Here is a 54566-nt window from a genome sequence, read left to right as displayed (position 1 = left end):
CTGGCCCAGCAGACGTGGCTGTCCCAGCCATTCTCCAAGCCCTGTCCTCTGGTCCTTGGAGACCTCATCTCTAAATCAGCCCATTATTGCTACCTCATGGTGTAGGTAAAGTACCAGGGAAGTGATTGATAAATGGTGTTTTCTCTGATTCCAGGTCAGTTTCCAGTGCCCAGTGCTGGCCTTTGAGTGCCAGTAGGGCCAGGAGGAGCTGGCAGCTCAGCAGGCAGCCCTGGGGAAAGGGGGGCAGGGACTTGAGGGTTAATGAGTAACGGGCTGGAGGCCAGCCCAGGAGAGGGTGGGGTTCTGTGGACAGAACCCTCCCTAGCGCAGCACTCCAGGCCTCCCGTGGGCCCACGCAGCCCTGGCATCCGCCCATTTTGCAGAGGAAGAGAGGAGGGCCCAAAGGGTGGTGGGTGTGAACCCAGGGAGTCAATGAGGCTGGGGACCCTGCAGGGTAGCCTCTCTCCCACCTCCCTCCCAGTGGAGACGGAAGGGGACATCCGAGGGTCTGGGAGGCAGAGCGCTGCTCCAGCCCTTCCTGGAATTGCTCCTCACGAGGGGCCCTTCCCATTCCTCGCTCTGGCTGTGTGACCTTAGGCAAGTCACAGAACCTCTCTGGTCCTCAGCTTCTTCTGCTCCACTAATTAGATAGGATGATATGCACACCAAATGAGACTACAGGGTGTGAAGAACCTCTGAAAACCATGAGGCGAGGGTGGAGGCCGGAGTCCTGGCCTGGAGGCCTGGATTCTGGTCCTAGATCTGTCCCCAGGCTTGAGTGACCTTGAGCAAGTTTCCACCCTTATGTAGCCTCCGTTTCTTCCATTCAAAGAGGCCTAGGTGAAGACAGAACTGTTCTATCATCCCCTCCAACTCCCCACTCTGGACTCAGGGCTGGGAGGGTGGGCAGTGTGGGGAGGGGAAGGTCAAGGTCCGGTCACAACTTGGCTGGGTCAGTGCCTGGGCTGCACGCTGCAGGTCCCGTTGGGACTGGCTAGAGGAACAGCGCCATCTGCTGCGAGGAGGGGGCAGGCCTGGGCATGGGGCTGGCTGGAGGCCCAGCTGCCTGCCCACCGTGGCCTTGCAGCCACTCCCCAGGCCTCCCTGTCCCGGGGCCAGGCTGGGAGGGTGTCCCTGGGGTGCCCTGGGCCTGGCCAGGTCTTTCGCATCCTCCTAGAGAAGCCCTCAGCAAAGACTTCCAGTGGGCTCTGCATTCCACTGCGACCCAGCCAGGGAGTTTTAGTGCCCTCACCCCACCCTGGCTCTCAGCACTGGGGGGAAGGGGTGGGCACTGTCAGACCTGCCTGGTACCCCATCACTACCTCTGTGGTCTTGGGCAGCTTACTAACCCTCTCGGAGCCCCAGACCCCTCAGGGAGAAGGGGCTAAGAAGCCCCGCCTTTCAAGGCCCTAATGAGGCCAGACGGAGCCCCTGGCACATACCTCATGCAGGTAGGGCTCAACAAGGAGCTGCCCCCCATTCAAATGGGGCTCTGAGGGTCTTCTGGTCTCTCACTGCGACTCAGAGTGTGGTCCTGGACCAGGGCATCGACAGCGGTGACAGCCAACCTCAGAGGTCCCCTCCCGCCACTCTGCCACTCAGACCCAGCCTCCACCCCACCTGCGGGGAAGAGAGGTCACTCAAGGCGGCCAGTGTGCTTCTCCATCCAGTTTATACACAGCTCTATACAATATACAGAAAACTTTTATATACAGATATATTTATAGAATAAGCTATATTAATTTGTCTCTCCTTTTTACAGCAATATTAGTTTGCATCTTTCATACATTAAGTACAAAAAAAGTCACGGGAGAATGGCACGTACAGTGCATGAGTGTCTGCGGGGCCCAGGGGCTCACTACCGATTGCATATGGAGGTCGCCCGGGCCCCTGGGAGGACAGGCCAGCGTACGGCCGGGAAACCTTGTGCTGCAGGTCTGGGGGACAGAGTGGGGGTCGGTCTGAGCCGAGCTGGGCTGAGGGGGGTGGCTCAGACCCCCCCAAGTGTGGTGTGCAGAGGAAGGGAGAGACACGCAGCAGGCCCATCCTGCAGGGGAGAGGCGGGGAGGGGGCGGGTGAGATGTGGGCCGACCCTGGAGCATCCAGGGCCGAGTCCGAGCCTGCCCCAGCCCCAAGCCTGTAACCCTGTGCGGCTGCAGCCCTGGGGGTGGGGGGTCTGTCCCTGATGGCTCAGCCCTGGGCATGGGTGGGCACCACGCCCCCTCAGAGATCCCAGGCCCACCCTGGTGGAGGAGGAGTTAAAAGGCCAGACCCCTGGGCTTCTCTGGTGGCGCAGTGGTTGAGAGTCCGCCTGCCGATGCAGGGGACACGGGTTCGTGCCCCGGTCCGGGAAGATCCCACGTGCCACGGAGCGGCTGGGCCCGTGAGCCATGGCCGCTGAGCCTGGGCGTCTGGAGCCTGTGCTCCGCAACGGGAGAGGCCACAGCAGTGAGAGGCCCGCGTACCGCCAAAAAAAAAAAAAAAAAAAAAAAAAAAAAGGCCAGACCCCAAGTCTCCCTGCTACGGGCTGGGGTGCTTGTTGGAACTTTACTCTGATTTATGATTTGTCTTTTTTTTTTAAACTTTAAGAGACACTGATTCCGTCTTGATTCTGCGGGAAAAGTGGGTGGGCCCAGCAGGGGCAGAAGCCTGATGGGGCTGATGAAGTTTGGGAGTCGCAGAGGGTGAGGGAGGCCCAGCTCCCAGGTCTCTGTCCCCATGTGTCAGGGTGGGCAGGGGTCCCAGGTACCAGTGATCACGAGACGGGGGTCTTGGTCAGGGGAGCCTAGCCAACCCAGGGAGGCCATGGGCGGGCCCAGAGTCGTGGGACCTTGCCTCCAAGGAAATGAAGGCACAAGCGGGCGGTCAACGCCTCGGCACACACCAGGTTTCCAAACCAGGGGTCAGAGCAGCCGGCGAGACGAGGGGGACGGGCCGTGTCCGAAGCCGAGCTCGTCCCGCGGCCCCCGCCGCGCGGTGCCCGTCATGTTTGCTGCCTGTTTTCTTGGCAGGCTGGGAGGGGCAGCAGGCAGGCAGAGCGGGCGGGGCGGGGAGGGAGCCCCAGCAGCCCCTTCCTCGGCACACACTCATGCACATGCACACACACGCCCCGCGCTGGCATGCGCCCCCTCCCCGCTCTGCCTCTGCGGACAGGCAGGGGCTCCACTTCCCCGCTGCTTCTCCAAGCCAGCAGGGAAGGAACCCTCCCAAGTGTGGGCTGTGGAGGCCTCAGGCTAAACTGGGATGGCCCCAGGGCCCCTGGCCCTCCTGGGTCTCTAGCCGGCTCCCACAATACCCCACGCCAGGCTCTACTTAGTGCCAACAGGACATTGTGGGTGGGAGGGAAGAGAGGCCCGCTCCCAGCAGAGAGCCCAGGCCAGCGGGGAGGGGCAGCTGTGCAGAGTGGAGGCGTGTTTGGCTGCAGAGCCCAGGGCCTGGCGTGCCTAGGCCTGGGGGGAGGTGATTAAAAGGGGGTTTGGTGGGGCCCTCCTTCCCTCCAGGGCACTGACTCTGCAGGCAGGGGTGGTCACACCTGTGCCCTCCACCCTTTGAGTGGCCAGGATCCCCGGGGGTAGAAGGCAGGCCAGGAAGTAACGGGGCGCGCCTGGGCACCCAGGACCCATCGACAGAGGGATCAGCATGAGGGATATCAGGCAGAGAAGGGACGGCCCTGACCACACCCTCCTGGAGGCCCCTCCAGGCCCCATGGCTGCCTTGGGCCCTGTGGAGGCTGGTGCCTGCCTGCCCAGAAGAGGGCTACTAAACACGTGATTGCAGCGGGGGTCGGGGGCCTGCAAGCCCAGGACACATCCTGAGCCCAGCCCAGCAGCTTCTGTAAACATACACAGCACTGTGGGCCACCTTGGTGGGGGGGTCACCCCAGGGGGCTGGCCAGCAGGCACCAGATCTGGGGGTGGCCAGGGCAGATGCCAGCCTGGACCACAGATGAGAATACGTGGGGAGGGGGCCGCTCTCCATTTCCATCCTGGGAGAGCAGCCAGAGGGCAGTGACGGGGAGTCAGCGTACTCATGGCCTGTCCCGGAATGGGAGGTACCAGGATGGCCCTGTGGGGGGCACTCAGGCTGAGAGGGCGGAGTGTTGCCCTGTCCACCTGGCAGGCTGCCCCAGGCTTCTCCCTGCTCCACGCCCCTCCCCGTCATTCCCTATCTGGAGGGCCCAGATCCCAGCTGCCTTGGCTCTGGGGGTTCCAAAGCTGAGGTAGGGATGCGGACCCCCAGCTCAGCAGCAATGCCCAATGCCTGAGGCTACACTGGCCCCGTGGGGGCCTCTCCTCAAAGCTGCCCGGCCTGGGGGGCAGCCACCAGAAGCCTGAGGAGCCGCCTGCTCTGGCCCGGGCCTCAGCGGGCAGCAACTCCTGGGGTGCTAGCGTGCCGAGATGACCAGGTCATCCTGCTTGGCGGGGCTGGCCCCGTGGCCGGTGGGGGTGGAAGTCCGGATCTTGTCCACTGCCAGACACTCCTGGCTGCTGAGGCCCGTGGGCGTCAGGTCCATGAGCTCGCCCGAGGAGCTGAGTGGGAAGGAGGGCGACAACGAGATGCCCGAGGAAGGGTCGGCCGAGCCAGCGAAGAGCCTTGGGGGCTTGGGCACCAGGTTGGGCTCGAACTGGGCGCGGAGCAGGATCTCTTGCTGGCTGGGGGACTTTGGGCCCTCGGCGTAGTCGCTGGTGGGGCTCTCGGGCACCACCATGCAGTAGAGGTCCTGGAAAGAGCTGCTCTTGCTGTCCAGGTTGAAGAGGCTGTCGATGAACTCGGCGAACTCCAGCACCTGAGGGCTGGGCGAGTCCCCCAGGCGCCCGTCGTGCAGCGCCAGCTCCCCGCTGCGGGGGGCTGCCCCGCCGCCACCCCCTTCTTCCAGCTCGTCGTGGGCGGCTGCGCTGGGGGGCCGCTCGGGGGTGATGCCCCCGCTGCCCAGGGTGGCCTCCAGGGGCTGCGTGTCCTGCGAGTGCTTGGACAGGCTGTCGGCCGCCAGCAGCTCGGTGCGCGAGCTCAGGGATGGGTTCTCCTCGGGGATGGCGGGGTCGATGTAGAAGAGGTGGCCCTCGTCGCGCTCCAGCACGGCGTGGAGGCTGGGCGAGCCGCGGATGCTGCGGAAGCCGGAGGAGCGGCGCGAGTCGAAGCTGTACAGCGACTCCGTGTCCGAGAGGCTCTCCATGGTGGCCAGCGGCGCCCGCCGCGCCTGCAGCTCGGCCGCCAGCCGCTCCTGGGTGGACAGCAGCAGCAGCTCCACTGGGTCCTGGCGGGCTGCCGCGGCCACAGGGGACAGCAGCTGCCCCTCCGAGAAGCCCTCCAGGCTCATCTCAGACTGGGACTTGCTCCTGAGGGGGTAGGGAGGGGTGAGACTCAGCAGGGTGGGGGCCCACCCCTAGTTCCCCAGTGGGAGGGAGCTTGGGGAGGGGGAGGAGGGGAAAGTGGTTGAACAGTCTGGGGACAGGGAGCCCTCCTTTTTAAAAACCAGACCCCAAGATAGAAGACAAGAGAGTCGATGCAGAGCTGAGCTGGGGAGAGGGGGCCGGGGGCCTGCACTGGTGCCCATCACTGCACCAACGTCGCTGTACCCACCTGGAGACTGAGGCCCAGAGAGATTGGCTGCCCCAGGTCACTGGAGGCAGAGGTGGAAGGGTAGAGAGGGAAGGAGGGAAGGTAGGGAGGGAGAGAGCATGGCCCAGAGCCGCCCCCGCTGGGTTCAACCCCACTCCCGGGCCAGCACCCCCCTGGGCCCCTTCCTGAGCTCCTATCACTTCCTCACCCGGGGGTTCCTCCCACCTCTCCCATGGGGTGTAGCCCTCTGCTGATGGGGCCCTGGAGCCCCTTGTCTCCGCACACCGGCCTGCAGGGAGTGAGTGAAGGGCCAGGGTGGGGGACGCAGCAGTCACTGCAGCTGCGAACGGACACTGGCTCCCCCATCTGGTCATGCAGCCGCTATGGGAAATGCTTGTGAGATAGGGAGAGAAGTCCAGGTGTCCCCACCAAGGGCCAAGAAGCAGCCACCGCCTTCTTTAGCGGCCTCTAGGCCAGATCTGTAACCTGGACCCAGGACCTGGGCGGGAAGGGTCCCAGAGAGGCAGGAGGATCCCCACCCACCCCAGGAGCCACGGCCTCAGAGCCCAACCCCCAAAGGAGTGCGTGTGAATGTGGGGTGTGTTTGCGTCTGGAAGCGTGTACACGCCTGTGTTTCTGCGTGCAGCCTGCATGTTAGGCATCTGTACATCAGTCGGCCCATGTATTTGAGAGCCTGGGTCTGGGTACAGGTGCATCCACCATTTACACACATGGCTGCCCACACAAGCGTGTCCTTGTGTCCAAGCGTCTTGGCCTCTGTCTTGGCGTGTGTTCTATACGTGAGTCTGTCTGTATGGGGCTCTGTGCACTTAGAGCTACTATTTGTGAACACATGTATATACACGTGTCAGCTTTAATACGTGCGTGCGTGTAAGTGCCTGGATGTCCATCTGTTTGGGTCTAAACACCTAGGAGTGAATCTGTGTGTTTGTGGTCCCTAGATGGCTACTAGCCCACATGGGCTTCAGTGGTGGCGGGCTGGGGGACAGTGGGGGCAGAGCAGGAGAGACCCCGAGCAGCGGAGGCAAGTTCAATCCCTCCCGTGCACGTGTGCAGAGTGGCGTGAACATACGAGGGCCCGGCGCGTACACAGAATGCACACGTGCACAGGCATTCGCGCGCTGAAAGCACGCGCGTGGCCACTGCACACACCCTCTGGGGCGGGGCTGCGGGGCGACGGCGCTCACCTGACACTGCTGTTTCGGTGGTCTGCGGCGGGCAGCTCCAGGGCCAGCCCGGCGGGCACAGGTGGTCCCGTGGGCAGCGGCTGCTGCTGGAAGATGAGCTCCGGAGTCAGGTCCACCTCCGTGGGGCTCACCATGACCTTCGCAGCAGAGAGCAGGGCCGTCTTCCCCTTGTTGTAGTTCTCCAGCACCTGGGAACGGGACGGGGAAGCTGGTGGCAGTGGAGGGGTGACAATCACGTGTGGAGGCAGGGCAGCAGGCCAGGCCTCTCAGGCCCAGCAGAGCTTCATGGGGTCAGCCGGGCCTGCTCTCCTCCCCACACGGGGCCCGGCTCCTCCGGGAAGGTCGAGGCCAGGCCCTGTGATCGTGCCTCACCCACCGCACAGATGGGACAGGTTGGACTTTTCCTACCCTGTGGTCGGCCCTTCCATGGCCGGGCAATGGCCAAGGCTGCCCCTGCTTGGCCATGCGTCCGCCAAGTGCCAGGTGGCCTTCAGGGTTTGAGCTCAGCCTGCCTCAGGGACAGGTTCCTGGGTGTCTCCTAGCCCCTACCCACCGTGGGACCACACGGTGGTGTGGACAGAGGCGGGTGTGGAGCCCAGGAAACGAGTGGGCTCCCTGGCCCACTGAGTGTCCAGGGAGCGTCGCACCCTTGTGAGTAACATGGGGACGGAGACCCAGCCAGCCAGGCGCCGTGGGGCTCACCTTGTTGAGCCCCTCCATGACCACGTAGGGGAGGTGCTCATGCAGCATGGCCGGCGAGATGATCACCTCGTTGAAGGCCTTGTTGTCGCCCCAGATGGCAAAGTACGTGGGCTCCTCTTGCTCGCAGCAGCTGAGGGGCACAGGGGCCAGAGGGAAGCTGGCGGGTGGGGGGCAGCCTGGCCTTGGCCCGCAGGCCCCTGGCCCTGCTCTCTGCCCTGGCTTGGTGGGGGTGGGGGGGCCTTGGAGACGCCCTGCCCGGCTGGACCAGCAGGGCTGTGTCCCCGGGCTCCTTGCTTCTGCCTCACCTCAGCCCTCGCCACCAGCCCTCCGCAGCCAGGAACGTTTATGCCACGTGGAGCTGGAAAGCCTGACCTTGAGCTGTCACCTGCCTGTGGCCTGGGCCATACCTGCTCCACCCTAGGGAGGGTGCCGGCGCAAGCCGTTTGTTTGTCGAGGAGGCAGCCCAACCCTCTGAGAGTGTGGGAAGGGGTGGGGGGGGGTGAGGTGGGAGAGGTCGCTGTACCCGCCCTCTCCTGGTCTCTCTCCTGCCCCCGCCAGCTGTCTACCAGCTCATCCCAGCCGCGATGCCAAGTGACAACTGAGGCGTGAGCTTGGCCAGGGCTTTAGGGTGACCCTCCAGGGCGTCCGCTTTTAAACGGATGCGAGTGGGGACAGCTGTCCTGGGGGACACTAGGGAAGGGTGACACTGGGGACGAAGACCGGGACCGTCAAGAGAGCAGCCTGGAGTCCTGCTCTGGACTGGCCTGTCGTTGCACTTCCAGGGCCCGAGGCTGGGGCAACCCTGCTGTGGGCGCCCTGGGCCACCGTCACCAGCCTCTGCACCTACGCCCCAAGGGTGACAGAATGAAGGCTGGCCCCACCCTCCACTCCCCTGCCCTGGCTGCCGCCACGTCCCAGCTGACCAGGGCGCGGGCAGCACCTACCAGCACTGTTCCGCTGGGTGGTTGTGGACCACGTGGATGATACGGCCGGGGGGGTAGAGAGGGGTGCTGGCGGACAGGGCGATGGTCAGGTCACTGGGGTGGGTCCAGAGCCGCGTGCTGGCCAGGGTGGTCACCTCCAGCTCCTCGGGCAGCTCCGACTTGGGGATGCATTTTGTGGCCCCTACAATGATTCGCCACTGTGGGGACAGGGAGAAGAGGGGGATGGAGCTGAGTGGCGCTGCCCGGGTGGGCAGGGGGTGCTCAGGAGAGCTCACAGGTGACGGTGGGGATCTGGGATGGCCGCGGGGCAGAGGGAAGGGCAGCGCCCAGTGGAGAGGCGGGGGCTGAGGTGTCCAGCGGCCACGATGGCCAAAAAGGTGCCGAGGACAGATGACGTGGAAGGGCTGAACTTCAGGGCTGCAACACCAGTCAGCCGCTCATCTAGCAGAGGGGAAACAGGCCCCTTGCTCTAGGTCGTCTCATAAGTCAGAGGCAGAACAGACCCCGAAGCTCAGTCCAGCTGCACTCACCAGGCCCGGCCACATGGGGGCGGCTCCCCGCCACTTGCCTCCTGGGCCTGACAAGCACCCAGGACTGGGTCTGAGTGGAGCAGTTCCATGTCCTTAGGCTCCTCCTGTGCCTTCGTTGCCCGCTCACCCCGGCACCTGGTGCCCTGCCTGCCAGACGGTCACGGGCACGAAGGCTGGGAACAGTCCCAACTGGGCTGAGAGGGTGAATGGGGTGAGGGCGGGCCTGGGGGCACAGAGGCCCTGCTGGGCCTGGCCGGCCACCCCCTGCCCGCCTCGGGGCGCCTGGCTGCAGCGTGCCCACCCCCAGCCTGGAACGCTGAAGGCCACGTTACAGGAAGAGCCCCCAGTGTCCTCTGCAGGCCTGAGGAGGGGTTAGGGAGGGCTGGTCCTCTCCTCTCAGCCGCAGGGAAAACCGGAACCAACTGCGCCCAGAGCCCCTCCCCCGGTGACCTCCAGCCTCCCCGAGCCTGGGGATCGCGGTGGGCTTTGGAGGAGGCCTTCCCGTCACACTCGGAGCACTGACCTCGGGACTGCTCTGTCCCGACTGCAGGCAGCTCTGTGCCGCAGGAGTCAGGACTCAGGAGCCCCCGGTTCCAGTCCTGACTGCGTTACGACTTGCTGTGTGAGCAAAAGCAAGTCCCTTGCCCACCCCGAGGCCTCCATTCCCCCGTCTGCACAAGGACAGGTAGGGGGCGGATGGCGTGAGCTCGGAGATGCTGAGGGCCTGATGGCTTGAGGTCCCCAAGACATCAACCGTACTCCAGCCTGGCCTCACGTGGCGAGGGGGCCGAGGGACAGGTGGGGCAGAAGACCAACGGGGAGCCCAGAGCCCAGGGCGCCCCGGCGGCCGGGAGGGGAGTGAGCTCACTTTGGGCTTCGTGCTTCGCTGCAGGACGTCCAGGAGCTGTCTGCGGAAGCCTTCCAGCTGGGAGAGGCCGATCCTGGAGAAGGAAGCCGTCGGGCCGTCAGCCTGAGCTGGCCCAGGACGGGGAGACGAGCAGGGTGAGGGGCAGCAGGGCTCCCGGGAACAAGACGACCAGGCCGTCAGGGTCACGGGGCGGGTGAGGAGCCTGCAGCTCGGCAGGGCCCAGCCAGGAAGGGGAGGCCAGGCAGGGCGGGCCGACCTTGCCCTCTCACCCCGGACACCTGAGTTGGGGGGGTTCTGGGGGTCCCTCGAGGAGGTGGGAATTTGAGTGAGAGAGACGGGGCACCTGGGTGAGGCCCCGAGGTGGCAGAACAGCCCAGGCCAGGCAGGTGGAGCGAGGGAGCGACTTGCCTGGGGACAAGGTCTTTGCCCAGGACCACAGCTGTCACAAACTCCTTGGAATACTCCATGGCGTCCTCGCTGCAAGGGAAGCCGAGGGGGTGCCAAGGCAGGGGAGGGGCGCGGTGTTCCCGAGCGGGCTCGGCTCCAGCACTCCAAGACCCTCTGGGGAGCGGGGCTGCCTGCTCCCTGCCCGCCTATCCCGTCGGCAAGGCTTTGCTGGGGCTAGATCCCAGGGTCCACCTGGCTTTTGCCAGAACCCCCGCCTCCACTCTCCAGGCCGTTCCCGGGTTCCCTTATGATTGGAACCCAGACTGCCCAGTCTAGCCCCCTGACCAAGCCAGCTCCCAGCGCTGTCCACCAGTTGCCCCCAGCCAAGTCTGAGGCCCCAGACTGCTCACCTCAGCAGGCCCCCTGGCGGGGAGTAGGCAAAGCACTTGAGGGTCGGGTACTGGGGTCGCAGGAGGAAGGAGAGGATGGCAGCGGTGCCTGCGCCCAGGGAGTGGCCCACCACTATCAGGCCGTAGTGTTTGGTTCCGCGGCCCTGGGGACCGAGAAAAGCCCTGAGAGTCCTGCCCCGCTGCCTGCCAAGCTGACACCAGGGAGGCAGAGGGGGCTTCCCAGAGTCCTGGGATCATGTCTGTGCTGTGTGGCTGCTGGGGCAGAGGAAGGGCCAAGCTAGGCCCCCACAGAGCAACTTCTTGGGGAGACTATATAGCAAACTCCTATTCATCCTTCAAAACCTTGCACAGAGGTTACCTCCTTGGAGAAGCCCTTCCTGATTTTCCAGGAGAGGCTTGCTCCCTCCTAGATACTGCATCTGCACCTGGGATAGACCTTCAACTATAATGATTACACTCTATTATAATCATTTGGTCACCTGCTCCCATCCCTGTGCCCCAACCACTAAACTGGGGTCTCCTGAGGCCAGGGACTGCTTGGCTTTGGGCAGGGCAGTTAGGAGCACCTCAGGAGCTGCCTGCCTGCACAGGGAGGAATGGGCAGTGGGCAGGCCCAGATCGCCCTCAACCAGAGCAGCACCCCTTCTATCTGTTCTGCAATTAACTTCTGTGTTCATTCTGCTCAACATTTTGGAAGCCCCAGAACTGAGCCATCTTTAGCCTCCAGTGCCTGGCACCGAGCGGGTGCTCACAACTGCGTGGGGCTGAGCAGGGGTGTTCAAGAGGAGCTGGTACAAAAGAAGAAAGGGCCAGAGCGGGTGGGAGGGACTGAGCAAGTGAGGAGGGGGCTGGGAGCGAGGGACGGAAGGAGAGTGTAGGAGCCTGGCCTGCAGGGAAGGCTCCATCATTCACCTGTCCTGTCCCCAGTCTGTTGCCCTGGGGGAGGGCGCGCTGGGTGTGGCAAGGGCTCATGGCATGGAAAACGCCTCACCAGGTCTCGCCCGAAGGCCTGGGACAGGACCATCTCCTGCTCCAGCTTCTTTTTGATGTACTCAGCGGAGAGGACCATTCCCTGGGTGAGGAGGAACAGAGGTGGGCGTCACAGGGAGGGAGGGAGGCCTGTCAGGGACCAGCAAAACCAGGGATGTGAAGCTCACTAACCCTGTCCCTCCCATTTCCCCCTTTGGTCCTCACGACAAGCTGGCTGGGGGCGCTGCTGGACACTTAAATCACATCATTTCCATTTCACAGATGAGAAAACTGAGGCTCACAGGGATGGTGTGCCTAATAGGAACCAGGGAGATCTCTTCCCAGTTGCCTCCTTGAGCCCTTGTGGGACAGGATCTGCGCCGGGCAGGGCTGTGGGGGTCCTGGCAAGTGGGGGGCAGTGGACTTTCCAGACGAATCCGCACCTCTCTGACCAGTCTCTCCTGGTGAGCCCAGTGACGCCGGAGGAGCCCCCACCCCAACAGGACAGGCCTGCGTGCTGGCAGCGGAGAGGAGAAGGCCAGGGGCCGCCGGGGGAGCCCACGGGGAGGGGTACCTTGTGTCCCAGCCAGGTGCCATGGTGCCCCTCCACAGGGAGGCGCTCGGCGTCACCGGTCAGGTCTGTCAGGGCGTCCTTGTGGGGAGAGAGGACGGTGAGGGGTGGGACTGAGAACGGGAAAAAGGAGGCGGGCACCCTCGGGGGCTGTGAGGGGGTCCACGGGGTGGGCTGGGTCACTGGGCAGCGTACCTTGGGGGACAGGGTTCCCCGGATACTGATCACCACCTTCTTCTTGTCGTGGTCCACGGCCACGTAGAAGGGGGTTTCATAGACCTAGGAGAAGGGCAGCTCATGAGCCTGAACGGCCCCCAGGGTGGAGGCAGATTTGGGCAAGTGACTGAAGCCGGTCTCCTTCAGGGCCCGGGAATCTGGCTCCACTGGCCACTGGGCCCCTGACGCCTGCAAGGGCCACAGTAGGTCCCTCCCAACCCGGCACACAGCCTACCCGGCCTTCCTAATTCCGCTGACCCGGGTGCCCTGAGTGCTGCCGTCCTGCCTGCTCAGTCCTGAGGGGCTGCCCCCTCCCCAGTGCCTCCGGCTTCTTCCCTCTCAATTCCTTCCCCCAAAGGCTGGGGCCAGGAAGCCCCAGTGCCGGGTGCGGGCTTGGGGTCCACTTCCTAGCCCCGGAGCGGATGCAGGCCAGGACGTGGGGAGAAGGAGGCGGCCCATCTCTGGTCTGCCCAGCGAGGGGAGGCCTGGAGGCTTCGGCCAGCCGTGCCAGCCAGGCCAAGGGCTCCTGCCGCTGAGGGAGACGGCGTACACTCTCCAGGCCGCAGCGCTGCCTGCCTCCTGTGGCCTGTGGAGGACCGAGGCTGGGGGGACGCTGCACCCGCCTGGCAAGCCCGCCCCAGTCCCTCACCGCATCATGGCAGGAGGTGTAGACGATGTCCACCGCGGTCATGTTCTCGTCCAGGAAGTGGCGCCGGATGGCGATGGCGTTGCAGCCGCAGCAGTTGTCTTCCTCGATGGTCACTCCAGGGGCAAACCGGGGCCGTGTGGGACACAAGCAGCACCTGGGCGGGTGGCAGAGGGCTCAGAGCCAGGGACCCCGACAGAGCACCGGTCTCCCCCATCCTCTCTGGAACTGGTTCTTGCAGCCGTACCCCCTCTCCAAGGCCTCCCCTGCAAAGCTCCACTGGCCCGGGCCGGGCCCAGCCCTCATCTTACTCGGCCTCTCGGCAGCACAAAACCCAGTGGGACTCGCCCTCCCCCTTGAAACGCTCTCCCCATTCGGCTGGAGGCACCCTCTGTCCTGGGCTGCTTCTCCCTCGGGGCAGCCTCCTTGCACTCGTCCTCTCACTGAGGACCCAGAGGTCAGCCCTGGAGCTCCTCTTCTCTCCAGCAACACTCGCTCCTGGGGCCTCATCCAGTCTTGGGCTTTAAATACCACCTACGCGCCAATAAGCCCCGGAGACCTGCTCACATTCAACTGCCTGTGCAACACCTCCTCCCAGATGTCCCACAGGATTGCAACCTTTCCAGGCCCCAGTCCCGGAGGCCCCGCCCCCTGTGCTCCGCAGCTCAGCCCCACGCTCGGCACCATCGCCATCGGGTCCTCACCCCACCTCACGTCCCACACCAGTCCGTCAGCACGTCCGCTGGCTCTGCCTTCAAATTCAGATCTGGACTCCGAACGCTTGCCCTCGCCGCCACCCCCTACCCTGCTCCAAGCCACTTATCCCTGCCTTAGAGTGTCACAGGGGCCTCCTGACTGGTCTCCCTCATTTATACTCGCCCCTTACGTTCTCAACATGGCTGCCAGAGTGACCCTTTAAGATATACGTCAAGCCACGTCACTGCTCTCAACACCCTCCGATGCTGCCCTTCCTGTCCAGTATAAAGGCCAGAGTCCTTGCAAGGGCCGAGGGCCCTGCCCCATCTGGCCCTGGTCCTCTGGCCTGTTGCCTCCGACTCCCCTCGGATGCGTTGGTCATACTCCTGCCTCAGCCTCTTTGCACCGTGGTTCCCTCTGCCTGGAACATTCTTCTCGTGGTTTCTGTGTGGCCAGATCCCTCAGTCCTTCAGGCCTCTGCTCAAATGTTATGCTATGGGAGGTCCGCCGCCTGGGCCACCTCATCTGACATAGCTTCCCCTGCCAAGCCTGACCGCACAGACAGCCTAATTTTTCTCCAAAACACTGACGTGCTCCAATGGGCTGCATTTCCTTGTCTGTGCCTTGCCACCAGGCGGTGGGCTCCACAGGGCAGGGTTGGCTCTGCCTGGTTCACAGTTACGTCCCCAGCACCAGGCACCCAGCAGGATTCCCCAAAGTGAACAGCTGAGCGGCTGAGCTGGGCACCCAGCTCGAGTGCAGCGGCTCCTCGGGCCACCAGAGGGGGCCGGCAACCAACGGATGGGGCCCTGGAGCCCCGAGAGCATGTGACCTGTGTCTGCCTGCTTTCTTGGCTTGACGGCTGAGATTTTATTGATACTAAGAATCCTAGATCTTGGTGATGCACAGAGGTTTGTCTTCACCCGAGCAGCGCCTGAGGGACTGATACACACCCCTCAATGGGAAGAGGCCTCGCTGAGAAAACCCAGGGTCGAGCCAAGTCTCGGAAGCAACCGGGCTTGGGGTGGGCGACCATCTCCATTGACTCTGGGAGACCCCCACGCCCCTCGCCCGCCACTCCTGGGCCAAGTGGGGACAGGGCTGGGCCTGTGGGCCAGGCTCCCGTCTTCAGGCAGCTGTGGCCCCTCTCCAGGCAGCTGTGGACCCTCTCCAACCTCAGCCCCGCCCTCTAGCACCAAGCAGGTGGCTGCCAAAGTGTACGCAGTCTTCGGAGACAGAGACCCGGGCTTGAATCCTTGCTCTGGTGGCCCTTCCTGACTGCGAGGGCCTGGTGGGCAGGTGCTGATAGCTACTCTACAAGGCTGGGGTGGGATCAAAGGCCCAAGATGCAGGAAGCACCTGGTGTACAATAGGGACCCAATCTCTCTCCAGGGAGAAGGCTGCCCCTGAGTCAGTGACCTGAGAGCCAGGGGAACCGATGAGAGCAGCGGGGCCAGCAGCCCGGAAGGGAGGGGCCTGCGGCACCGTCGAGGCCAGCACTCCCGCCTAGAGGAGGCTGGGGCGCTGAGGGGCTCAAAGGTCCCGGGAGCCTGAGGACCCGCTTGGCCCATGGAGACTGACCACACGTCCAGGGCAGGGCTGGAGCCGAGTGGGGTGTCCCCAGGGTGGCGGGGCCGTAGACAGGCATGGCCTGCCATGCTCTGTGTGGGACGGCAGGACCACTCCAGGTGAAGGGCCTGGGCCTGAGGCAGGTGGGCTGCCCTCCTTCCTCCAGCCAGTGCTGGGTCTCTGGGCTGCTGTGGACAGGCTGGGACTCAGAAAAGGGAGCCCGGCCCTCTGGCCTCCATCCTGACACCCTTGGCTGTAGGCCGGGACTCCAGGCTTGCCTCTTCTCCGCCCCCCAGGGCACCGGGCTCTCACGGAGCCCTCACGGGGTCTGAGGTCCTTCTGCTTCCTCTCCCCGCAGTATTGAGCAGCTGCTGCAAGTGCAGCCTCGCTCCTGTCTGCAGAGCCCCTCCAGTGCCCAGGCTGCCAGTGACTCCCCGGCTTCTGAAATACCCCACAGGTGGGCAGGACGAACACTGCCTGTACAAATGACGTCCCCACTCTGCCAGTGACAAATGGAGCAGGGCTGTCGGAGCCCAGGTCTCAGGGCTCCTGGCCCAGTGCTCATTGGGAGAAGCTTCTCAGCCGCTGCAGGGGCTCCCAAGGATGCTGTGGGGGGAGAAGCAGTGTGCGGGCTGGCAAAGACGGGGAGGGGCGTGGGCATGCCCTGGTCAGCTGTGCCAGTCGCTGGGGGATGGTGGGAACAAGCCTGAGAGCCGTCCAGCTTCCTGGGAAAAGGACGCTGAAGGAGGGCATGGCTACTTGTGCCCCAAGGGCGGTGGTGTCGTGGAACAGAAGCTGCCCGCCCAGCGTGCCAGCCTTTCCGGAACAGGGAGCCCAGGGAGCTGTCCTCCTTCTGCCCGGCCCGGGCAGAGCATGGAGACACCAAAGAAGGGGAGGGGCCCTCGTGGAGCCGAGCCCTCCTCTGGCCCACTTAGGAAAGCAGAGCCCACCCCGGCCCCCGGCGGTGGGCTAAGGGCGGCACCCGGCTGAGGCCTTGCCAACTCCTTGTGAAGAGGGCTGGAGCCTTTCACAAAGGGCCTTCTGGCTGCCCTTCCAGAGGCTTCTATGGATTGGGGCTCAACCGGGAAAGGCCTTTCTTCCAGGAAGGCAGAGCACAGGAAGGGAGCCGGGAGAAGGAAGATGCGGGCAGAGGGGAGTAGTCGAGGGGGCAGGGAGAGAGATGGGACAGGGGTAAGCTGCACAGCCAGATGCTGGGCAACGTCTCATTTCGTCCTCTCAAACATCCCCATTTTACAGATAAGGAAACTGAGGCTTGCAGGGGTAGACTGACTTGCCCAAGGCTGCCAGTGACAAAGCGTGGATTCAAACCTGATACCGTGTGATTCCAAAGCCCACGCCCTTCCCCAACCAGGGATAACACCGAACTAGAAAGGCTGAGGCCCAGAGATGGTGCGGGACAGAAGCAACGCGGGCCGCAGCGGGCAGGGTAGCAGGTACAGTCCGTTTAGGGAGAGCCCCCCATGGGCAGGCCCGGCATCGTGACCACAGCCCCTCTGCACATGCCGCTAGCTAGGGGGACGGGCCGGTATACTCACGAGCAGGACCGGGCCAGCTGGCAGAGGCCACAGGCCGGCTTCCGCATCAGGTACATGGGCCACCCGTAGGCAGCCAGGGCAAAGAGCATGTAGTAGCAGACCTCTTTGTAGCGGAGCATCTCTTGCTGGAAGAGAAGAGGCAGAGGGCGGTCACCTCCTGCCCTTCCTGCCTGTAGCCTCAGGGCCCATGGGCTCCCCTCGATGGAGGATGGAGGCAGGAGCTGCCCTCCCAATGGGCTGCAGACCACCCCCACCCCCACCTTGGAGGACCAGCTCCTCCAGATAATTGCATTTCCCTAATTATCTCCATGCAACCAGGGCACGAATCCTCCTAAGACCTGTCCCATTGCACCAATCTCAGAAATTAATGATTTGGGGACAGAAAAGCACTCAGAGCACTGGATCGATTTCCTCGCCCGTTTTCCCGAAAAGGGAAGAGAGGGGGAGGTTACCGCGCGACCATCGCCCACCTTGGCAATCAGGCCCCCGGGAAGGGTGATTTAACCCTGAGAGGTCCGGACCCTCCAGAGGGGGTTGCCCAGGCCACAGAGCAGCAGGGCGGGCCCTGGAGACATGGACATGCTGGGGACCAGACCAGTGGCCCACCGTCAGGGCGTCTGGGCAGACTGGGATCTCTGAGAAAGGCGCCCGTTTGAAAGCTGGTATCTGAGGCCAGTGGCGGTTATCAGCCTGACCGGCTGCAGGAAGGTAAGGAGGCCCAGGTATCCCAGCAAAGTGGCTTCCGGTGTCCCGGGTGCCCCAGGCACTGGGGACTCCTGCACTTAGAGGGAATTAGTCACCTTGTAAAAGGTGAAAAGGGTGATTAGTCATCTTGTGAAGTGAAATAAACAGCACCTTCATCAGGGCCCCGAGGTGTCTGCTCTCCAGGAAAGCACTGGAGGAGGGAGGTTTCCTCTTCGGCTCAGGCAGGAGGGCGGGGCGCTGGCACCTGGAGGCTCAGCTGCCCCTCCCCTGCCTCCCACAGGCGAGAGAGGGCGTGGTGAGAGCGGGCCTGGGCAGCCCCGGGAGGCTGCTCTGGGCACATGCTACGGACAGGCTCTTTTTTTTTTTTTGCAGTACGCGGGCCGCTCACTGTTGTGGCCTCTCCCGTTGCGGAGCACAGGCTCCGGACGCGCAGGCTCAGCGGCCATGGCTCACGGGCCCAGCCGCTCTGTGGCATGTGGGATCTTCCCAGACCGGGGCACGAACCCGTGTCCCCTGCATCGGCAGGCGGACTCTCAACCACTGCGCCACCAGGGAGGACAGGCTATTTTAAGAAAGGATACAAATGCCCATTTTGGGGAGCGGGGGCAAATGGAGAACAGGCTTTTCCAGGGGATTCAGATTGTGAAGGATGAATCCTTTCTAACGCTGTCCCGACTGGCACCACTGGCGCCGTGCAGGGAACGGGGCTCAGGATGGCTCATCCCCTCCCCACCGGGGCTCTGGGTGAAAGGCAGGCCCGGCACCGTTTATGCTGCTGCAGGAGCAGACTCAGAGGGGTCCCGGCTACACTAAATCGGTTTGCTTCTGGGGCAGGGCCGGCCCTCCAGCTGCAGCTTCAGCCCTGGGTGAGGCGCTCCTTTACTGGGACACACACACCGGATTTCTCCTAAAGGCGCTTAAGAGGTTCTGCTACTCAAAAGAGCTTGGAAACCAAAGTGCTGTGTCCTGCTGCCTTTTGTAACAGTAACAACCATGGCAATAATAGTAACAGCTCACCCTCCTGAAGCGCTTTATCATCTCAGGAGGCCAGGACCAAGCATTCTGAGCACCGAGAGGCCGATTCAGGGGCCTTTTATGCAGAACCAGCGTGACGCAGGGGTGGGGGTGGGGCCGCTGGGGGGGGACTCAGGAGGAAGGGGGCGTGAACTGAGAAGGGGGGCCGCCTGGAGGGCTGAGGGGGGACCCGCGCAGAGCAGGTGTGCCCAATGCTGCCAGGGCAGGTGGTCTGCTCGGGTCGTCCCGGCAGAGGGAGAGGAGCCGGCACGGGGTGGAGGCGGGTGGCTCGGACTCACCGAGTTCTTGAGGTCGAGGTACTTGGTGTTTCTGGTCACCGGCATCCCAGACAGGAAGGCCAGGATGTCATTGTTGGCCTGGAAGACAGGCGCGTTAGGGTGACTGCCCCGGGCCCAGCTGCACGGCTGAGAAAGGGGTCCAGGCCCCCAGCTCTGCACCCTGCCTGCCTCCCCAGGGCCTGAGAGCCCAAAGGGGCGTGTGGTTTCTAGCTCTTCCGTGACCTGGCCAGTTTTCCAAAATCTGAGGTCTCCTCATATCTCCAGTTGCTCCCCTTCCACCCAAAGCATCAATCCCCTGGGACGTCGCTAGCCCAGGCCGGGAGAAAACGTATTTTGCATGGGATGCCGGGAGACCCCAGCTAGGACTGGTGTGTTGGCTGGGGTAGGGCGGAGAGGCAAGCGCAGAGGCTGGAACGTGGGGCTGGATGCTTCATTGGGCCCCTGTGACTAGATGTCCCCTGGGGCCCTGGAGGCAGCCTTGCAGCCCCGCAGAGGGAAGCCACTCAAGCAAGAGCCATGAGTGGTGAAGGGTGAGCTGGGGAAGGGAGGGGAGGGAATGTCAAAGGGTGGCCTCCTGGGCCAAGAGGGTGGGCGGAACCCGGGGGGCAGCAGGGGTGGCAGGGAGGGCCCGGCAGGAAGGCGGTGCGGGGAGGTGGCCTGAGCATGGCCGCGTGCTCACCTCGTCCAGCACGGCGTTGCGCTTGGCCCGCTGCCGCTGCCGGAGCAACACCAGGCCAGCGATGATGTCGGAGGGCACGATGTCCAGGTCTCGGAAAAACTCGGCAAAGAGGTAGGCGATTTCCGAGTAGGCGTCCTACGAGGTCCAGGGAGGCAGGAGGCGGCGGCAGGGGAGCAGGAGAGAGGACGAGACACGGGGCGTGAATGTCCGGGGCTGGGTGTCTGCTCGGGGTCCCCTGTGCAAGTTCCCCCTAGCCCCCCACATGCGGCCCTCTGCAGCCGTGACCCTGAGGGCCCTGTCCTGGGCTCCGGGCCCCTGTAGACCCGGCAGAGGCTGTCCCAGACACGGCTGACCCTTCTCCTTCGGCGCTCACCGGGCACCGTCTACCCCGCACAGATGCCTCCGGGAGCCGTTTCCTGTTCTTTCCCCAGGACTAGGAATCAAGGCCTGGGCCTGGCCTGTTTCTCCTTCAGCTTTTCTCTCTAGCAGAGGAGCCAAAACTAAGCTCCTGGCTGCTTTCCCCACACTGAGTTTCCTCCCACCTCCCACCAGCTGTGACCTTGAATGCCCTGCTAAGGGCTGTACGGAGCCCTGGGTCTCAGGCCCCCTCCCCGACCTGTCCACAGTTGTAGGCTCAGGGACCCCCACCATGTGCCTGCAGAAGGGGAATGTGACCTGGGGCCACTGGCCCCCCTAGCTGTCCTGCCAGCTCTGTTCTCAGGACAGCCATGCTTGGGGCCTGGGGGCGGGAGGCAAGGCAGACAGACGCAGCCCTTCCAGCAGAGTGCCGTCTGCCCTGCCCCACGACAAGCTGAGTCTGGAACCTCTTCCCTGACTGGTCAGGAGAGGCTGTGATGGGAAGAAACTCATGGCAACTGGTTTCCTCTCGCTGGGTTTCACCCTTGAGTGTGTGGCACATGCAAGAGAGGAAGAATCAAGGGCTGCAAACTCAAAAGCCTAATGGGGCCAAACAGAGCCTGCTACTGCTGTGAGAGGCCCACCTCGGGCAAATCTAGAAAGACTGAACTTTCCCTACACTCTCCTGATTTTTAAATGTTGGCCACCAATTCAAATTTTTAAGCAACACAGCACGAGGTGATCAAAACGTTCTCTGGGCTGGACCTGACCTGACCTGACCCCCAGGCCGTCAGTGTTTGATGGGACCTAGGTTCTGGGGAGCCCCGGCCTTTTTGAGAAAAGACGTTCTGCTTTTTCCCCAGGCTCCAACGCCAGCCCTGAAGCTGTCTGCCAGGAGGGGTGGGTGTGTCCTCTGCACGCCCTGAGCTGAGACCCCTCAGACTCCCCCGAGAGCCCCGGGGTTGGGGGGGGGGTGCTTCCCACCCACCAGGGAACCTCTGGGGGTGGGAGGGACTTTCTTACGCTTGATTACTCACTCCACGGCTCACCAGGGGCTGCTAGTGGGTAGGAGCCACTCAAGGCTTCCGGGGGCTGCCATGCAGGGCACCTGCTGTCTGGCTTGGGGAGGAGTGGTCTCCTGACCTCACTTGCTCTGCCACTAACTAGCTGTGCAATGCTGAGTAAGTCACTCCACCTCTCTGGGCCTCAGCGGCCTGATCTGCAAAACGAAGGGTGGGACTAGATGACCCCTAAGGGCCCTGCCTCCCCTCCCCAACCCGGGGGCCACCCACCACTGACCCACAGCGCCCTGGCGGGTGCGGAAGGCTAACAGTGCGCATCGAGGGACGGATCTTCCAGAGGGACCTGCAGCTGCTGAGATGCTGCTTTTCTGTCTTCGGGTTGCCCTGATATTTGAGTATCTCTTCTCCTAAACTAAACTCTTGAGTTCCAAGGGGGTGGATAAAAGGTCTTCACATGTTTCTGTCTCCTTGACAAAGCAAGGGGTTGGCTGTCTCACATGCTGGAGGGAGTCCTTCAGTGAATAGTAACAGGTCCTCTTAGGAGCAGGCTGTCACCTCACTCCTGCCCCACCCGGCAGGGCTGCAGAGGGAAGCCTCCTGAGTCGCCGACAGCAGGATGTGAGCCCCAGGACGGCGACTTCCCAGTACTTACTGACTGGGAGTCCTTCGTCCGAGTACAGCAGAGGAACACTTTGAGCCGGCGCGACCAGCTGGTGGCCTGACCCTCTTCTAAGCGGTGCCTGCAGTGGGGGAGAGTTGGTATGTGTGAGGTCAGGGGGCCCGGCCAGAAGAGCTGGGCCCGCATTACAGAAACAGGACAGCCTGTTCCCAGGACCCCAGCAAAGGGCTCCCCAGTAGGAGGGTCTAGGGGAGAATAGGCCTGGGTCCGGCCAAGGCTGGCCGGCCAGTGACCTGGCTATCAGCCAGCAGGGCTCTCCCTGGGGGGCTCCTGATGGCCTGAGATGGTGCACTGTTGGCCGAGGCCAGGGCCTACGCTCCCAACTTCTGGCAGACTGACAACAGCACACTCTGGGGGCTTCAGAGCTGGCAGCCCGAACTGGGGGCTGCCCTGCGGTCCACTCCAAAAGTTCAAATCAAGAGCCCTGGGAGATGGTGGCAGGGTGCTGGCCTCTCTGCCGACTTGTTTCCTGGCCTGGAGCAGACCTGCCGGAGAGACCTGTTTCCCCTCTCAGAAAGGATTTCTCACATTGTCTGTACTTGGGGAAGTTTAAGGGGCTGAATGAGGCTCCGCATTCTTCAACTCCTTGGAACTGTTGCATTAGAGGGGAGAGGGCCCCTGCCTTTCATCTGCATGGCTGGCCCCTGTCTGTTCCACCCTCAACCCCAGCCCCAATGGGTCTGGCTGCTCTGATGGGGAGTCAGGGTACCCAGGAGTCTGCACCCAAAGGGAGAGCAATTGGCCGATTATCCACGGAGACCCTTCCAATGCTGGGTGCCCAGAAGTCGGTGTGTTTTGAGCATGAAGATAACAGATCCAATATAAAAATGTAAATTTCCAGGGTTTCCCTGGTGGCACAGTGGTTGGGAGTCTGCCCGCCGGTGCAGGGGACGCAGGTTCGTGCCCCGGTCCGGGAAGATCCCATATGCCGCGGAGCGGCTGGGCCCGTGAGCCATGGCTGCTGGGCCTGCGCGTCCGGAGCCTGTGCTCCGCAACAGGAGGGGCTGCAATGGTGAGAGGCCCACGTACCAGAAAAAAAAAAAAAAAAAAGTAAATTTCCAGACTGAGCACGAGGGGCTGGCTTGCTTTCGTGACACGTGCCCTCCCCTCAGCTCCTTCAGAGCCTGGCGCTGGGTGGTCAGGAAGGGCAGACATGGGTGGCCCCGGGTGCCTGCAAGGCACTTCGCATCCATCAGGAGTGACAGACCGGGTTCCCCCTCCCCTGCCTCTCGGCTCCTCTTTGCAACTAAGGGCCGCTTCCTGCTCCCAACCCTGGTTCCACGGGCCACGGGCCACAAGGACAGGGAAAGCCACAGAGCCTTCCAGGGCTACAGGAGGGGGTTAGGAAACGGTGCAAGGGATTTGCTATTTCTGGGACCTGCCAGCCCTAAGGGACTTGGGCAGCCTCACATCCTAAGCCAACGTCCCCCCTACTGGGGACTTGATGAAAGGACAGCATGCTGGCCAAGCTGAGTTCCCAGAGCATCACGTTCTTTAACCCTTTCTAACCAAATTGGCTTTTAAACATTCGAAGAGAATTTCCTCCCTTCCCTCCGGCAGATGTTAAGTGCTGTATACTCTACTGCAGTACCCTTTATGCCCACCAGGGGGCAGATGGAGCCAATGACACATTTGGCATAAAGCATCAGTTAGGCTACATAGACCAAGACAGGGAGAGACACACTCAATCTGCACAGAAAGTGGGCTTCTCTGGTGGCACAGTGGTTAAGAATCCGCCTGCCAATGCAGGGCACACGGGTTCGAACCCTGGTCCGGGAAGATCCCACATGCTGTGGAGCAACTAAGCCCGTGCGCCACAACTACCGAGCCCGTGCTCTAGGACCCGTGAACCACAACTACTGAGCCTGTGCTCTAGGACCCGTGAACCACAACTACTGAGCCCGCATGCCACAACTATTGAAGCCTGCGCACCTGGAGCCCATGCTCTGCAACAAGAAGCCACCGCAATGAGAAGCCTGTGCACCGCAATGAAGAGTAGCCCCCGCTCACTGCAAATACAGAAAGCCCATGCGCAGCAACGAAGACCCAACGCAGCCAAAAATAAATAAATAAATAAGTCTGGACAGAAAGTTCATGGATCCAGCATCCCCCACCCTGGGGCTCACTAAAGCGAAGGGAGGGCAGACACTCCTTCTGCAAAGATCCAAGGTCAGGCTTCCAGGAAGTAGTGGTGGGAAGAACCCACCCCAAACCCCAGCAGATTTCACTGGAAGGAGAAAGAGCAAAGGACTTAAACAGCTCCCTGACTCCCAGAGACTAAAATAACCCGTTGGTGTGAGGCAGTAGGGCTTGTGCACAGCCCCAAACCTGGAAGCGGAGGAAGGGTCAGCAGGCTTGAAAACGGCCCTGTTAGAAAAACTGTCTGTTGGTTTCAGAGCAGAGGGAGGGCGAGTGGGGAAGAGCCTGAGAGGTGGTCACAGCCACCCAGCTGTGGCCTGGGCTGCCCTCCCAAGCCCGCTCGAGAGCTGGACAGACCACAACAGGTGGGGACCTGTGAGCTCGAGGACCCTCACTACCCGCACAGGGCCCGGCACCGCTGGAAAACGTTCTAATTCAGATGACAGCCACCGACAACTCCCAAGTGCAAAGGCGTTGGCTGCCCTGGGCCCCAAAGGCAATTACCCAGAGTTGGGGAGGGGAGAGTTTTTTCCCCAGGGCCCCAGGAGCCCAGAAACCAGGCCAGGTGGGGGCATGTGATTGGAATGAGCAGAATGGTACTGGTGGTCATGGCCAGCTGCACCCGGAGGAACGACAGGCTCCGGGGCCTTGGCTCCAAAACCTGGCATTTGGGGCTGGGAGGTGGCCAGCCCAGGCACGGGTAAGGCTCTGGCTACAGTGCCGAGCTGACGCGGAGGGCCCAGGGGAGCTGGGACACAGAGGTGCGCGAGGGTGGGGTGGGGGCCTGGGCAGCACACTCCCCTGGCTGAGGGCTCCTGACCCTGCTGCCCTGGGCTGGGGATGGAGTGCCAGTTCCACTCCCCACCAGCCTGACCTGGGGCAAGTGACCTGCCCGCTCTGGGACTTGGACCCCTCATCTGTAGAATGGGTGTCACAACCGCACCAGGGTTGGCAAAAGGATTAAACAGACGGATGGCGGAAGGGGCTCAGTGCAGGGTCTAACGCAGAACAGAAGCTCAATATATAGGAGTCACTGTGACCCAACCTGGAAGCACCCCCTCTCTTTTTCTTTCAATAAACAGGAACCTGTGAATGTGCCTGGACGTCCTCCAGCATTTTCTCTGCCATGGCACGGCCTCCCCCGCTTCTCCAAAACACTGTGCAAAACATCTCCCCTCCAGGAAGCCTTCCTTGGTTAACCTCCTCCAGCCCCCTTAACCCTAGAGGCAGCCTCGCCGAGTGCTTAAGAGCAGGGGCTCTAAAGCCAGGCTGCCTAGGCTTGACCCCAGCCCCACCATTTACCGGCTGTGTCACCTCAGACAACTCACGTAAGCTCTCTGTGCCTCTGTTTCTTCCTCTATATTACGGGGATGACGCTAACAGCTACCTCGGCGAGCTACCGTAAGTTAATACATGCAATGCTTGGCTCGCTGTCCGAGCGCTTCCTACCATTATTCTCGTGTTGTTAGCGCTGAAGATGATGACAGTGGCTACCATTTACTGAGCACGAACCTCCCATGAGCACGGTGTTTATCACTCCGTTAAACCTCACAGCAGAGCACGAGGCAGGAATTACTGCGGTTCCCACTTTACAGACCAGGAACCTGAGGTAAGCCTTTGGCCGGCGCCCGGGGCTCACACAGGTTTAGACGCCGGGAGAGAGGCGTGGGGCCGGCCTCTGTCCACCGTCGGCAAACCCCGCGGGGGACGCCCGCCCGCCCGGCCCACTGACCGCAGGTTGTAGGTCCGCAGGTTGCGCTGCCTCCTCTTGGTGGCCCTCAGCTTGACGAAGGTGCGGCCCGTGGGGTCGAAGACGCAGAGGACGGTGATACAGACGCTCAGGATGACCACCCAGTTGCAGACAACCATCCCTGTGGAGGCGGCCGTGGGAAGCCAAGGGTCATGGTGCTGGGTACACCGCTCTGGCTCTGAAGAAGGGGCACTGCAGCCTCCCTACCCCCAACTGCTTCTGGGGCCCAAGAGCAAGGCTCCAAAGGCCCTGGCCCTAGCCTCTGGCCACACAGCCGTCCCCCCTGGCTGAGCTGTGACCCCAAGGCCCATCCTTGGCACGAGCAGACAGCTGTGTGGGTTTCGGGAGCCCTGGGCAGCGCTGTGCCTGCTGCTGCCCCCGAAACCCAGGGTTCCCCAAGGGGGTATGGCAGACTGCCTGGCGTCCTCATGGAAACTGTTTCCCTCTCACAGTGCCTGAGCTTCCTATTCTCTAACCTGACCTGTTCCCTGCACCCCAGGGCTGCCCTGTCTAACCTGGCCCTGTGCCCTCCACGCCAGGGTTAGGGTTAGGGTTAAGGTTAGGGCTGACCCCGTCCCCTCCATCCCGGGGCTGCCCTGTCTAACCTGGCCCTGTGCCCTCCATGCCAGGGTTAGGGTTAGGGTTAGGGTTAGGGCTGACCCCGTCCCCTCCATCCCGGGGCTGCCCTGTCTAACCTGGCCCTGTGCCCTCCATGCCAGGGTTAGGGTTAGGGTTAGGGTTAGGGTTAGGGCTGGCCCCGGCCCCTCCATCCCGGGGCTGCCCTGTCTAACCTGGTCCTGTGCCCTCCATGCCAGGGTTAGGGTTAGGGTTAGGGTTAGGGTTAGGGTTAGGGTTAGGGTTAGGGTCAGGGCTGGCCCCAGCCCCTCCACCCCCGGGCCGACCAACATACCGAGCGTGACGTTTTTGGCAGTGAGGTCATTGCAGGAGGTGTAGTACTGGGTGAGCCAGACGATGCCCACGATGGCGTAGATGAACTCGATCACCAGGATGGCTGCAAGGAGAGGAGGGCCCCAGCTGAAGGACAGGAGGCCCTGGAACCTGGGCCCGGCTCCCCCTGTCACAGGATGCCTGGCCAGCACAGTAGACTGCCCGCCGCCCCTGCCACACAGGCCTCGTGGCGCAGAGGGCCCAGGGGGTGTGGCTGTCCCACCACCGGTTCTACTCATGTGCCCTCAGGCCCCGACGTCCCCCTGAGAAGGTGACTGCAAAGGTACATGATGAAGAGGCGTTTCTCTGTTCGTTCGGGAATGAGAACTATATCCACGAACTCTGGGATCAGACGCATCTTAGGCAAGTTACCTAATCTCTCTGAGCCTCCGTTTCCTCGTCTGTAAAATGGGGGTGACAAGGTCCATGGTACAGGGCTGTGAGGACTGGGTGACGGGGTGTTCATTTCATGGAAACTGCTATTCCCAGGAGGAGGCCTCTGGCACTTGAGGCAGGAGAGGGAAAGGGCCCCAGCAGCCAGCTGCCCAAGGTGCCCTGCCCAGACCAGAGCAGTGGGCCCAGGGCTGAGATGGGGTTAGGGGGGCAGGTGGGAGAATTGACGGCCCCCCAGGGGGCAGCATTGGAAGCCCCAGCTCTACAGCCATCCCAGTGTGGCAGCCGAGAGCCCAGGCTTTAGAGCCAGACAACTTGGGTTCAAATCTCAGCTCTGACACTCATATGCTTTCTAGCCATGTGACCTTAAGCGAGCAAAGTAACCTCCCTGGGCCCCGGATTCCTCATCTGCAAAATGAGGCCAACAATGGCTCCTCCCTGAGCTAACACGGGAAGAGGACTTAGCAGAGGCCACAGGAGCACAAGAGTATCCACCCGGAGTGACTGGGAGAGGCGGCTGGGACCCGAGCCCAAGGAAGAGGAGACAGGCGGGTCCTCCGGGAGCTGGTCCAGGCCCCTGAGGGGCTTCCCTGGGAGGGTGGGGGGCTGTTTGGGGAAGGGTCACAAAGCAGCTGAAGGATATGCACAGCCTAGACGGGGCAGCGGTCGGCAACCTTTTTCTGTAAAGGGCCGTAGAGTAAATAACATTTTTAGATGTTGTGGGTCATAACGTCCGTCACAACTTCTCGGCTCTGCTGTGGTCATGCAAAAGCAGCCAGAGGCAATAAGTACTAAATGAATGAGTGTGGCTGGGTTCCAATAAAACTTTATTTAAAAAACAGACGGCGGGCTGCGCTTGGCCCTCAGGCCGCAGTCTGCCCACCCCCGGTCCAGAACTGGGCCCAGTAAGTCTGCCTGTTCGCTGCTGGCCCTGGTGCTGGCACAGGGCCCAGCCCATCGCGTGTGGCCGAAAGAACGCTGGGCCCAGGAGGAGGGAGGGGGTGGGGGTGGGCCGGAGCGGCCCCCTCACCCACGGCAGGGGGCCCTTACCCAGGCGCACGTAGAGCACGTACTGCATGGATTCGCGGGGCTCCGTGTAGAGGATGCCGCCGCGCATGCTCAGCCAGATGATGGCCATCTCAGCGATCATGCAGCTCAGCAAAATGCCCAGGTAACCGCGGCCGTGGTCCACCAGGTTCAGGGAGCAGGCCTCGTTCGGGTTGTAGACCAGGCCGAAGAGCACCACGGACAGGATCACAAACCTGGGGGAACGTGCACGTGAGAGGGGCCGGGCGGCCCACGCACCTCCCACGGCCTCCGGCGGGCAGCCGCACACAGCCTGGACGCGGGGTGGAGGGCTTCACTGCTCCGGGAGCAGGACCCCTGTCTACCTGGCAGCAAGTCCCTCTGAGGACACGGGCATCCAGGGACAGGGGAGCGAGAGCAGGGAGCCCAGCCGCCAGCCGTGGGCAGACAGCACAGCGGCTCCGCCCAGTGCTGGGGTCAGGCCCGGAGGTGGCCAGGCGGGGTCTCTGGGCTCCACGGGGGTATTGCCCTAAAGGCATAGCCGTTTCAGCACCAACTCCGGGGAGCTGGGAACACAACAGGGTTGGGACAGATGGCCAGCAGGCCTCCTTCCAGGCCCGTGGCGTGGCCCCGAGACTCACCAGGTGGTGTGGAGGAGGAAGAGGAAGATGGCTGGCAGGACGAGGTCATCGCTGCCCACAGACCAGCGCCGCCGGAACACCACGATCCCGGGCATGGCTGGCAGCTCTGCAGAGGCTCAGCGGGCCTGGCGCTCACCTCCTGAAACAGAGCAGAGGACCCTGAGGCTGCCCGGGCTGCTGCGGCACCCAGGGCCACCGCGCTCCTGGTCAGGTGTGCCCAGCAGCAGAGGCATCTCTCCCAGGCCCTACAGCCCCAGGGCTTTCAGGCCCATCCCTGGGCAGGATCCACCTCCCACAGTATCCACCCCCTGGAGCCAATATCTAAAACTGTAGCAGCCAGACACTGGCTTCAGTCTTACCCGTGAGGACTCTCCTCCCCGCAGGACTGGCACAGACCCCTTGGGATCAGCTCTGCCTGGGGTCACCCCAACAGGAACTGCTCAGCTCCCTTAAAGACCTGGGCTCACCCCTGCCTCCCTTTCCATGGGATCAGGGAGCCCCCTCACCCACCACCTGCTGCCCAGTTCATTCTGTCCTTGGGGTTGGGTGAGGGCTTCCCAGGCCGAGCCTGAGTCTGTCTCCCGGCATGCGCCGAGCCGGGCAGGTGGAAGGCTGAAGGCCTTGGGGAAGGTGGGGGTGAGGGCATGCGTGGGGCTGGACACATGGAGGATGGGAGCGCCCAGCACATAGTAGGTGTTCAGTAAATATCTGCAGAATGATGTCTTCCGTTTCGTGCTTTGCTGGAATGCTGGGAGCATGCTCCATGACTTGATTTTGCACCCGTCAGACAGAATTCCCCATCACAGCTATGCCTCTTGGCAGGGAAGGACGTGGTTGGGACAGGGGGTCAGGAGTGTAGCTGGGGTGCCCAGCCCCTCTGCCGGAAGGGCAGTGGGCAAGCCCTGCGGGTATCCCATCCTCCTGGCGACCACCGCTCCCACACCCACCCTGGGCCATGCAGCCTTTACCGCCCAGATCTCAACTCTCTGAAGTAGCTGAATTCAAGTTAGCCACAGGCAAGCTCAGGGAGGAGGGCCCAGGAATCTGGGCCTCCCCACCTCCCTAGAGCCCTAGGAACCAGGGCAGGGGCGCCGGCTGGTTGGCTCCCCGCGGGGAGGGGCCCGGGAGACACGGGTGAGGGGCTCCGGGGCAGCCCTGCGCTCAGCTGTGCGGAGGAACCCCTGCTGCGGGAGGCTGGGTGCTGGTGGGCAGCTGCCCCCAGGCTGGCAGAGGCTTACATGGCACCTGGTCCAGAGGTGGGCGGCAAGTCCTCCTCTCCCCGGTGACGGCTCCAGGGAAAAAGAGTGTCTGCGGAGACCGGCATCACTCGGGAAGTGGCCAAGTCTCCCCGGCCGGTGGGCGCGGCCCTCAGGGTGGGCGACGGGGTGTGCAGCCAGGTGGCCGGCCTGCACGTCCAGCCCAGCCCGTCTCGGTCGCCCTCTCCCTGGTGCAGCCGCTTCATCCAGCCGCTGCCCGGCTGCTCCCAGAGAGGTGGCGGCCTGGCGGGCAGGCTGGCGGGCTAGCCTGCTGGGGTCGTGCCTACTCCTCCCCCCACCCTCAGGAAGTGACATCATCCCACTCTCTCCAAGGAGGAGTCGGAGCACGGATTCTGGGAAGCAGGAGAAGGATGGAGAGCGCGGAGCTGCGTGGCGGGGTGTCCGGGGGGTGGGGGTCTGGGACTGCAGGAGGCTGGGGCTCCAGTCCTGTGTCTGTGACAAGCGGCTGACCGCAACGGCTCCGGTTTGAAAGGACGGACAGGATGGGAGGGGCTGGGACTCCATGGGTGGCAGCAGGGCTGGGAAGGGCAGAGCTGCCAACAGCTGGTATTTGAGCCGCCAGCTCTCTACAGCCCTTCCCTGATTCCAGGTGGCCCACGGAGGGTGAGCTGGAGCGTGGGGTTGGGCTCAGGGGCCCCTCACACAAATGAAGTGACTGAGAGGTCCCAGCAGGTGCTGCAGCACCGCTCTAATCAGGCCAGACCCCGGCAGAGGAAGGGGAGGGCTGTCCCAGAGGGGCTGGCGGGTGAGGGCTGCCCTGCCAGGAGCCTAGAACATCTCGTGCTCAGGGATGCAGGGTGAACCCTTCCCAATCGCCTGCTCTCACCCCCGCCCTTCACCTCTTGGAGTCCAGAATGGCTAGAACTCCCTCAACTCACACGTATCATTCACTTAACAACTTCGGGCGCACGCAGCCCCGCCCTACCTGCTCTCAGGCGGGAGAGGTGGGGTGAGCCTGGCTCCCCTGCAGAAGTGGCCGAAGATCTGTCAAGACCCTGGAGTGATACGGCCAGTGGCAGCCTCTGTCCCCCGGCTCAGGGAGTGCCCAGCCGACAGCTGTGGTCAGTGCCAGTCCCACCTAGGTCACGTGGCAGGGCTGCTGCGGGCTGACCCCACCGGGTGCCCCATTACAGGCCTGGGGACCACACCCCGCGCCCTCCAGCCTGCACCCGGGCCCAGCCCCCAGCTGGGCAGAATCCTAGGCCCAGCGCTGCCTGGCTTCCGACCCGGGCTCCATCACCCACTAAAGGTATGACTTACTAGTTGTGCCTCAGTTTCCTCATCTGTAAAGTGTCGATTATCCCCACCTGCTAAGGGTCTAGTGCGGACCATACGAGAGGGCCCAGCAGTGCTGGACAAAGCCAGCGACGGTCTTAGCTCAGGCGGGCGAAGCAGAGGGAGAGTGCGTGAAGCCGGTGGACCAGCGGCCTGGGCTAGTGGATTCTCCAGCTGGTCACCACCAGGTCACGGTGTGGGCTGGGGGGCGACAGCGCCTGTGCTGCTGCTGGGGGAGGATGGGCCACTCGACTCCATGCAGATTCATACATCCCAGGGCTGCTATTTTTAAGGGCCTGAAAGACGCCCTTTCTCTCGAGACCCCGGCCCTTCACAATGGGGGCCTGTTCCCCTGCTGGGGATGTGAGTTCATCCGGAGGAAATGTCTCAGGATGGGGGAGGGCAGAGGCTACTTCCTGGTCCGGGGCTGCCACAAAGCACCACCTCTGGCTCTCCTCCCCTAGGGCACAGGGTCTGTGCCCTTCAGAAACCTCCGTGGGGGCAGCGCCCAGCCTCCCTTCCTTACCCAGACCAGGGGCACTTCCAGGGGAGGTGTGGCGCCCCCGCCGGTGGGCGGGGGAGAACAGGGGCACTGCTGGGCGCCTCCCATGCCCCTGGCTGGGCACCCCCCCAACAGAGGCAGGTGTGAGGGGAGGCACCAGGACAACCCCACACGTGGATGGAATGACTTGAGTGGCACTCCGAGGCCCCCTTCTTCCTCCACCCACAAAGCCCAATTTCCTTGATGGAGGTTCAGGCCCCCGAGTTAAGTATTAACCATTCTCAGAGTTCCTCTCTCTAAAAATGCAAAACTGTTTTCTAAGATGCACGTGCTGATCCCTACTTTAAAAACCTTCCATGGCTCCAGTGGTCTGCAGGATAAAGTCCAAGCCTCTCAGGCAGCAGCTCATGGCCTCAGTAACTGGCAGGCAGGCTGTGCAACCTTGGGCAGGTGCCTTGCCCTCTCTGAATCCTGGAGCAGGAAGATACTCCCCAAGCCCTAAGGATCCCAGGCAGAGACAGGCACAGGGCCGCCTTCTGGCTGGGGAGGCACTCCAGCCCCTTCTCACACTGCCTCACCCTCCTTTCCAGACCCCCCAAACTTGCTGCTCCCTAAAAACACCTCACTGGAATCTGTGCTTTCTTTACCCCAGTTCCTCGGCCGGGCAAAATCCTACTCATCTTTCTCGGGCCGACCAAAAGTCGGCCCCCCTTGAAACCCTCCCTGGCAGCACCCCGCACTCCTCTCATGCAGAACAGGCTGCACCCTATGGGATCCCTCATCCCAGCGTAGCCCTGGCCACCTGCTGATTCCTTGCTGCCCGTCCCTGTCCCAGCTCACCCGAGAGTCCCGGAGGGCGGGGGCCTTGCAGCATTGCTCTCCTTCACACCCCCTCTCCCCCTGGGCAGCCCTGGCCCCTCCAAACCACCGCTCCATCCCCCTGAAGCAGCTGTCGTAAGCGCTGGGGGCATGGCTCCTTCCGTCTTCGCTCAAATCCTTCAGTTTTGGGGAAATGTCGCTCCCCAGCGCTCTCCCTGACCATCCTCTCCTCTGGCTGTCTTAACTGTGCTAGGGCTTTGGTTTCTTCAGCTGCAAAACGGGGACAACGGCACCCCCATGGAAGGCTGCAGCGAAAGCTGGCTGGGACGAGGTCACAGAGGTCTGCATAGGTCCCGGCGGAGCCCAGGGCTCCATTCACAGTGGGTGGGTGGGGGGCATCACATCAACAGGGCTCCTGAGGGGCTTCTGGGGACTTCGTGGCACGGTGATCTGCGACAGGTGCTGGGGTTTGGGCAGGTGCTGCGGATGCCCATGATTGGCTCCAGCTGACCAGCAAGGGCCAGACTGAGCACATACGAGCCCTGACAGGGGCCTTGAGCAGGGGCGCTGCTATTTAAATGCCCTGGGCTGGGCCTCACCCCTGATCCTAAGGTCCCCTTGGGCTTGGTCCAGGGAGCAGGTTTCAGGGAGAAGTGCCCCTTGGCGGTGGGTCCCAGCTGGTGGGGTGCTGAGAGCTCCCAGGGAAGGGAGGAGGGCACGGGCTGCCCCCGGGACAGAGAGTTCCAGCTCGGGGCGGGTGGGACATGGGAGTTCACCTCGTTTGCCTGCAGGGGGGCCAGGACACCAGAGTCAGTGTGAACCACAGAGGACAGGATGATGCTGTAGGAGGCCCGTCCAGTGTCACCAGCAGCCTCTAGGTCAGCCCATGAGATTTCCCACCTGGCAGAGGTGGCTTCAGGCATCCGGGCCAAAAATGGGCTAGAAGTTGAGCCTGAAGGATGACAGCCAGGTCCAGGCCACCGGGATACATCTGACATCAGCTGAGCACCTCCCATGTCCTGGACTAATCACCTGCCATCCTCACAGCAGTGATGCAGGGTGACAGCCTCGCTCTCACTCCACATGCTCTAAAAACAGGCTGTGTCTGAGTCCTGGCTCTGCACTTACTGGCTGTGTGACCTTGGACAAGTTACTTAACCTCTCTGTGCCATGGTTCCTTATTTCTAAAGTGGGGCTAAGAACAGTAGCTACCTCAGAATTGTCACAAGGGTTAAGTGAGTCATACACTTAAGCCAGCACCCGTCACAGACTAGGTGCTCAGGGCGTCTGGCTCTTCCGCTAAATATTTCTACTGAAGAACGAGGAGGCTGAGGCTCAGAGACTCTGCCCCACACCTTCAGAGGAGCAACAGGCTGAGCAGGCAAGGGACACAGGTCCTTCCTTCTGCCGTCCAAAGCCCACACCCACTGCAGGAACGTCAGGGTTAGAAGGGGCCTTGGAAACAGTCCTGGGGCCCCCTTTTACGGGTGAGTAAACCAAGGCTCAGAGAGGCCCCAGAGGCTCCCAGCTTTCCCACCTGGTGCTGAACACACAGTCAGGGTCCCCAAGGTGGCCCATCCCTTCCCCTTCCTCACAGCACGCCCTTCTCGAACTCCCCGAGAGGCACTCCCATTAGCAGTGTCACCCCAGGGAGCCTGGGCTGAGATCCTCTCTTTTGCACTCTTGATACATAACTCTCTTGGAAGCCGGCAAAATCCACACGAGCTCCCTCGCTGGAGATCAACCCGAAAGAAGGCATCAATCATTTGTACGGATTCACGCAGAGTCACCAGTGGCTAGCTCTCCACCTTCTCGGCGGGTGGGGTCCCCATCACTCTGCAGCTCAGCTGGTGAAGAAGAGGACACCTCAGCCTCAAGCCCACCTTCCCTAGACCCCGTTTAGCCCTACCTGCTGAGGCCTGGTGACTGGGCCAGAGCTGCCAGTCCCAGACCAAGGGCAGCACCCCCGGGCCAGAAAGTCACCACCCCTCCAGACCTCAGTTACCTCTTCTGAAGAATAAGGAGCCTGGACTAAGGGAGGCTTGTATTTTTGTATTTGTTAATATTTATTTACATCCACAGCTAAGGCTGCAGGTGCCTATACAGGAACCACAAACAATGAAAAGGTGGAATATAAATGTAGAAACAAACCTCAGAACAAAAAGTAAGTAGATGAAAATAGAAGGTTGGGGAAATTGTTGTACGTGTGTAAGGCATAAAGGCCCTCACAGGAGCTACATGCAGAACTATCATTAGACCCCGCGCTTCCTGGTGGCCAAAGTTAAAAGGGAAATTGGGTAAGGACTCTCGTAGCTCTGTAAGGTGTTGCAATCCTTGGGGCCCTGAGGGGAGGGCCCAGGACTCCCATTCCCATAATGAATGGGATGCCCCACGTGACAGGGCTTTGAAATGAGAAGATGCTCCAGAAACAGTGAAAGGGACAGGTACCTGCTGCCTGCTAAGCCCTCTGGGGCTGTGTCGGGCGCTGGAGCGTGTCTAGTCTTGAGGGGTGCATCTGACTGCAGGGAGACTGGACCCCGGGCAGCCTGCAGGGCAAGTGGTGGCCCCCAGAGGTTCTGTCCCAGCTGGGGCGGGCTCACCAGGGGCTGCCCTCTGGCCTACGTGGGCTGGCAGACGGCTCCTGCACTCTTTAGCCGTGTCCAGAGCACGGGCTCCAGGGATGGTCAAATCCCAGCACCTCCACTTCTCAGCTGTGTGGCTAGTTAAGAGAGCTAGTTCATCTCTCTGCTGGCTTGTGAGGCTTACATGAGGGAGCACCTGCAGAGAGAGGGGATCCGCACGTATTAACTAGAATCATTTCACGAGGCTGCAGGGCGGTTCCAGGGCGATGGAGGAGAGCTCAGCCCACCTGAAGTTGGGGACCCAGGTGTTCTGCTCCCTCCAGCATTTGTCAGTTGCCTACCATGTCTTGGGTCTTGTCTAAGCCCTTTGCAAACATAACTCACTTAATCCTCATAGTAACTGTGAGGTAGGCACTGCTATTACCACGTTTTACAGATGAGATGAAGTGACTTGCTCCAGGTCACACAGCCTAGTTCCAGAGCCCATGTTTTAACTGCTGCTTCTGAGGAGCAGAGTTCAGCTAAAGGCCTGTTTCTGAACCCAGGAGCAGGCGTCCCGTGTCCCCCACGGAGTGAGGGGCCATGGCCTCGGGGACCACAAAGAGCTCTCCGGGTCTTCCTGTGGCTCCAGACTCCTGGTCACACCACCACGGGGAGACTGTGGGCATTGGCCCCACTCTGCAGATAAGGAAAACTGAGCCCGGGGGTCGGGGGTGGGTCCACGGGCTGCCTGGAGGTGCGTGGGTGGTGGGCCCAGAGCTAGAAACTTTATGTGTCCTCTTATTCCAGCCTCGTCAGACAGTAGGGGTACCGCCCCAGCTTTACAGATGGAGAAACCGAGGTCACAGAGGGGCGATGGCTTGCCCGAAGATCCCATGACAAAGACGAGGCAGGGCTGGGATTTCAAAGTAGCCTCCTTGAGTTACTTAAAAGGAAAACTCTCTGCCCCTCAGTGCGATTCCTTATTCCCACATGTTCCTTCGGCCCTTCGAGTCCCTCTCCCTCCCAGGTGTGGGGTCCCACACAGAAGCTGGGCTCTGGGAGGCACGGGGAGGGGCAGGGCAGCGAAGTAGGCGACAGAGAAGGAGCGCGCGTGGGCCGGGGCCACGTGCACAGCCAGCCTGGGCCTGGGTGTGTGCAACCCAAGTTAGGGGCCGGAAAGCTGCTGCTTTTCACACGTCAGCTGTGCCGAAGCAGAAGGTAGAGGCGAGCCAGCCCGGGGCTGAGGCCGGATTTCGGCAAGAGGTGGGTCCTCACACGCCCAGGCCCTGGGACTGAAACGGTGGGGGCGGGGGGGATGCTGCCGCCTCTGCTCCCCTCCCCCGCGCAGAGTCTCAGACTCGCAAGCCCCTTCCTGGCCCTCCCCACCAGGGCAGGCTGGAAGGACCAGGGGAAGCACCTCCTGTGCCCCTCACCACGAGCCCATGGGTGGGTATAGCTGTTCTCATGTCACAGATAGGGAAACCGAGGCTCCAAGGTTAAATAACCCGGGGAGTGGGAGGCCAAGTCAGGCTTCGAAGCCAGGCCTCCCTGCTGAGTTCTCTCCACATCCACGTGCTTGCTGGCCACAGCTCCTCCCCACGAAAGAGCAATCTGGGAGCTGGGCACAGAGTTCAGGGAAGAGGATGAAAAGGAGGGGCCCCAGCTACTGGGGGCCACGGCTACGGTCATGCTGGGCTGGACCCGGAAATAGCCCCAACCATTATTCTATCACCAGTTATTCAAAAAAAATTCTTACGTGTCATCTACTACACGCCAGGTACCGTAGGAGCAAGCCACTCACAGATATTACCTACTTCAGTGGCGTCCTTGGAGCAGCCCTATGAGGTAAGTGCTATTGTTAACCCACTTTACAGATGAGGAAACAGGCCCAGAGAAGCTAAGAAACGTGCCCAAGGTCACTCAGCTGGTGAGGGCCAGGCCCGAGGCTCCAGGCTGTGCTCTCAGCCCCTCCCGAGCCCTCCTCAGGGCTCCCTTCATCACAGAGGCTCCAGCTTCTCGTTCTCACGCTAATTATTTTCCACTCATCTACAACAAACAGAATTTACCATCTGCCACGGGCCCTGTCACTGACACCAGCTCCCCGGGAATCAACTAGCTGTTCTGGGAGAGTGGCTGGCTGCTGGGGGACGAGGACGGAGGGCCCGGGAGGCAGCAGGACCCTCCCGTGGCTACCCCGCAGCCCTCCCCGTGCTCTCCTTGGGGGCGGGGGGTGTGGTTACACCGGGGCTTACTTAGTTCTGGGCCGGAATGGACCTGTTTCCCATCGTGGAAGAGGTTCCCCTCCGGCCAGGCCAGGTTTCATTTCTGAATTCTTCCTTGGAGACTGTTTATTTTCCTGAAACTAGGAATGGCCTTTGTCCCACACTCGTTCTGGTGCCCGGGGAAGAGGCAGGCTCTGCTGGCCTCCTGCTGGGCACTCGCGGCACCTGGGTTTCCCAGCCCCTGGCCGGTTCCTCCCGTCTGTCTGTGGATGGATGCAGGCACCCAGCCCAGGTTTGTTTCTGTCCAGGCGGAGTCCTTTCTGTGCTGCCCCTGTGGTCTTCTCAGGGTCCCTCACGTGCTCAATGTCTTTACCCCGCCTCCCCTGGAACCCACCCTCTCAAATGCGGGCACCTGGAGGGTGACGGCTCATCGAAGGAGCCTGCCGCTGCCTTCCCTCCGGCCCTGGAGTGGGACAGCCCCGAGTCTGAATCTTGGTTCTGTCACTTCTAGTTGCCTGTGACCTTCATTTCTCGGAGCCTCCGTTTCCTCATCTGCAAAAGAGGACAATGGAGGTACCCGCCTCACAGGGAGTCGTAAGGAGTAAGTGAAATAATGCATATGAAGCGCTCAGCTCTCGGGAAGTACTAGCTGATATCAGCATTATTTATCCATCACCTTTCCTGAGAGCGCTCAGACCTCGTCCTCACTGCCCGAGTTGTGGCAGGGCCGCTGATCTCCGTGAGGGAAGTCAAGCCTCCCACACGGAAAGGCCCTGCTCCCAACCCCTGGCACCAGGCTGACCCATGCCTGCCCTCACCCGTGCCAGCCTACACAATGCCCTGACCTACCTTCTCAGGCGGGGATGGCAGCTTCTCCTAGGAGCCCCACCTGCCAGGCTGAGGCTTCATTGGCCCTGCCTCCTTAATCCACGAAGAGCCACTGAGATGGGAATCACCAACCCACGGCTCAGCTGGGACTGGGGAGCTCCGGCCCAAGGCCACACCTGTGCTCCTGCGGAATGCCCCTGTCTGTCTGTGTTCCCAGCTCAGTGGCTCAGTGGCCGGATGCGCTGAGGGCTGGATGCCCAGTTCTGCATCCTACCGGCAGTCCCCGCCAGGCCCTCTCGCCCCTCACCTCCCCCAGGGCCTCTGCTCTCCTGCGAGCCAGTGCCTGGGGGGCCCCCAGAAGGCAGTTCATCTGCAATGCTCTGGCCGGCTTCCCAAGAGCTTCCGAGAAGAGACTCCCCGTTCCAGGTGCGGCAACACCTCTGAGAGGAATTAGCACCCTCCACTTCATGAGGGGCCCCCTAGCAAGGCTGCTAATGAGGATGTTAAGTGGGCACCCCTAGCCTGACACCTCCCCTCTGGGAACCCACCCCCATGCCCAGCATACCCTGTGCCATCACGGTCCTATCGCGCCTGCCTCCTCTGCCTGCACTGGGGGAAATGCTCTCCAGACTCCGGGAGGCTGCATGGGCCACGGAGGATCGGCGGAGGGGCCGCCTGCCCGGGCAGCACGGCCATCTAGGGCACAGGCCCGCACTCAGGCTATTGAGTTTCACTTCAACCATTCCCTGGGCATCGCAGAAGCAGGCAGGGATCGAGTGACTGCGTAACACAAGCTCTTTCCCGGGGGAGGAGGTCTGCAGAGTTCCCGCGTGTGACCGGAGGGCCGGCGTCCTGTCCCGCCACAGAGCATCGCTGGAGGTGGTAGGTGCTGCTTCCAACGGCCCTCGGGCCTCAGCCCAGGCCCTGCCCCTCTGTGGCCCTCCCCTCCTGTGCCCAGTGAGCGGATGGCAGTGCTCTCCCAAGTGGGTTTCTGGAAACCCTCGGACACCCCCAGAGGAGAGGAGACAGTCACAGCAGGCGAGGGTTTGCAGGCTATATGGTCAGAGCGGCTTTTCCATATTGGGACTCCTGGTAACACTGTGTTTGAGCTAAACGGTCTCAGTGCTTAAAAACGTTTGAGAGGCCCTGGACAGGATGACCTGTCAGGTCCACTCTGGCCTTGACTTCTAGAGTTCTACTTGCTATTTTGGTGCAGGACGGCTCCACCAGGAGCCCAAGCTAATTCGACCATCACACGTGTCTGCCTGGCCTGAGCCACACAGGGCCAAAGGAAACACTGAGCCAGGTGCTCAGAGACTCCTACAGGCCCCTCATCCCCTCGCACCTCCCCAGGCACGACAAAGCCAGACCCAAGCACGTGACCACAGGCCTCCGGGAAGCGGTGCGGGCTCGAAGGCCACTGGATGGAGGACAGGGCTGGACCCGGCTTTTGTCCACTCAGACGTGCACTGAGCCGTGACCTTCAAAGTACGGTACGGCACGGAGTCACTTCCCAAGACGAATCCACCACTGCTTCCTCCTCCTCGGTAAAACGGGATGGTGATGACAGCGCCTCCCTCGTGGAAGAGGACAAAGTGAGTTCAAAGCCCTGAAGTGCTGAGAGCCGGGTCGGCACAGAGCGGGGGCTTGGTAGCATTAGCTAGGCGCGCACACGTTTACAGTTTTAGTTAAATCAACCCCCTCCTCAAAAGTGCATTAGGGCTCCCGACTGCCCTTTAAATAAGATTACAGCTCCCAAGCATCAGCTACAGAGCTCTCCACCAACAGCCCCCTCCGGCCCTGCCACTGGGCAAGCCTGCTTCCTGCTCCCATGTCCATCTCCTGCTCATCAACGGAGCGGGCCCTGCCCAGTGCTTCCTGCTCTCCAGACGCCCGCTCACTCCAGGGGCTCCTCCCCGGTGAAGCTCAGGGCCTGTCCAGCTGGCCTTAAGCCCCAGCCCTGTTGGTCAGCCTGTGGCTAACCAGCGAAGTGGCAGCCCACCTTCCCGCAGGCTCCGGGTGCTCCCGCCTCACCTTCTCCACTACACTGGAGGTCCCCAAGGAGGAAACCTTGGCCTCCCCCTGCTTCTCTCCTGGCCTGGGGGATGCGCCCAGAGGCTCGGGGCCACATAGACTGGAAATGGGGGGAGCACTGGCCTCCACAGTGGGGGCCACCTCATCAGGCACCTGACAAAGGTCAGCCTTCTGCCTCCTCACGCCCTTCGGTCCTGCCCTGTATCTGGGCAGGTGAAGGCTCGGAGAGAGCAGGGCCCGACCTCCGGCTCCGGAGCTGGGTGTCACTTTCCTTCCCAGAGGACTCACCCTCAGGGCCTGGGGCCCCAGCCTCGTCACACTGTCACTTCTGTGGCCTCTGCTTCCTGGCCTCCTCCCTGGGTGTGGCAGGAGGTGGAGCTGCGGCCACTTGCCCGGCACAGCCCTGGTGACCGAGGGCTGGACTGCTGCCCGTCCTTCCAGCCCTGCGTGGCACTCCATAACCACTTAACAAGGTCACAGCAGGGAGCTAATGGGCATTTGGCGGGGCCTCTCCCAGTCAACCTGGGGCAGGTGCCCATGGCCCCATTAACTGCCCACTACCAGTAGGGATGAGACAGGCCTTTCACTGCACCTGCCGGCCCTGGGGAGGTCGGCAAAGCTGCTGGTGACTCCAGGGGACGAACCTTTCAACAAGAGCTGACGGCGCCGTCGAGAGAGACCAGCAGGGTCGTGCACTGAGTGCTAACGGGATGCCCGCCTGGGGTTCAGGAGACAGACAGGGTCCTGGCCAGATGGGCTGAGGCCGAGGCTCCTGCCAGGCAGAAGGTGGCACCTTGTCTCCTCTGGGGCTCGGCGGGGAGTGCGGCAATGCCTGTTCCCTCGGCAGGCCCAGCCCTTTGCCGCTTGCCCAGGAAGGCTCTGGAGTGGGGCGGAGCGGGGGTGAGGGAGTCGGCGAGAGCTAGGGGACCGGAGGGGGGCGGCCTGCGTCACGGCTCCTGCTGACTGCCCCACCCTCAGCGGCTGCTGGCTGCTATAAATACCACTCCTGCCGCTGGATGGTGCAGGAGGTGACCTAGAATCGTGGGCTCAGGGGCCTCCTGGGTGCCCCTCCCTGCCAGCGTCAGATGGAGCAGCCTGACCAGAACGTCCCTGCAGCCCGACAGCCCATCCCCACCTTGAGCGGGGTCCCCGCCAGGGCTGAGGGGACGGCTGCGGCTTCCCAGCCCCGAGTCTCCCACAACCTTTCTACCACCTTGGCGGCAAGCGCCCGGGACACTGGGTCCCCAGAGAGCGAAGGCCTGGCCGACCCACAGAGGAGACAGGAGGCGAGGCCCGTAACCACCCACCACAGCCTCCATCCTCAAGCCCGAAGGCTCCAAGGCCCCTTGACCCCGGGCCCCCGGCCCCCTCCTCAGTCCACGGCTCCTCGGCAACCCCACCTGCTTCCAAACTTGCCATCTCCCCAGAAGCCTCCCTGGATGCACTCGACTGTGACTGTCCTTCTTCTAATCGGTGGCAGGCGTCTGAGTGAGCCCTTCCCTCCTCCAGAGACCCCAGGCGGACCCGGGCCCCAAACCCCAGGCTGGGCTGACCCAGGAGCACAGGATATGAGGCGGCCCCGGGCCCGGCAGCGGTGAGGACCCTAGCCCTCACATGTGGCCAGAGTTTGGTTTCAGACTCCCGGGCTCAGGGTGGCGCCAGGATGTGAGGCGAGAAGAGGCTGGGAACAGCTCCCCAGGTGGGGCCTGGGGGTGTGAACACAGGTGAAGCCTAGTAAAAATTAAGTTCACGCATGCAGCCACCCTCCACCCTCCACCGCACGGAGTGCCCGCTACATGCCAGGGGCCACGGCAGTAAATAAAGGCCCAGGTGGGTCCAGCCCTCCCGGAGCTGACAGGCTAGAAGGAAAGAGGTTTCAAGCTAATCTTCACACACAACGGTGAAAAATTCTACGACCTGTGCTCAGAAGAGGGGTCGTGTCAGAGCCTGAGCAGGGAGGTGAGGGGCAGCTGTCTTAAGAGCTGGGAGCCAGAGCTGAGATCTGAAGGATAAGACGGAGTAAGGCGGCCACAGAGAGAGAGTAGCGGGGGAACACATGGAAGAGGCCCGTGTGCAGAGCCTGGAGGACGCGGATTAAAGACCAGACTGGCCAGACGGGAGGGCCAAGCTGGAGACGCTCCTGGGGTCTCGTGAGCCAGGCTTCATCCTGGGAGCAGTGGGAAACTCCGGGCCAAGGCGGGCACGACGGGGGTGGGCAGAGGAGCAGGGCTCAGAATGAGCTTTAGCAGACAGTGGTGACCGACGGGATGGGCGCTGCTGAGGATGCCCCAGCCTGACTGCCGTGCAGCTGGACAGGCGGAGGGGCCGGCACTGCAGCAGCCCTCGGAGCCCTGAGACACCGGGCCGGCGGGCTCTGGAGCGCTTCCTGCAGTCCGGGAAGGATGGACCACGCCCTGCTTCCCCTGCTCCTGGGGGAACGCACTCCCCAGAGCTTCAGCTCGGCCCAGTCCTGCCCTCGGGTGAGCCACAGGCCAGGGTGTCGGTCCAGCAGGCACCCATTCAGGGGTGGTCCCTGGGCTCTGCTCCCACACCTGAGGGCTCGCCACAATGAGCTTGAGGTTGGAGGCATTTCTCCTTCAATGTTCAACTCCTTACTCTTCTGGCCACTGGCTCTGACCACGGATACGGCCACGCGGGGTGGGGGGGGGCGTAACTCAGGCAGAGGAGACCTCAGAGTTGATGGGAACCCCCTACAGGAGGGGAAACAGGCTCGGGAAGAGGGTGTCTCTGTCTGCTGGTCAACCACCACCCCAGCCCCACACCCCACTGAGGGGCTCCACCGCACTGATGAGCTGGCCTGTCCGTGGCGGGGTGGCTTGTAGTGCCCACCTGCCACTGGGGGGCGGGCGCACATCAGCGGGGAGGGCACTGCGGGCCGTGCTCTCGGGACGCAGTGGGCACTCGAGTCCCCTCCCAGAGACAGGGTCCCTGAGGGACCCATGTGCCTGCAGCCCGGGTGGCCAGGGGGGCTCCCCAGGATCCTGGGGCCCGCTGTCAGCGAGGAGGAAAGGGAGCGCCTGGGGAATGACTCCCCTCTTAGAGCCTCAGCGATCTCCCGTTTCCCCAGGACTCGCTTTTTAATTCCCCTGAACGCTCAAGTGCCAAGGGCCCTCGGCCTCTGCCTGGGGGACACAATCCCAGGGAAGATGCTGAAATACTGATGCCACTGAACGGCTGCCCTGGGAGGGAGATGGGCCAGGAAGGACCACTCTAGGCACAGTGTTTTAAATCAATCTGAACCAAGGCCCAAACCTAGGCCGTCAGTGACTTGCCTGTGACCCTGGAGCCTCTAAGCCTCGCTCCTCTCCAGACAATGGAGACGGGAACAGTGGCTGCCTCCTGGGCCGCTGGGGGACGGGAGACGACTTGGTGAACGGCCTGCCCTGCAGATCCTCATTCTGCCTCCTCCCCGTGACCCTCATCTGCTCCCTGCCAACTTCCTAGGAATGTGAGGAGAACAAACAAGACAGAGCGGAGGCTTCTTAGAAGGAAAGCACTATAAAAAGCCTCACAACGAGATTACTTCCCCTTAAGACAGAGCCCTGGGCTTCGACATCCCCCCCCCACATCCCCCCGTGGGGCCCCATCAGGATTCTCCCAGCGTCCCTTCTCCTCCTGGCTCACACCTGCACAATCGGGAGACCAGAGGCAGAGCACAGGCCCACCGGGAGACACGTCCCCGCCCCAGCATCTCCCCTACCAGAGGCAGGGGGCTAAAGGGGGCCTGGACAGCGGGCAGGCTGGTTTCTAGGCCCCGTGGCCCGCTCTGTGCGGCCCTTCCACCACCCTCAGCGCCTGGCCTCCTCTCAACTCTTCTGGGCCTTGGGAGGACACATGAGATCACGTCTGGGAAGGGCTCAGAGTTCCTCAGAGAAAAAAGGCCAGAGGGATCCCAGGTGGGATGAATTATGTATCGATGTGCTCATTTATTAGCACTTTGGTTTCAGTCGGGGGCAGAGGGGGGGGACGCATGGGGCTCGCTGGCAGAGAATCCAGGCTTGGTATGGGCTCGGCTGCTACGAACTGTGGGCCAGGTGCAACCTCTCGGAGCCCCGCTTCCTGTAAAAGGGGCTCGAGCACAGGGTACGTTAAGGAGCCTCCTTCTGGATGAAAGGCCTGACGATGGGGCTGTTGAAAATGCCTCCCGAGCTTGCAGACTCTGTGTCCGTCCCCAAGCGGGCACCCACCCCTGACCAGCAGCAGGAGACAGGGCTGGGCAGGGCCTGGCGGCCACTGTGACTTAGAAGGAGACTCCCCTCTTCCATGTCAGCCTTGCTCCCCAGGTAAGAGGTGGTGGTGGAGGGACCAGGCTGCCTCCCCTGCCCCAGCACACAGCCGGCCCCCCAAGGGCCAGCATGCGTGACTGGACAACCTCTTGCAGCTGCGCCCACCTGCGAAGGCTGTCCCCAAGCCTGAGCGAGGACGCTCTCCCGGCTCCCCTCTGTGGACGGAGCTCTTTGCCCATGCTGGGTGCAGTAGAGCCTCTTGGCGACAGCCTGCTCTTCCTCACCGCCTGTCTGACAGCTACCAAGTGGTGGAGTGACCACAGGCCACAGCAGTGGGCTTGCTAAAGGCCACAGTGCAAAGCAAGGTGGGCACCCTGCAGTGAGGCGAGATTCCTCATTCTCCCAGGACCGGAGCCACAGGCAAGGCTGCAGGGAGGGAGGTGGCGGCTCCCTGCCCAGCTAATGCAGGCGTCTCCCTGGGGTCCCAGCTCCGGGGAAGAAAGGGCTCCCTCTCCCCTGGGACACCAGGCCCTCCCAGCCTCTGTTTACCTGATCTGTTTCCCTTGGCCCCGAGGACCAGGCCCCTGGCCTCAGGGAGCCACCAGCACATTCGGGGTCAGTGAAAGCCACTCTCAGGAGGGCAGGCGGAGGGGAGGGCCCAGGGCCAGGGAAGTTCCTGGGGCTGATTCTTCTGAAAGGGGGTGAGGGCAGGCCAGGGATTGGTTGAATCCAGGCAGGCTCTCCTCGCTGGGAGGAAGGGCAGGGGCCGTGGACAGGCGCAGCAGCCCCAGGAAAGGAAGGGGCAGAAGGGTCTGGTGGAACGCTCCTGGCTTGGGCCATGTGCTCCTCTGACCCTGGCCACACAAAAGTCCCATTGATGCCACCCCTCGCCTCCACACTGGTGCCCTGCCTGACACAAGGGCTCTGGGGACCTCTCTTGCTTCTTGCTGACTGTCCAGCTGCCGCTGCGACTGCTGCCCTGGCACGCCAGGCATGCCAGGCCCAGCACTGCAAAGTCACATGCTCTGCGTGGGCGAGGCCAGGCACTGCTGGGGCAGCATCGCGGACTGCAGGGTGTGGCGCTTATGGGCAGTGCAGCCCTTCTCAGTTATGCAAAAAGGCTGGAAGCCCAGAAGCAGCAGACCACTTGCCTGCCACCCCCATCCAGCCCCACCCATCTTCCTGGAGGACGAACCCTTGGGCAAACAGTCAGCCAGGTGCTGGCGGCGCAGCAAAAGCAGGGCTGGGAAAAGCAAATACTGTGGGTCACCCCCACCCCACCCTGCACACCGAGACTTCTCTAGGGGACAGGGTACGTAACCCCGCAGGAGGCGTGCAAGGGGAGGGTCAGGCTGACCTGGGCCTGGAGCTTGGCCACATCCTGGCTGGGTGACTCTGAACAAGTCTCAGGACCTTGGGGTGATGCCCACGTGCACCGCTCTCGTGAGGGTTAAAGGGGAGGAGGCCCGCGTGGGAGCACTTAGTGCAGTTTGGCATAGACTAGGGTCTCGATTCATGGGGGCTCTGTCCAGTGCCACATGGATGTGGGGTGAAGCTGGGACAGGTCACAGAACGAGGGGCAGCACCGTGGAAGTCTGCACCACACCCTCCGAGGGCATGCTCGTTCATTGCCTCCTGGCCTCAGCCCCTGGGGGAGACTTCTAACCTACGGCTCAACCAGCAGGTGCTGCTTCACCAGTAGGGGATGCTCCACCAGCAGGGGATGCTCCTGCTGGTCCCAAACTCAGGGCAGCCATAAGTCAGATCCCAGAACTCCCTCCAGCTGCTTAGGGCCCCACTGGCCCCCATGCAGGGCTCCTGCTTCAGGCTGGCCCTGCCCCACAAGCAGCCAGAGGGGCACTGTCTGCCCCTCCTTGCAGACCCCACCCTGGGGTTGAACGGCTCACGCTGATGAAGTAGCTCGGCCTTTATCTGCTCTACCACTCGCCACAGTCGAGCGCTCTGCAGGGTCTGAGCTCTTCATGCCTCCGTGCCTTTGCACAGGCCCTTCTCGCTGCACAGGATGCCTTTTCTAATCCTATTCTCCTGGGAACTCCTCAGCCCGTCAGGGCTTAGCCTAAACACCACCTCCTCAGTGAAGCCCATGGAAGCCTGCCAACCCCGAGGCAGACCTGATCAGCGCCCCTCCATTCCCGCCCCAGGTACCCTGGTTCCCCACCAGGCTGGGAGCTCCTAGAGGGCGGGGCTGCACCTTCTGCCTGTGTCCGTGGCACCCAGACAGTGCCTAGTGCCTAACAGCTGCTCAAGAAAAGTCAAACCAGGCCCAGGCCCTTGTTCTTCTGAGATCACGCTGCTGGCCTGTTTGGTCAAAGAGACTTAAGACGGAGTGTGGGAACCTGGGCAAGACGGCTTCCCTGACGAGGCAGATGGGGGCTCGAGGTTTCCCCTCCCTTGGACACTGTCCACGCTCTGAGCACCAAGCTTCACCACAGTCAGAGGCGGCTTCGGGGGCTGCAGGCTGCCTCTCCACCTCCAAAAGCAGAAAGCAGAGTTAACAGGAGGGTGAGCACAGGGAAGTGCAGCCGGAACTGCAGGGAGAGAGGGAGTTGTGGCTGCCATCTGCTGTGAACAAGATGTTTGGAGAACACGCACTCCTCAGCTCTGAGGTCTCCCAGCCAACTCACGGAGGGCGGGCCGCCCCTCTGCAGATGGGAGTTGGTGGCTCAGCCACGCCTGACCGGGGACAGGACCCCTCCCGCCTGCCCAGACCCTCCAGCTGCCCCTGTCTGACCTCCTGCTTCTCAAGCAGACTGGGGGCCTGGATGCCAGCCCAGGGCATGGGCCACACCATCCCTTCCAGGGAGCCCCTTGCAGGCTCTGGGGAGCCAACTCCACCACAATAATAACATCTCAAACGTAATGATAATAAGGGTGACAATACCAACTACTATTTAGCGAGAGCCCAACGACCTGTCAGAGGTCTTGTACTGGAAGCTTGTGGCCATTATCTCACTTTAGCCCATCACCCCAGGGAGGAGGGAGGAGACATGGAGAGTCCAAGAGAGGACCTTTGCCCTGCTCCACGGTGCGGGCGCACCTGGCCACCTAGGCGCATCAGGAGAAGGTCCTCGGGCCCTCCCTCAGTCTCTAAGCTGGGGGCTCAGTGAACAACAGGAGAACATCTGGGTGGGAAGGAACCTTCTGGGCCACTGAGTCACACATGCTCATTTCAGGGAGGAGAGTGAGGGCTAAGGATGCAGAGACCTGCCCCAGGCCACACCAAGGTCAGCAGCAGGTCGGGGGCAGAACATGACCCCTGGCCTGCAACCCAGCTCCCGGGGCCTCTGCAGCCTCCTGTGCAGGGCTGCCCTCTGGTCTTTAAAGAAAGCTGCCCTTGGAGGGCTGAGGTGTGCTGGCCCTGTCTCGAGGGCCCAACCCAGTTCAGGCCAGGCCTCCCTCGTGCCCTGCCTGCTCGGGCTGCTGTGAAGCAGCCTCCATGCCCCACAGCAGCAGGGGGCTGAGCCGAGAGCCGGGGAGGGAGAGCCCTGCCCTCGTGGCTGTGCCTGCAGCCCCACTGTTCTGGAGGCTGGGCCCGCGAACCCCATTCGTCCCCCGGGCCGCCCTGCCCTCAGCCTGCTCACAGAGGGACTAGTGTGGCCAACAAGGCTGGACATGCTGGCCAGGCGGCTAGGCAGCCAGCTCATCAGAGACACTGGAGCTCCCCGCCGGCACCCAGCCAACAAAAACCGCTGCATCTCTCACCAGACCAGGAGGGTGGGTAGGGGGCTGAGAAGCCTGCCCACCTAGACTGAACTGTGCCAGGGTCCTGAATGTCGCCCAGGGACCTCGGCCCCGGCAGCCTGGCCCCCAGGGCGGTGGGGGGCTGCCGGCCCTTGCCATTCCAGCCTGGAGAGGTCAGGGGGCGACTCCCCCTCGCTTCGGCAAGGGGAAGGCAGGCGCTCTGGGGCAATCACCCAGAACGGTGCATCCCATCCCACCCCCAGCCCGGCCTGCCCCACGCGGCCCTGCTGCTGCCGCCCCCACAGGCCCGCTCTCCAGCCGCGCGCTCCACGTTCTGTGTGCTCGGTCCTCCCCAGGCCCCCACACGCCGTAACTGCGACACCTTCGTCCCGCGGCCTGCTCTCTGGAGGGCGGCACAGGCCGCTGGCAGCGCGGGGGGCCGAAGCCGTGCTCCGGGGCATCTGTGGGCCCGGAAATTGCGCACAGGCCTGTGTGAATTCTTCTGGAGGGGAGCCGACAATTTTCACCCTTTCTCCAAGGGTCCTTGGCCCCTGGGCTGGGTCACTGTGTCGGCCCCGCTTCCTGCCTCTCAGTACCCCCAGCGGGCCGCCCTGTCTGGGAAACGCCTGGGGATCGAGGGGATCAATGGCTTCTCTGTTCTTTGGAGGGAAGGAGTTTCATCACCCCTGGGGGACTCTTTCAGGGAGGCAGGGAGCGGCCAGGCCCGCTCTTTGGGCTCGGGACCCTCCATGCCTCACGGCTCCTCCCGTGTTGGGAAGTGGGGTCACTATGCATGATGGAGGTGTGGGGTTAGGTGGGGAGGGGCGGGGGGCGTGCCGTGGGGCAGGAGGGAGGCCTGAGGGCTCCGTGGAGGGAACTGCCCCCCTCCCCCCGGGCCCCCCCTCCCCCGGTTCCCGGGACTCCCTTTGTGTGAGCCGCTCTCGCTACCCAGACACCTTCACGAACAGCTCCTGCCTGGGCAGAGGCACAGCCAGGCCGGGGCGAGTGAGTCAGCCAGGGAAATCCCGGCACCCGCACCCACCGCTGGGTGACAGTGCCGCTGACACCTACGGAGCGGGGTGCCCAGCCCCTCCCGGCAGAGGGCGAGAGAACGCCCCCATTTCCTGCTCCCTGAGAGGGGAGCCTGGCTGCGGGGCAGGGAGGAGTCAGGGCTCAGAAGAGCCCTACAAGTGAGGGCTCAGGCCCTAGGCCTTGCCCTGTGGCCTCTTCGGGGCTCTGGTCCCTTATGCTTGACGCAGCAGTGGGGAAGGGGGTGGGAGCACGGTCGCCAAGGCCACTGCCAGCTCCGGCCCCGTGCCTGTCGTCTCCCCAGCCACTGGGCATCCTGCCTCCCAGGGTCTCAGTGCCTCTAGGCCTTCACGGGCCCACCTCGTTCCTGTGGGGCCCTGGCTAGTCTCCTGCCTGGGCGCCTCCACTAAAGGCTGCCCTGAACCCCAGAAAGGGCAGGGTCAAGGCTCTGCCCAAGAGGAGGGAGGCGGGGCCGAGAGGAGAGCAAGGCCAGGAGAGGAGCAGCCTGAAAGGGTAAAGACAGAGAGGACAGGCACAAAGCCTGCTCCCAGCAGGACACCCCATCCCTCAAGAAACCCGGCCAGGTCCCCACAAACCCGCCAGACCGGTTGGCGTCTGGCATTAGCGGTCACCTCACTGCTTCCGGCTGCCTGAGTGTGCAGGGGGCCTGGTGGGCAAGGTCCTGCCGGGCCGGTGCCTCACTGTTGAATGCCACCGACTCCATTACTCCCATCCCTTCCAGCCTGACACCTGCCCAGGTAGGACCACCTTCTGGGCATAGGTAAGGGGAGGGTGATGTCCTGAGTCCGCCCCACCCACTGCCTCAGGTGGGCTCCAAGACCAGGGTGGGGAAGCAGACCCGCCCAGCCGAGGCTTCAGATGCGCTCAACAGGATCTGAAGAAGGAGCCTCTGGGGACTTCCCTGGTGGCGCAGTGGTTAAGAATCTGCCTGCCAATGCAGGGGACGTGGATTCGAGCCCTGGTCCAGGAAGATCCCACACGCCTCGGAGCAACTAAGCCCGTGCACCACAATTACTGAGCCTGCGCTCTAGAGCCCGTGAGCCACAACTACTGAGCCCATGTGCCACAACAACTGAAGCCCATGCGCCTAGAGCCCGTGCTCCACAACAAGAGAAGCCACCGCAACGAAGAGTAGCCCCCGCTCACCGCAACTAGAGAAAGCCCGTGCGCAGCAGCGAAGACCCAATGCAGCCAAAAATAAAATTAAAAAAAAAAGAAGGAGCCTCTGGGGCTATGAACGCGAAGATGACAAGCCCCAACCTTGAGGCACTCACTGCAGAATGAGGAGGAAATCCACACACAGGTCAGTGAGTACAAGGCTCTGATGCCAGGGACCCCACAGCAAGGCCAGCTGCTTAGCCCAAGGCAGACAGAGAAGGCTTCCAGGAGGGTGCTCACAGCTGAGCAGGAGTTCACCACCAGGCAGAAAGAGGGGCGAAACCAGGCTCACTCTTTCCGCCACCTCCCCCTGCCCCCCCGCACACAGAAGCCTCCCAGAAACCCCGGGGGCCAATGCACCTTGTGCAGGGGCTGGGCCCCAGCCAGCACAGAGCCTGTCTCCATCTCCTCTGCCCTGGAAGCGCTCTGTGCTGAGCACCGCCGTTAGCTCCCAACTCCTGCCTCTAGGTTGCTGCCAGGCAGGGGAGTTGGTGGTTGGAGAGACCCAGAAACCCACCCATTTCTTTGAAAGAACATTGAAAAGATGTAACCACAAATCCCATGAGTTTACTGAAATGTCTTTAAAACAAATGGCTTGAATGGATTTCTCCCACCCCTTCTCTCCACTGAGCCACTCATTGGAAAACAGCAGCTCAAAGGGCCACACTCGGGGCTGCTGGGGCCTGATGGAAACTGGGTCTCAGCTGCAAAGCCAGGCAAGAGGCACTGGGATAAAGGCAGCTTCGGTCAGGAGAAGATGAAAAATGACGCACGGGAGGCCACTATATCAGATCCAGGAACGCTCAGATGCCCTCAAGCCCTCTACTATTGGTGGCTTTCTCAGCACCATGGGTCTCCCTTCTTCCTGCTCCTCCCTTTGTCTCTTGCCTTGAGGGCCCTGCCCTGAGCAGCTGCTTTTGCACACACTCTTACTGGGCAGCTGGAACGGACAGGTGGGGTCTTCCTGGACAACACAAATTGCTTAGAAAATCAGGCAAAGGAGCAGGAGTGGGAAGGCATGTGACTCACCAGAGAGGAGAGCTGGAAGGGCCCGGGGAGCTCAGAGTTCAAGACTCCCTGACTCTTAGCGATGAAGACTCTTAAGCCCAGAGAGGTGCGCTGATGTGCCCAAGGTCACACAGCTATGGGTCCTTGTCCTCTTGTTGGCTGCATTCCAAGCGTCATTCCTTCAACCATTACTTCTCAAGCACATTCTATGTGCCTAGATTCTGGAACTTAGGCTTAGGCTCCTAGGCGATGCCCTGATGAAAACTGAACTCTGCCCCAGAGGCTTGCAAGCCGGGGGGGGCCTCCCATCCCTCGGCTCTCCCCTGCACACTCGTTCCTCTTGTGTAAAGAGGAGGACGTGCCCCGCCATCACCAGGGAAGACTCAAAGCAGAGAGGAAGTGAAAAAGTGGGAGAAACAGCAGGAAGGACTGTGGAACACTGGGCACAGCCTGGAAAGGAGGGACCAAGGTGAAGGATACCCCAGCGGGGGTAAGTCGAGCAAGAGAAACACTGTCCTGGGAGTCTGGGGCTGCCACTGGCACCTGTGTCCTGAGGACCCTGGACCAGACATGCTTATCTATGCCTACTTTTTCCTTCTTATCACAAAGTACATGTTCTCCACAGAAAACAGAAACCAAAAAAAGAGAAAGAGAAAGGGAAAGAAAATAGAAATCATCCATGATCCCTCTAGGAAAATTATTAACTATTAACATCTGTCTAGCTTTTTTTCCCCTGTTCAAATATGGGATCATTCCGTACCTACTGCTTTTTTTCACTGAGCTAGAGAAGGTGAACATTTCTCCTCATTTAACATTTTTCCAGCCCTACCTTCCCTCATTATTGTGGAGCAGTCCATGCCCATGGAGTATGTGAGTTTATTCAACCAGTTCCCTACTGGTGACCCTTAGGCTGTTTCCCTCTTCTCCCTGTGAGAAAAGCCCCACAGCTGGGCCCCAGGATGAGTGGCTCCAGGCCCCCATGGGGTGGTGCTGGAGCCCGGGGCTCCTGGCTCTCTCTAGGGTTCATTCTCCCCCAGCAGAGGCGGGGTCTTGTGCAGATCGTGGGGAGAGGGGTAGGGATGGGGGTCCTGCCCTTCTCCACAGCTCTCAGACAGTCAGTGATTTCCAGTGACTCTCAAACTTGAACCGGCAGGGAGGAGATGGGAAATGCAGGTTTCCAGGCCCTACCAGACATTCTGAAGCTGTTGGTCCAAGGTAGGGCCCAGGAGCCTGTGGTTGAGCAAGCCCCGTCACGGCCAACCCCAGGAGATTCTGAACCTCCCTGCACTCAGAGAAGCCCTGCTCTCGAGGATGAAGCCCACCAATGCTCCTCGTACCTGAGCAAGCAGAGGCAGCACCTCGGAGCTCGTTAAACTGCAGAGTCCTGGGCCCCACTCCAGAGATGCGGATTCAGTGCAGGGAGGGAGGGGCGCCCTGAGATTCTGCTTTCCTAACCTGTTTCCAGGGGCTGCGGCTGGCTCATGGGCCACACTCAGGAGCGCTCAGCTAAGCCCGTGTGGGTGCCCCGTGTGGGTGCCGGCGACGGGCACTGTGCCTGGAGGGGCGATCACAGCTGGCACGTAGCAAGCACTTCCTAGGGGTCGAATGCTGTGCCCTGGCTGCTCAAGGTGTGCTCTGCGAGCCACGTCCTGAGGAGCAGATCTGGGGTCCCATCCAGCCTCCACGGGAAGCTGCATTGGCAAGCTCGGGATCTGTGTGCCCATTAAAACAGCACTTTTTAATTTTTTAATTTTTTTCGGCAGCGCCTCGAGGCTTGCAGGATCTTAGTTCCCTGGCCAGGGATCGAACCCATGCCCCCTGAAGTGGAGGCTCAGAGTCCTAACCACTGGACCGCCGGGGGAGTCCCTAAAGCAGCACTTTGCTGAGACCTTAACCCCATCCTAACACTCCTCAGACGCAGGTCAATTAGTCCCCTGATTTTCCAGCTGAGATTCTGCAGCTGCGACGTTAACTGACTTGGTTAAGGTCTCACAAGTGCCGCCCGCAGGAGCTGCAACTAGAAGCGGTACGGTCCAGCTCCAGAGCCCCTCACCCCAAATCACGACACCCCCTGCGGGTTCCTGTTCAAGCCCCACAACCACTGTGAGAGGTTGCCTCCGACTCTGCACTTTACAGATGAGACCTCGGAGACGGCGGGGGTGGGGGGGCGGGGGGAGTCAGACCAACCGCTCCCCGGGAAACGGCGGGCAGGGGCGGGGGCGCGGGCCTCCCTGTCTGCTGCGTCTAGGCCTGTGTTCTTCCCTCCCGGCCCACTCGCTCTGCGGCCGAGGCCGGGGTAGGGGTTCCGCCTCCTAAGCCCGCAGGCTCTGCGGACACAGCCGGGGGCAGGAAGTGGGAACCGGGGCGGAGCAACCAGGAGTTCAGTTTGGTCTGAGGACATTCTTTCTTCGCAGCCAGACTCAGCTCCGTGGGCCTTTCGAAAGGCGGCAGAGAATAGCCGTGCTCAGCCCAGCGAGGCCGGCCCCTTTCAACCTTCCACTTGCGCCGTTTCCAAGTACAACTCCAGAGGGCTCCTATAATTTATACGTCCCAGGATGCACTGCTCCAGCTGCTTTATGATGGGCGCTCGTTACACCATCAAGGTTAAAGTACTGAGCAGGTGGTGGGCTGGGCGCCCGGCTTAGTTACCGCCGCCGGAAGCCTGCTGAATGGGGTTCACCTGGGGTGGGGGTGGGGGTCAGGCTCTCTGAAGGGCCCAAGAAATGGAGAAGGCGGCCCCAGAGCACGGGGGCCCTCTGTTAGCCGTTTATTAAACTGCACGGTAGAGTGCGGCAAGGAGGACAATCTCCAGCAGCTCAGCACCGCTGGCAGGGGGCATGGGGGTGAGAGGAAGCCTCCTGCGCTGCCTGCCAGGGCCTGCCAGGGCGGCGAGGTGCAGGGTCTGAGCCACAGACGGGCCCACACACGGGCAATGGCGAAGGAGTGGGCAGGCTTGTCTTCTCAGCAACAGGGTGGCCATAGGGGGCCTTCCTCTTGTAGGAACCTGTCTGTCCTTCCTGTGGTTCACGGGGTCCCCGAACCTGATGCGAGATGGGGGAGCAAGAAGGAACACCCTGAGAGCAGGGGCCAGACAAACGGGGGTCCGAGGCCCAGCCGGCCAGCTGCAGGTACACGGCCTCTAGCAGGTCCCTTCAGTTCTCCAGGGAAGCTGAGATCCTCAACCTGTCCCTCAGCGGTCAAACACACGTGCCTCCCTCCCAGGGCAGTGCCCCAGCACGGAGCACGGTGAGCGCCCACCGCACGAGAGCGGTCGCTATCCTTCGCATTAAATGAGTTACGGCACATAGAGCACTTAGGAAGGTGCCTGGCAGAGAGGACTCGCTTTGCTATTGTTGTTGTTGTTCCATTTGTCTGTTTATGTGTCAGTCCTTGACCT

General features: G+C 62.1%; 1 protein-coding gene across 1 annotated transcript; it reads right to left on the bottom strand.

The window, feature by feature from the left end:
• Window positions 1-1653: 1653 nt before the first annotated feature.
• DAGLA (diacylglycerol lipase alpha) lies at window positions 1654-30772 on the bottom strand. The gene is made up of 20 exons (XM_060017461.1): window positions 30686-30772; window positions 28484-28622; window positions 27867-28078; window positions 26386-26487; window positions 25458-25596; window positions 21560-21647; window positions 19529-19663; window positions 18850-18927; window positions 16832-16956; window positions 13014-13167; window positions 12344-12427; window positions 12152-12229; window positions 11600-11680; window positions 10609-10751; window positions 10220-10288; window positions 9812-9884; window positions 8414-8610; window positions 7470-7599; window positions 6768-6955; window positions 1654-5336 (listed from the first exon to the last, which is right to left on the bottom strand). Exons 2-20 carry the CDS (start codon window positions 28576-28578, stop codon window positions 4385-4387), a joined length of 3123 nt encoding a protein of 1040 aa, XP_059873444.1. The 5' UTR covers window positions 28579-28622; window positions 30686-30772; the 3' UTR covers window positions 1654-4384.
• Between the last annotated feature and the right edge of the window lie 23794 nt (window positions 30773-54566).

Source organism: Delphinus delphis, chromosome 8 (assembly GCF_949987515.2).
Source record: "Delphinus delphis chromosome 8, mDelDel1.2, whole genome shotgun sequence".
Taxonomy (NCBI): Eukaryota; Metazoa; Chordata; class Mammalia; order Artiodactyla; family Delphinidae; genus Delphinus; species Delphinus delphis.
The sequence above is the reverse complement of the archived record's forward strand: the minus strand, read 5'-3'. Positions and strand labels throughout refer to the sequence as shown.

Excerpts from the sequence above, each read along its gene's own strand:
- DAGLA (XM_060017461.1), bottom strand. The coding sequence starts at position 28,578 with ATGCCCGGGATCGTGGTGTTCCGGCGGCGCTGGTCTGTGGGCAGCGAT. Across the intron at positions 10,752-11,599 it reads AGGCCTTCGGGCGAGACCTG|GGCCGCGGAACCAAACACTA; the intron begins GTGAGGCGTTTT and ends CTCGGTCCCCAG. Across the intron at positions 7,600-8,413 it reads CACCCAGCGGAACAGTGCTG|CTGCTGCGAGCAAGAGGAGC; the intron begins GTAGGTGCTGCC and ends TGTGCCCCTCAG.